General features: G+C 40.7%; 3 long non-coding RNA genes across 4 annotated transcripts; all 3 read right to left on the bottom strand.

Moving 5' to 3' along the window:
* Positions 1 to 17,083: 17,083 nt before the first annotated feature.
* On the bottom strand, positions 17,084 to 24,383 carry LOC141016267 (uncharacterized). Of its 2 annotated transcripts, none has more exons than XR_012180593.1 (5): positions 24,294 to 24,383; positions 18,295 to 18,384; positions 18,145 to 18,198; positions 17,766 to 17,932; positions 17,084 to 17,118 (listed from the first exon to the last, which is right to left on the bottom strand). It is a non-coding gene; the product is annotated as an uncharacterized lncRNA (long non-coding RNA). The 2 variants fall into 2 exon arrangements; XR_012180594.1 differs by lacking the exon at positions 17,084 to 17,118 and adding an exon at positions 17,163 to 17,465.
* A 130-nt stretch (positions 24,384 to 24,513) lies between these two features.
* LOC141018334 (uncharacterized) lies at positions 24,514 to 26,175 on the bottom strand. The gene is made up of 3 exons (XR_012180715.1): positions 26,021 to 26,175; positions 25,857 to 25,916; positions 24,514 to 24,720 (listed from the first exon to the last, which is right to left on the bottom strand). It is a non-coding gene; the product is annotated as an uncharacterized lncRNA (long non-coding RNA).
* A 25,909-nt stretch (positions 26,176 to 52,084) lies between these two features.
* On the bottom strand, positions 52,085 to 54,815 carry LOC141009336 (uncharacterized). Its single transcript, XR_012180134.1, has 3 exons — positions 54,760 to 54,815; positions 54,498 to 54,664; positions 52,085 to 52,271 (listed from the first exon to the last, which is right to left on the bottom strand). It is a non-coding gene; the product is annotated as an uncharacterized lncRNA (long non-coding RNA).
* Between the last annotated feature and the right edge of the window lie 17,274 nt (positions 54,816 to 72,089).

The raw sequence follows: 72,089 nt of genomic DNA, 5'->3' as shown, positions 1-72,089 counted from the left end.
CAGTAGAAATACACATCACACAGTAGAAATACACAGTTGAAATGCACAGCACACAGTAAAAATACACAGTAGAAATACACAGCAGAAATACACAGCACACAGTAGAAATACACAGTCGAAGAAAACATCACAGTAGAAATGTACAGTAGAAATACACAGCACATAGTAGAAATACATAGCAGAAATACACGTCACACAGTAGAAATACACATCACACAGTTGGAATACACAGTCGAAATACACATCACACGGTAGAATACACAGTTGAAAAACACATCACACAGTCAAAATACACAGCACACATATACATACACAGTACACAGTATAAATACACAAGAAACAGTATAAATAAACTGTACAAAGTATAAATACACACTTTAAATTCACATTGCACAGTATAAATACAGAGCACACAGTATAAATACACAGTACGCAGTATGAATACACATTACAAGGTATACACACACAGTACACAGTATACATACACAGTACACAGTATGAATACCCAGTACACAGTACAGAGTATAAATATACATCACACAGTAGAAATACACAGTAGAAATACACTTCACACAGTAGAAATACACTGTAGAAATACACAGTACATAGTAGAAATACACTGTAGAAATACACATCACACAGTAGAAATACACTGTAGAAATACAGAGCACACAGTAGTAATACACTATAGAAATACACATCACACAGTAGAAATACACTAGAAATACAGAGCATACAGTAGAAGTACACAGTAGAAATACACTGTAGAAATACACGTCACACAGTAGAAATACACTGTAGAAATACATGTCACACAGTGGAAATACACAGTAGAAATACACAGCACACAGTAGAAATAGACAACAGAAACAGGATTTGCTTAATTTCTGGACGTATCCTACCTGCACTCCAAGACAAAATAATGAAACGCAATCTGAGGGCATCTTTAAAAGGCTTGTTTTGGGGTGCAAGTGTGGCTCACGCCCATGCCAATTTGAACACGCCGAATCTCGGAAGCTAAGAAGTGTTGGTCCTGGTGAGAGTTTGGATGGGAGATCGCTTGGGAATGCCAGGTGCTAAGCTTTTTGACTTTGCTCTACAGACACCAGAGGGCGCTGCAGCTTCTTCAGTGGAGACAGGGTTGAAAAAAAACAGCAGCCTGTTTCTTGTTTTCCGGTTATGCAGGCTGTCTGTTTAGGTGGAGAAATGTAAATGACTAGTCCTTCACTTCCTATTTCCACTTTATGCTGTTTTATACTACTACTTCATTCCATTTCAGAGGGAAATATGGTACATTTCCCTCCTCTAAACATGTAATTATTTGATCAAATTGAATACATCAATGGAAATGCTGCTGAGACAATAATGTGTCAGTGCTTACCAATCCACTGATAGCTGTTTTTCATACAGCGAAAGCCTTAGAAATGTAAAAACAGGTGACAGCAGAGCTTGTTATGAAGGCTCATTTTTCATCCTGGTAACAGGATTTGCCTTATTTCTGGACGTATCCTACCTGCACTACCGGCCTTTTTTGGGGTGTAAGTGTGGCTTACGGCCATACCACTCTGAACACGCCCCCTTTGGTGAAGTAGTAAGTGTGTGTATTGGTGAGAAGAAAAAAAATCAAAAAAATCATGGACGGACTAAAAATCAAAAACAATATAATCATGGCGAGGGAATTGGGCATAGACAAAATGGTGGTCTCTTTTATTAATTTGCCCACTTATATTGAGGACATGGCAATACTGGAGAAATTAAGAGACTGGGGAGTCAAGCCTGGTTCCGGAATCAGGAGACGGATGTGGCCAGGGACGGAGATCACGGACGGAACTTTGCATTCGGCCTGGACATATTGTTAGACACATGTTTTAAATGTGGAAAACAGGGCCATTATGCCCTGGAGTGCACGGAGCAGCAGACGGGAGGAGGAGGCTGGAGTAAGGAGAGGTCTAAAGACAAGTGAGAGTACCGGGGGTGAGAATGACTGGGTTAGAGTGGACGGTGTCTGATGTTACGGGCAGTGAGGGAGGTACCATGGAGAAGGTGGGAGAAGTGAGGAAAAGACCCATGACAAGACGGCAAGTGAAAAGAACTCATGGAGACACTCTTTTCAATTTTGCTTATCATGCTCCATATTTCCTCCTTCGATGGGAATGGGCTCCGAGACAGAGACAGAAGACAGCAAACCTTGCTGGTGTGTGAGGCTGACATCATTTGCCTACAAGAGACTCACTGGGATGATGAGTGTGTGAGAGAGACTGAGAGAGAATGGATGGGTGAGATGTATGTTAACAATGGGGGAACTAAATCAAGAGGGGTGGCAATTTTGGTGAAGAGGGGAGTGATTGAGGATGTAAGAAAGAGTGTGGATGATGAGTGATTGGGATAACATTTGAACACATGGAGGAAAAGTTTTAACTAATGAATGTATATGCACCGAATGAGGAAAGAGAGAGAAGGTGGGAGTGGGAGGAATGTGTGGTGACAACTGTATGATTGTGGGTGATTTTAATGTGTGGTGGGAAGGTTGGATGCTTCATCAATTGTGTGTTTCAGGAGTGATTCATCCAGAGGTGTGCTGAGACAGGTGATGAAAGAGAAGAGACTGATTGATATGTGGAGAGATAGAAATCCAGAGGGGAGGGTTTTTTCTAGACAGACAAGAGGTGGGGGGTGTTAAAACAGAGTATAAAAAACAGGATAGATTTAGTTTTGGGAGCAAAGGGCATAGCAGACAGGATAGGTAGGGCAGAATATAAAGCCACAGCGCCCAGCGATCACATGGTGTTGGAGTTTAGGTTAAATCAACAAATTGAAAGGAGGGGAGTGGTGTGTGGTGTTTGAATGGTGGTTTAGCAAAGGATGAAAGGTATAAAAAGAAAGTGAGAGAATGTATAAACAGGAGAATGAATGAGAGTATGAAAATAAAACACAACTACGTCAGTTCAGGGTCCAATATAAAAATATATATTTGCAAAATAATAGCCCATTAAATGATTGATCAATGAATGATTTCTTTCACCTGGTTAATGTGATTTCTGCTCCCGAACTTCACTGCACAGCTTATCAATATCAGGGCTGTAAGACGTCACTTTGATCTTCACACAGGATTGCAAGCTGTCATCTGTGAGGCGGGAGCTATGTTTGCTATTTATGTAGTTCATGCTGGGTAAAACCTGCTCACATAAGTATGTGGATCCAAAGATTGACAGGACTCCAAATGCATATTTTTTCATGTTCATATAAGTGTCAGGAATGGCATTCCATGTTTCGAAAACAAGTTTGTCTGGTTTGGGGAGGTTTTCAATATCATTCCATTTGTTCTTCTGAGCAAGAGTGGCCTTCTGATGAGCAACATCCTCAAGATCAGCTGTCAAGCTTCTTAACTTAGACACCCTTACGTCTTTGTCAGCTATGACGGCCAGTTCGATCTCAAGATCGGGTTGACTTACAACTGTAAATGCAGTCATATTCAACGGGGATGGATCGGTGTTCAGGGGGGTGACGGGAAAGGATAATGTGTTTTTTTCCTGTCTGAAATCTCAGAATCTTTTTCCAAACGCAGTTTGCATTGCGATGATTGCATGCTGCAAATGGTCATAATTTATCTCATTGTGTGCTTCTTTGAACTTGAAAGAGGAAAAGTGAGACAGCGTACCTAGCATATTGCTTATTTGGAATACCAATCCTAATCGGTAATTGTAATAGAGCTAATTTTCATATTCCCCTTTTGGAATTACATCAGTATGAAAGATCACTTATGTGATCCAATAGTCATTTGCAGATTGTGTTCTTGGAATTAGGTATCATGCAAAATATCACCCATTAGGATTTTTTTACTCATTACTTTAATTATGAATTAATGCTCATTGCATATTGCATATTATATTGCATATTGCATATTGGATTGTTGGACTTACAGATAGTGTAAAATATAACTCGATTGGAATGAGACTGTTACTTGCAGAAAACATATTACATCAGAATCAGAATCAGAATCAGAATACTTTATTAATCCCGGGGGGAAATTGTTTTTGTTCTGGATGCTCCGTGCAAAGTAGAAATAGAAATATAGCATGAATGGAAACAAGAGATAAAGATAAAGATATAAATAAAATAGTAAAGTAGACAATAAAATAAAATATAATAAAATAAAATAATAAAGTAGACAATCTCAAGTGTTCAATGACCACTCCAAGTATTTACATATATACAGTGCAAAATATATATATGGTATGGGAAATATACATAGATAGATACTGTCTCCTCCATTGACTCTCTCACCCATGTTAAATCCTCTGTCAGCCCTGGTGCTGGTGCTGGTGGTGATGGTGGTGATTGTTTTATCAAGTCACTTATTCCTGTTAGGATTCTTGTTAGGATCACTGAAAGGCAGTGTGCACTACCATCTTCCACTCAAAGTCCACACAGAAACAACCTCATCACAGTTAAAACCACTTCTTTAACCCCTGCTTTTAAATCAGCTAATTTCTGCTTACTCAATGTAAGGTCCCTTGCAAATAAGTCTTTTATCTGCCAGGATTTTATCATGTCAAACAATATTGACTTTTTTATCATCACAGAGTCCTGGATTAATCCTGATGAATGTGCCCCTCTCATTGAGTCTTCCCCCCCAGATTATTTATTTTTCCACCAGCCGAGAATGACAGGCCGAGGGGGGGGCCTTGCTGTAATTCACAGAAATGATTTTAACTGTTGTCAAGTCCCGCTTGGCTGCTTCTCTACTTTTGAGAGTCTTACCTTTATTTTAAAGAATAAATTGCCTATTTTATGTGTTTTAATTTACCGACCCCCTAAGCTCATTTCTGGTTTTATTAAGGAATTTTCAGACCTTTTATCAGTCATCATGTTACAATATGACAGAGTTCTCATTCTTGGTGATTTTAATATCCATGTCTGTTGCCCTTCTTCCTCCTCGTTTACCTCTGATTTTATGAAACTTTTAGATTCTTTTAGTTTGACCCAATATGTGAAGCAGCCCAGCCATGACAAAGGGCACACACTTGACCTTGTGCTCGCCCATGGTTTCTGTGTGGATGAAGTGAACTTGGTTGATTTTGCCGTCTCTGATCACAAGGCAGTGCTTTTCCAGGTTCCGCTCCTCTCTCCTGACCCCAAACCCCCCACACTGATTCACTCCCGCCCCCTAAATTCACTGTCTGTTCCTCGTTTCAGCCAAGCTTTTATGTCCTCAAGCACGGTTCTTAATACAGGTGAACAACATGGCCTCACCGTAGATGAACTTGTCAGTGGTTTTAACAGCTCTTGCACAAACATCTTAAACTCTATAGCTCCAGTCAGACTTAAAAAGCTGAAACCTCATTCTCTGCCATGGCTAAAGGAAGAACTAAAGATTTTAAAGAGACGATGCAGGATGGCAGAGAGAAAATGGAAAAAGGATCAACTCAGTGTCTCCCTTGCTTCTCTAAAAGAGCTTATGTTGCATTATCAGTGTTCAATCAGAGAAGCAAGAAACAACTATTTTTCTGAGTTGATTTCCAAACAGGGTCATAATCCCAGAATTATTTTTAAAACTATTAATTCTGTGGTTGGTCCCCCTCCCAGCCAGCCAGTTGAATCCTCCCCAGACAAAAGTGAAGAATTTCTTAATCACTTTTTAAACAAAATAGTGGAGATCCGGCAGCATTTTAACAATGATTCCAGAGACTTGGTAGTTGACTCCTGCCCACTTTCAACGTTAACCCACTTCAGTGAAATCTCTCTGTCTACCCTGGAACGTACTATTGCACTTTCAAAATCATCCACCTGCCTTTCAGACTGCATTCCCACTTGGTTTTTAAAAGCTGTATTTCAGACGGTTGGTCCAGACATCTTGGCCATTATTAACAGCTCATTGTCTACTGGTACTTTCCCCTCCTATTTTAAACATGCCACTGTTTACCCTCTTTTAAAGAAACCCTCTCTAGATCCCTCTATTTTAAGTAATTTTAGACCAATTTCAAAGCTGCCTTATTTATCCAAGATTTTAGAAAAAATTGTCTCTACTCAACTGATTTCTTTTATGAACAACAATCATATCTTTGAAAAATTTCAATCTGGTTTCCGCTCCCTTCACAGCACCGAGACTGCACTGGTCAAGGTTGCCAATGACTTACTGCTTGCAGCAGACACAGGCCTGTATTCAATATTAATTCTCCTTGACCTGAGCTCAGCTTTTGATACAGTGGACCATAATGTCCTAATCAGCCGTCTGAGGAATTATGTTGGTATCAGTGATGTGGCTCTGGATTGGTTCATCTCCTATTTGTCCAACAGGTCTTTCTCTGTAATGTGTGGAGAAGCCTCCTCTTCTTGTGCTCCTCTCTTCTGTGGGGTCCCTCAGGGGTCTATTTTGGGTCCCCTCCTTTTCACTGTTTACATGTTACCCCTGGGGCAAATCATGCGTAGACATAATATTGATTTTCATTGCTATGCAGATGATACGCAGTTGTATGTCCCACTACAGCCTGGTAAAACTGATGTGTCTTGTATATTGTCCTGCCTTGCTGAGATAAAAAATTGGATGTCGGCAAATTTTCTGCAGTTGAATGACTCCAAATCAGACATTGTTATAATAAGCCCCTCTGGCCCCAACACTAGTAGCATTACCAATCTCTCCTCTAGTCTGGGTGCCTTATCTAACAATGTTCGAAAAGAGGCCCGCAATCTCGGTGTCATCTTTGACTCAGAGTTATCTTTTGACACTCAGGTGACTAAAGTGGTGCAGTCCTGCTTTGCCCAACTGAGACAGCTAACGAAGATCAGGTCATTCTTGTCCTCTGCAGACTTAGAAAAGGTTATCCATGCTTTTATCTCCTCCAGACTGGACTACTGCAACGCACTTTATTCTGGTATCAGCAGGCGAAACATCCAACGACTGCAGCTGATACAAAATGCTGCTGCTAGGTTTTTAACACGTACTAAGAGATGTGACCACATTACACCAATCCTTGCTGCCCTTCACTGGTTACCTGTGAGTTTTAGAATTGATTTTAAGATTTTACTGCTTGTTTTTAAAGCCTTGAATGGTCAAGGTCCTGCCTATATTTATGATCTGCTGACTCCTTATGAGCCTGATCGCCGCCTGAGATCCTCCAGCAGGGCCCTCCTAATGGTTCCAAAATCTCGACTTGTCACTAAAGGTGACCGGGCCTTTGCTGTTCGGGCCCCTCGGCTATGGAACTCCCTGCCTGGAGATCTCAGGCAGGCAAACTCAGTATCCTCTTTTAAATCTCTTCTTAAAACTCACTTTTATACTATGGCCTTTTCTTAATTGATGGTAATTGCTGTAACTATTTAAATTGTTTTAAATATTATATCTCTGTTTGGATTTTAACTAATTATTTTATCTGTTTTATTGTAAAGCACTTTGTAACTTGTTTTTGAAAAGTGCTATATAAATAAAGTTATTATTATTATTATTATTATACACGTATACATATATAAATATATATTGCCATTTGAGTCCGATCATCAGAGGGAGGAGTTGTAAAGTTTAATGGCCACAGGTAGGAATGACAAGTAATTAGTGGGCTGTGCTACGCAAAGCCCACTATGGACACCCATAAGGAATGAATGGGACGAGGAAAAAAAACTCGAAAAATCTGCAACGTTTTTCAAACATCTCCCACTCTGGCCTACATTCACCTAGAAACACCATTCAAACTTTAAAATGTAGGCACAGGTCTTGTCTATTTAAGTCGTATTTGAACTTTTTTCCTACGATGTTTCGTTTTTGAACGGTGACCCTTGAAAGATGGTGAGTGATTTTTGGAAAAATTCAAGATTTATAATGGGTGTGTATTGCGGAATGTTCGTGCAGAGCCAACTGCCAGAGTGGGAGAGACTAAAAAAAACTCTCAGAAATTCTCTCTTTCTCTGACGACCCCAGCCACAAATTACACAGTAGAAATGTGATTTTTTCATAGAGCTGTAGCCACACTTGTCTTCTTTCTCCCAATGTGTCTAGTTTATCAGTAGGATTTACGGTTTTTGATTTATCTGCCCCTAACCGACAAGAGTAGCTCTCAACTGCTCCATTTACTCCAATGTTAATCGGGAGGAGGATTTTCCAGGATTTTCCAAACTGCACCTGTTTTGAACTCGCTCCTATTACCACATTTTAGAAGCTAGGACCACAAAAAATTATGGCTGTGTTCTTTAAGGCCTTTCTGGCTTGATGGTGAAGAAATTTTGCCCATATCATGTTTGGTTTTGAAGATATAGCAGTAGTTTGAAGTCCTGCTTCTGAGCCAAAAGTCACTCTCAAATCAGCTGTCACAGGCCGTTGCTAGGGGGTTCCGACAACCATCACCATAGCAACCGAGATCAACTGGGCCACCAGAGACACACAATTCATATTCACCCTGTCTAATCTTTGGCGCTTAACTCGTCCCGCACCGTTGAGCGCACACAAACAAAAAATATATCAGCACGTGCGGCTCGATCTGACTCGGTATGCTATTATTTATATCTCCAGAATATTAATTTTTCGCGTCGTGAGACGCGAAAAACTTTTCCATAAGCAATGAATGGGACGAGGTCAAAAACCTTGCAAATCTGCCACTTTTTCAAACATCTCCTGCTCTGGCCTACGTTCACCTACAAACACCATTCAAACTTTAAAATGTAGGCACGGGTCTTGTGTACTTAAGTTGTATTTGAACTTTTTTCCTACGATGTTTTGTTTTTGAACCCTGACCCTTTAATGATGGTGAGTGATTTTGGAAAAATTCAGGATTTTCAATGATTGTGTTTGGCAGAATGTTGGTGCAGCAGGCTCTCAACTCCTCCATTCACTTCAATGTAAATCACACGCACGCAGACAGGCAGACAGACAGACAGACAGACAGACAGGCAGGCAGGCAGGCAGGCAGGCAGACAGGCAGGCAGACAGACAGACAGACAGACAGACAGGCAGGCAGGCAGGCAGACAGGCAGGCAGACAGACAGACACACACGCAGAGACACACACATGCACACAAACACACACATACACACAGAGAGACAGAGAGACAGACACAGAGACACACACACACAGAGACAGACAGACAGAGACAGACACACAGACAGACGACAGACACACACACACAGAGACAGACAGACGACAGACACACACAGAGACAAACAGACGGACAGACGACAGACACACACATGCACACAAACACACATACACACAGACAGACAGACAGACAGACAGACAACAGACAGACGACAGACACACACAGACACACATGCACACACACACACAGTATCTCAACATTTCAACTATACTTAATGATTATCTTTTCATTCATTCAAGCCAGGAACTCACACAGAGACAGACAGACGACAGACACACACAGAGACAGACAGACAGACAGACGACAGACACACACATGCACACAAACACACACATACACACAGACAGACAGACAGACAGACACAGAGACACATACACAGAGACAGACACACAGACAGACGATAGACACACACACACAAACACAGACAGACAGACAGACAGACAGACAGACACACACACACAAGCAATGAATGGGACGAGGTCAAAAACCTTGCAAATCTGCCACTTTTTTCAAACATCTCCTGCTCTGGCCTACGTTCACCTACAAACACCGTTCAAACTTTAAAATGTAGGCACGGGTCTTGTGTACTTAAGTTGTATTTGAACTTTTTTCCTACGATGTTTTGTTTTTGAACCCTGACCCTTTAATGATGGTGAGTGATTTTGGAAAAATTCAGGATTTTCAATGATTGTGTATGGCAGAATGTTGATGCAGCAGGCTGCAAGAGCCAAATGACAGAGTGGTAGAGACTCAAAAAAACTCTCAGAAATTCTCTCTCTCTTTCTGTGACGACCCCAGCCACAAATTACACAGTAGAAATGTGATTTTTCACAGAGTAGTAGCCACTCTTGTCTTCTTTCTCCCAATGTGTCTCCTTTATCAGTAGGATTTACGTTTTTTGATTTATTTGCCTCGAACCGACAAGAGCAGCTCTCAACTGCTCCATTCACTCCAATGTAAATCACACACACGCAGGTAGGCAGGCAGGCAGGCAGGCAGGCAGGCAGGCAAACAGTCAGGCAGGCAGGCAGGCAGGCAGGCAGGCAGGCAGACAAACAGACAGACAGACAGGCAGGCAGACGACACAAACACACACAGAGACAGACACACACAGACAGACAGACAGGCAGGCAGGCGACACACACACAGACATGCAGCGCAGCACAGCCCACTCTCGCGATTTCCCAACGGGGAATTGTCTAGTTAAACTATATTCTTGGAATTTCTGATTAAGTCTTTGGAATTGCTTATCCAATTTTCATATTGTTTACCCTTACCTTCAAAAATATCAACACAGGACTTTTCACACATATCCGTGTTGCACAGTCCACAGCAGCCCTAAGAACTACTGCGGTGATACTGCAGTTCGTTTTCCAATTATCTTTTTATTGTCTTATATATAGAACAAACATAACACAAGTTACACACATAAAAAGCAAATCATTAAACATAAATGAAAAGTAGGAATAAGTTAAAAAAAATAATATAGAAAATTATAGCATTTGTGGTCAACATATTACACATACAGTAATTGAAATAAGTACACAGTATAGAAGTTGTCAGAGGTCCATAAGAGGTTTCCAAGTCTTCAGAAAAATATCCTCTTTATTTTTCAAGGAGTAAGTATGCTGTTCCAATCGTAATGTCTCGTTGAGAATTCTTATAAACAAATCAAAGGTTGGAGGTTGTTGTTTGTTCCAGTACAGCAGAATACATTTCTTTGCTATGTATGATATTATGCTAATCTGTTTGGCTGAAATGGGGTCTAGTGTCTTGTCCAATTCTGTTCCGAAGAGGTACCGTATTGGAGAGATGTCCAGTGGGATTTGGAGGACCTTAACAGTCAGATCACGTACCTCTGACCAGAAGCGTTTTATTTGTCTACACTAGGGCTGGGCGATATGGCCTCAAATCAATATCACGATATATTGAGCAACTCACCTCGATAACGATAGATGAACGATAAGTAAGTATTTGTACAGTCAAACTAACCAAAAGCTTCTTATTGATACACTGCAGACAAAGTCCAGACTACAGTTGTTATTTCACACATGTAGCACACAACAGGAGACTCTCCGTGTCAGACGGGTTCTCACGTGCTGACTAAACTCAGCTGATAATGTAGCAGCGCGACGAGTCCTTGCTAGCTAAGCAGCTAAACTTTAGCACCGCTCCATGCTGAGATCCCGCCCTGTGTGGGTCACTACACTGTCATTGGTCAGGCGCGCACACGCTGTTAACAACACCATTGGCTGTAGAGTGTGACAATCTGTCAATAAAAATCAGCCAACAGCTCTCTGATCTGCTTTGATCTCACAAGTCGCCTCTGTGAAGTTTGAATGACCGAAATCCGTCATAGCGACGGAGAACTTTAATCCATGTTCAAAGTATAAAATAACTTAAATTTCCTTCAAACACAAAGTATTAAAAATACAGTCTCTTATAAAGAGATTCGACAGCAGCCGCAGCAGCAGCCGCCTTATCTTTTGACCCCGCGTGCTCCATTTTCTCCGTCTCACGTCTCTTTCCCTTCTTGTAACAGACTGGATGGAGTCACGTGACTACAAGCGCTGTATACTAGTACAGCCGAGCGTCTTGAAGGGACATGAACATACCGGTAGCCTACCGACACACACAGCCAAACAAGACAAAAACGACTTTTCCTTTTTTTTTTTAAACACCGAATATACCGACAGGGGCAAAATGACGTCGGTTATCGTCGTAAATTTCGGTATCGGTAAATTTTCGGTTTATCGCCCAGGCCTAGTCTACACTCCCAGAAAACGTGAATGACAGATCCTATACATATTTTACAACGATGGCATTTAGAGGAAGAATTAGGATATATCTTGTTTAAACGAACTGGGGTAAGGTACATTCTGTACATTAACTTATAATTCTGTTCAATTATTTTATTACAGAACAGTGATGTAAATACATTTTGACATATAGCGTCCCATTGATCTCTACTTAGGTTGCATCCCAGAACTTTTTTGCTATATATTTCTAAGTGGCGTATAGGAAGAACTATGATGGTCTAGCAGAGTATTGTAAATCAAAGAGATTTTCCCTTCAACGAAGTAGCACTATTCAAAATTTCTTCCAGACTTGTTAGCCCCAAACACAACCGTCCAGATCTTTCTAGAGTAGTAACTAGGTGACAAATTTGTAAATATTTATTAAAGTCTTGTTTAGGGATTTTAAACTCCGACCTTAATTAAGGAAATGACTTAAGGCGGCCTTCATTGAATATGTCTTTAAAATTGTGTAAACCATGATCTTTCCATTTTGTAAGCAAGGACTTTCCGATTGAGGATGGCAAGTCCGGGTTAGAGGATAAAAGAGCTAATAAAGAAATTCTAACATCTAGCCAGGCCTTAAAGGAATAGTTCACTCTAGAACGAAATTCAGTCATTATCGACTCACCCTCATGCTGATGAGAAGTCCGGTGTAGTTTCTTATTCCTCAAAGTGCAGCTGGAGACCCGCGGGGGTACCCTCCAACAGCAATAATCTATGTGAAGAGTGTTGATGGCGTCCGAGACCAGGGCCGGTTTTTGCTATGGACAATGTGGGCGACCGCCAAGGGCGCAATCTATGTGAGGGCGCACGAGCGCCCTCAAAAAAAAAAAAAGACAAAACAAAACTTGCCAGTTTTCTAGACTACCTCATTTCCATGTCAAGTTAGTGGAGTGGGCGCTGGGGCGCCCTCATTGTCACGTCAACTTGCTGCTGAGAGTCACACAGGTTGTGTGTGTCAGAAGAGGTAAGGGGGAGGGGGGCGGGGGATCAACTTGTGATAATGATGAGTGATAATTAAAAAGAACTACAAAAGAACTGCAAAAGAACTACAAAAAACGGAAGGAGGAACCATTGCACAGTTGCTGGCCGGACCATAAAAAACGGCGCACATCATCGCAGGTGCAGATCATCATCAATCAATCACACGCAAACAGTGACAGGGAAGGAGACAGTTCTCTCGTCGCCTGAACCCTGCAGTGAGCCCATGCAGAAGAGAGCTTCTACAAACACCAGAGAGGCAGCCGGTAAGACGAGTGAACAGAGACTCTTGCTACGGAGGTTCAATTGCTGATTGTTTGTGTTAGCGCTAGCTTAGCCACGGGGTTGGTTGCCCAGTAACGCGTGGCTTATTAAACACTTAATGCCCACGTGTGCTGATTGTTTGTTAACGTCCTGAGTCTAATGAAATGTGTTGAGAATGTACCATACATAGAATGTAAAGATTAACTGGTACTTATGTATTGAGCACATCTGAGGGTTTCACTTTGATCTTGAAACTTGGTAAATTATTAAATGAAAATTGATTGGGTTGTGTTAATCACAAAAGCAATTTAAGTATAGCATGATTTGAGCATTTCATACTTGTGTAAAGACTAATTTCACTTTATTTATTAAAATCTGACCATAAAATGTGATTAAGGTTGAAAAGTAATTCATGTTAAAATACAATTGAAATTGAGACAATTTGTTAAAATGCATTAAAAAATAAAAAGACTAACAATAAATATTAAAAAGAAGTGAAATTCATACTTACCTGACAACATGCTAAAACAATTGACAGCTGTGGGTAACTTTATTTGCACTTAATTTGCAATGTAATATAAACAGTTTTGGGTTTCACAATATTTATTTATTTAGGTATTTTTCTGGTCTTTTGTATACTTTCCTATTAGTCATTTGAAATATCATTGGCATTATGTACAGAATTTAAACATGTTTTCTTTTTGTGTGTTCTATGTTTGAAAGGTTTTTCACCTAATGCCTGATGGCTAATGGCACTTGGAAAAAAAAAAGGAAAAAAAAAAGGAAGAAAAGGAAAAGCTGCCTGGTCATTAAGTGAATTCCAGTTAAACCTCTGAGTAGATGACTCCATCCCTTTCAAGTGGGAAAATTGCATGGCAAAACTTAAAGAAACTTGACACAAACACAAGAGGGATCTGCCTGCACTAGTGATTTGAAACTTTGAAACTCACAGCAGGATGTAAATACCGGCGTGTATCTATCGCGAGTCTCGTTGATCTTGTCTGGCGCGGCTTCCGTAGTGCAAACGCTGTGAGGGAGACTCGCGTGAACTATATTCCGAACTTGTCAATAAGATCTAACTTCTGGGACTGATCTCTCTGGATCGGCAAGGTACAGAACGATATCATCGGCATATGATATTCTATTATCTGTTGTCCCAAACTGAATACCGGAAATTTCTTCACTTGTCCTTATGACTTCAGCAAGGGGTTCGATCGCTAAATTAAATAAAAACGGGCATAGGGGACATCCCTGTCGACAGCCTCTGCTTAAGTTAAATTTTTCTGAGACAGCACCATTAACACATATTTGAGCTTGTGGATTACTGTACATTGCTTTGACCCAACTGATACATCTATCGCCAAAATTAAACTTCTCCAAAACCCAAAGTAAGTATGACCACTCGACCCTATCAAACACTTTTTCTGCATCAAGGGATATTATCATAGCTGGTTGGTTGCAAAGGGTCGAGTGGTACGCTATGTCTAACAGCCTTCAAATATTATGTCGCATATCGTGCCTTTACAAAACCTGCCTGGTCGGGGTTAATTAGCTGAGGAAGAATGTCTTCTAGTCTATGTGCAATTAATCTAGCAATAATCTTAAAATCAACTGGTAGTAACGAAATTGGACCAAATGATGTACATTCTGCAATGTCTTTATCTTTTTTATGTATCAATGATATGACAGCTGTCTTCATTGATTTGGGAAGGGTCCCATTTTCAAAGAAATCTGTAACCATAGGCATAAGGAGAGGTTCAATCTGTGGCCAAAGGGTCTTATAGAACTCTGCACAGTATCCATCTAATCCTGGAGTTTTCCCAGAAGACAGAGACATAATTGCCTGTAGAACTTCTTTTGAGGTGAATGGAGAGTTCAGGTATTGTTTATCTTCTTCAGAGATGGAGAGGAGAGATACATTTTCTAAAAACAGGTTAATGTCAATCAGAGGGGTTTTCAGATGAGTATAATTGCTTAGAAAAAAAAAGTCTATAAAATAAGACTATTGACTGCAAGTCATATTTTAGCTGTCCCTTTGCATTGCGTATGCGGTTGGCGCTTTCTTTTTTAAGCTGGTACGCTAAGAGTCTGCTAGGTTTATTTTCATACTCATGATATTGCTGTTTAGTAAAGAACAGGAGTTTTTTTATATGTTCGGTTTGAGTAAGGTTGAGACGGTTTCTGACGTCATTAAGCTTCTTCAAGTTTTCATCTGTGGGTGACTGAAGTGTCTCCAAGTTGACAAGCTCCTTTGTAAGTAGTTCAGTTTGTTTGGTAATATTTTTCTTTCTTGCAGATGTGTATGACATCAACTGCCCTCTAATCACGGCTTTGGCTGCATCCCATATTACCACAGAAGTGACAGGGGAAGCTGCATTATCTTGCCTGTATTGGTCAAGCCATAGTCTTATTTTGTTACAAGTTTCAACATTTGTGAGAAGTGAAGAGTTAAACTTCCAGTTCTTGTTTGTTGGGGGATAGATAGCTGAAGATAGACTGGTGAGTGGTCCGATATAAGGATGGATCCTATATCACAGGAAACCACAGAGGAAAGATGATGCTTCAGCATTAAAAAAAAGGTCCAGTCGAGAGTATGTTTTGTGGTGATACTGCAGTTTAGAAAATAAAAATACACATTTTGGAATGGTTATCAATGCTTTCAGCTAATCCCTGTAGAAGAAATACTTCTGTCAAACACTGACTTTCCAGAAGTCTTTATTTGAACATATGAACATTATTAATAGAAAAAAAGGTTTTGAATTAATTTAAAGTAAAATAACGTCTTTACATTTTTAACTAAAATAATTTTTAATCTTTTTTAAAAATGTATTAAAATAAAACTCAAATACAATCTTTAACAAAAACTGTTGTGATTTTCAGTTCTTTTTTTTACAATCACTTCTCACTTTAATGTCACTGTAACAAAAACTGTTGTGATTTTAAGTTTTTTTGTACAATCACTGCAACAATTGAACTGTTGACATTTTTTTTGTCCTTTCATTTTTAAAGTTCCTTAAAGAGGTCCAGAAGGTGTTGCAGCACAGGCAGCAGACCAAGGAGGAGATCCAGAAGGTGCCCCCTGAAGTTCCTGGAGATAAAGACCTTTTCTAGCTCTTACTGCTCTCTGCCTCTTCAGGTCCTCCAAAGCCTTGGTATCCAACCTTACCACTACCTGGCACATTTGTGGGCAAAGCCGTCTAGAGCTGATGAGTTTCTTGAGAGGAGAGTCATTTACCTTCTTTTGGAGGTAAATGTACTTGGGCTCTTGGGCTTTTGTTTCTCGCCCTAGGAGACTTCACTGGGGAGCAGGAAAGCCTGGTAATTTTTTTGGCCTCGTTATGTTTCCCAGTAGACTTCACTGGGGTGCAAGACAGCTTGGGACGTTTCTTGGCCTTGTGCGGTTTCACTGTCTTTCTTACAGCATCTTCCCAAACCGGTGCCCCTGTTGTCTTTGTTACATCCTCCTCTTCCTCTGAAGATGAGCCAACCTCTACCACATTGTCAGCTGGTCTCTTGGGGTCATTGTCTCTGTCTTTTCTAAGCCTCTTTGTCATCATTTTTTTTACTTTTGGCTGCTGCCTCCTTCTGAGCTTTTGCTGCTGCCACTGTCTCGTATATGTCTCTTCGTCATCTTCTTTCCTTTGCCCTGTGTTATGCTCTTGCTTGTTCCTGCGTCACTGTCACACTGCATTGTGCCCTCCTTGTGTCCTGTCTCCTTCGCAACACATTTCTTGCCCTTGTCTGCTCCCTCTTAAGTCATGGAAAAACTGTTGTCCTTGTCAACTCTTTTTGTGCGCTCACCCTGCATGTTGGTGTAGATCTTGCACCTGTTTTTGTTTGTCTTTGCAAGCGCGATTGGCTGTGTCTTCACGCATCTGGAAAGCTTCGCCAAAGCCCAGGTCAGCCTCATAGGATTTCTCTGCTGTGGCTGTTGAGTGGCACATCAGCCTGTGGATATTTCCCTTCTTGCTCTCCTCCAAACTTCGCCCAACCTACAGAAAATGAAACAATTACAAATACATTAATAGTTGTGCACAATTACAATTGTGCACACTTGTCATTAATATCTGACAAAAATGTCTTGCACGTGCTGATGCTGATGCCGCTGCAAAGCAGGGAGAGCATTGGCCTCCCTGGAAGGCCAAATGACTCCCAGCAGTTCTGAAAAGCAGTGAGTATTTCATGATATGGGCCACCGTTGTTGTTGGAAAATACCAGTTCAGAGTTGCCGGTTAGGTAGTTGTGTAGGTTGTACATTAGTCGGTAAAACCACATGTACTATCTCTTCGTAAGTGGAATCAGGGCATGACCAAAGCTCTTTGGTTTTGTGGTCTTTAACCTGTGAAGGAAACAAGCAAGCAAGCCCCGACATGTAGTGGAAATGTGGAATAATAGCAAATCATTGCCCATATCCGGAATGTAAAGGAAGTTAGAGGCTAAGTTTGGATTAATTAGCAGTTTTCATTATGTGGAAAGTAGAGCACTTTCATGCTGTATTTGGAAGCATAGCAAATTGTGACCCATACATGGAATATAAAGGAATTTAGAGGATATATTGGAATTCATTGACAGTTGACATTCAATATGTGGAAAGGGAAGTACTCTACACTATGTGCTGTAATTTGGTGCATCCTCTTACTCGAGTTATCCTCCGTTCCAACTCATCCTCCTCTGCCTGGGCAAACTCCTCCACCGCAAGGTTGGTGATGACCACCTTCCTGTGGCCATTGATACATGCAATATACCCACTCAGTAAACCATACACACGCTCGAGTGCCTCCCTGCTCTTGTCTCTCTCAAGGGTGTCTGTAAAGTCAAAGGACATTGTCAAGTCTATTTGATGTTTATAGTGCCAAACCATAACGTAAGTTCTTCATTAATCTTGGGGCATTTTCCATATAAAGCAGGTCAAGGCCATACTCTTTCTAATATTCGAATAGAAGGTTGCTCCCTACATACTTACGTAGAGCTAGCGGTATGACTCTACAGTCATGAACGCTGTTGTGTATTACCCTCACCCCAGTCCTTACAACCACAACCTGTGCTTGAGGTGGAGGCACATCACCAGTGGGCTGGAAGAGAATGTAGAGTGTTTAAGTTTCAACTGATGTCATGAGTCTAAAATGCAGCACACTTTAACAAGAAAATGAAGAACATGTTGGTCTTACAAGGCAATGAAGGGTGTCTGGGATTTGCGGGGCAGCCACCCTGCCAAGGACTCTTGCTGCCCAGGTTCTTTGCATCGTTGTTTGTGGCATCTGAATATAAGCAGAGACTACATGTAACAAAATAATCAAATAAATTAGACACTACTATCTCCATTTTGGAGTGGGTTAGGGAGCTGGATAGGCTTTTGTAATATGTCTCCATCTCTGGAATCACTAGGAAGCAAAACGGCATTTGGGGAATGTTACATACCAGGTACTTGGACGGTCCACTCGCCCTTTACAGGCTCTTTGTCCTCACCAGGCTCCTTGCAATACAAAAAGAAAATATTTAAACAGTCAATAGTTACACATCTTCTGTTTACTCTTCCTGCTTTATTCAGACTTTTAATAAAGTACTTTAAAAAAAAAAAAAATAATTAAGGTTGCGTGTGTGTGTGTGCATGCGCATTATATCATCTGTAGTCAACTGTGAGCCTAGCTCCTCCTCTCCCTTCTTAATGTCCTGAATCTTCATCTTCATCTGAAGATTGCTGGAAATACATTTGTGAATTTTACCAACAGTGCTACCGTGTACATATGCAGCAAAGCCGACAACACGCTACATGTTGCAAACCATTTAACACAAAATTCACTTCACAGTCCGTACTTGCATCCCTAAGTAGCGAATTGGGTCGTGAGAAAGACATTCCAACACGGTCCTTGAAATAGAGAAAATACCATATTTTATAACAATAATAATTAATATGTCATTAGAGATTTCTATTCAATATTTGGAATATATGGGTCCTTTCATTGGCGGCTATAATGCCAATATTGGAACAATCACTGCTTTTCATTTTACCCCGGTAATTTGTGTTTTCGATTTAAATCCAAAAATTGAAAGCAGCACTAATTGGGATTTTATCTGTATCATTTCATCTTACTGTTTTCTGACGTGAATCCTGGTGGCCTGTCTACAGTGAACAAGACACTTCCTGAATTTATTTATTTATTTTTAATTTAAACAATTTTATCGAACAATTTGAATGTACAAAACAGCAAGGTACACAATAACAAACAGCACATTGGGGACATAAACAATAAATAAAACAGAGTACAAATATAAAAATAAATACAAAAATAAATAAATACATGGTTCAAGCAGGGGCTTCAGGGAAAAACTTTTCATAATGACTCGGTAAGGTATTACTTTTTTTGTTATTTATCAAAATTAGAGATTTGAGCAAAGAGCTCAGTTCCAGGAGAAAAGGAGCAAATTTAGGTAAGGATTTTGCAAATTTTTGTTTGTGAATAAAACATTTTGCATATAGGATAACAGTTCATCAAGTGTTCAAAAGCATTATCTTCTGGGTTAACATAGTAGCAAATAACATCCTTGAGGGTAAGAGAGTAGACAGTTAGCAGCATCAGAAAAATGAGATTCAAGATCACTCCAAAACCTTTTAGACATATCACAATAAAAAAACAGATGTGAAATTGTTTCTGTATTATGATTACAAAAAGTACAGGAATCATCAACATCTATAAACTTAGCAATAATAGGGATAATGCTGGATATACGAAGTGAGACAAGCCTTCTGCTTAAGAGAGAAGAACTCTACCTAGAACAGACAAGTCCCTTTGAAGCCAAATGTTAAAAATAGATTTGGTTTTTTTTAGTCTGTTTGAGAAATTTAAATGTTGCCTAGCTGTAAGATCTTTAGTTATGAATATTCCTAAATATTTAACAGAAGTCTTTACTGGGATATTTTCAATTGTAGAATCACTGGAATTATGCAAAGACAAAATTTCACATTTGGACATATTAAGTTTTAGACCTGAGGCGTTAGAAAATTGGTTAATTAGAGTAATAGCATTAGAGAGTTGATTCTTGTCTTTCAAAAAAAGTGTAGTGTCATCTGCCAGTTGGGAGATTTTTAATTTCATTAACTTCATTAGCATAGTCTAATAAATTTAAAATGAGTCTAATGTTACTGCTAATATGTCGATTTTTCATAAAACCTGTTTGAGTTTCTGCAATAATCATGTCTAGCCCTACTTTTAACCTGTTGGCATACACTAAGGCCAATATTTTATAATCAATTGTTAGGAGAGTAATAGGATGCCAATTCTCTATTATTATGGGGTCTTTATCCGGCTTGGGAATAAGAGATATAATACCCTGCTTCATTGTAGCCATCATCTCTCCTTGACTGATGCATTCCTTGTACATAAATAATAATGAGTTTTGAATAGATTCCCAAAAGTGAGTATAGAATTCGACAGATAAGCCGTCAATACCTGGTGACTTTCCTTTCTTCATTGAGAATAATGCATTTTTGAGTTCAATAGTTGACAGGTCAGAGTCACATATAGATTTGAAATCTTCAGTAATTAAGGGAATATTAGTCTGAATTTTTCCTAGAAAACATGCACAATCCTTTGCATTAAAGTTAGAATTATACAGTTTTCCGTAAAAATCAGAAACAAACTCACTTATCAAATTCGGATCTTTCGAGGGTTAATATTAAGGGCAGTTAATGATTTTCTTTTCACATTTCTTTTTTCTAGAGCAAAAAAGTAATTATTCCTTTCTCCTTCCTCTAGCCATTTAGCCCTCGATCTAACAAATGCACCTTTTGCCAAATCTAGATAAAATTGATCCAGTTGTAACTGGATGTTCTTTACTTCGAGCTCTTCTTCCAAAGAAATGTGTTCTTTATTGAGTAAAAGGCTAAGATTGTACGTCAGATCTGTTTCTAGCTTGTGTTTTTCATTCTTTAATTCTTTACTTCTTTTGATAGCAATATACCTAACTTTATATTTGAAGAACTCCCATTTTTTCCTATAATTATCATTAAGGCCATCACTAAGAGTATCTTGTAAGTTTTTTAACGGCATTATTGAAAGACATCTTTTAGAAGAGAATTATTGAATTTCCAATAACCTCGCATACCAAAGGTTTCCTGATTAGAGGCTAGCTTCAGAATGATTTGCTTATGATCCGATAAGGGGGCATATAGATGGCTAACATCTTTTACATATTGAAGGGAAGAAGATGAAATTAGAAATAAGTCAATTCTAGATTTTAAGGATAGTCCTCTATTACACCAGGTGAAATCTTTTGTAGAGGGATTAAAAAAACGCCACGCATCAGTCAAGGAGAGGTTGGAACAAAGTAATGAAATGAGGTTATTATTCTGAGAAGTTTGATTTAATCTAGGAGGGTATCTGTCATATCACCTGGACATTCATTAAAGTCACCACACAAAATTATATGTGAACCATTGTATTTCTTGTGGAATTCTGTCAGTTTTGCTATTATTTCATTAAATAAAATCTTGTTGGAAGCATGAGAATTAAACCCATATATATTGCAAACGATGAAGATAGCATTGTCTTGTTTAATTATTAGTGCAATCCATCTACCATTATCAGAAGGCACTGTTTCAAGAACATCCCCTTTAAACTTGTGTAGAAAAATTAGCACCCCAGCTGAGTGATTAGTGCCATGACTAAAGTGAACTACGTTACCCCATTGTATTTTCCAAAACTTTGTATCTGACTCACAAGAATGTTTCTTGAAGTAAAAATAAGTCAGCCTCATTTCTCCTGCAAAGCAAAAAAATCGCTTTCCTCTTAGTGATGTCCCTAATACCCCTGACATTTAACGACATGACATTAAGAGAGTTAAACTTAAAATCCATAAGACAGAAAAATAGGAGAGAAGGAAAAATAAATTAAAAAGTATACCTTTAAACAGTTAAACACTGAAAAAACCTTGGAATGTGCTGAAGAAAATCCACCAGAAGTGAGGTGGTGATTAAAAACCGTATAAACAGGCCAACGCCAAGAAATAAAGTAATTCTGTAGCATTAACTATCATGAATTTGAGATTAGAGTAAATCAAGTTTCAGCATAGGTAGAATCTATGAGCTTATAGGATTCTTAACATAATGAAATATGTTAAATGTAACAGTGGAAATGATTTACATAAATCCGAAATATGCCAAAGGAAAGATACCTCTATAAAGAACTTGCGATATCTCCCAAAAACCATAACCACCAATGAATCGATGGGTTAGATGCAAACATTGTAGCTGTCATCTGTGTAAACAACTTATATCTATAAATGAAGCTCCTCTAGCTTTCTTTTAACCATTCAGTATTGAGCAGGTCACAATTAACTTTGTATAAATGGCAAATTATTTATCAGTAAACTCTTATAGCATAACCAGAAAAAGAAACACATTAAGCACCGTTTGGAGAAATGAGGATGATAAAAGGTCCATTAATAATAATGATCTTATAACAAAGTTTCTTATTTTACCATGTTAATAAGGTGCAGTGTAGGTGCTTATAACACACTATACTTGAAATTTACTCAGTCTAACTGCATTCAGGTTATCTCTGAAGGATCAATCTTCCTCCCGTTTATGAAAACAAACGGGCCGCGGAAGGAGGCTTTCTTAACCTCCTCTCTTGCGTTCTTAACCAGGGGCCACAGTTTCTCTCTCGCTGCCTTGTCTTCTGGAGACAGTGCTTCGGAGATTCTCAGTTTTTTGTCGAGCAGAAACTTGGAGCCTTTCGCCTCTCTCCATATCGCGTCCCGAAGACATCTCAATGCAAATAGGATGATGGTCGATCTACTCGATCTGTCTGCCGCCGCTGCCCAACGCGATGTACGATGTCCAGGCCCTCTTCCAGATTGTTGTGGATTTGGGGAGCCGTATTGCCCAGGATGTTGATAATCTTGTGCCGTATGTCCTCTCCCTCCTCCTCTTTCACACCGTGCACCTTCAGGGACCATCTCCGGCTGTACCGCTGGCACTCCGCGATGTGCGCTTTCAGTGTTTTGTTCTCAGTTTGCAGTTTTTTAACCACGTTTTTCAAGCCGTCCACTGTTTGTTTTTGTTGGTTAACGTCGAGAGTGAGTTGCTGGACGGTTGCGGATAATTTCTCCAGGTGCTTCAAAGTTAACTCCGTTGTTGTCTTTATGGCGGAGACAGTACGTAAAGTCTCATCATGCTTTCCAGAGAGCACGCGAATTGCTTCCAGTATTTCCACGTTCTCTCCGCCACCTGTCTTTATCTTCTTTGGTGGAGGTTTAATCGGAGTGTCTGGAAGTGGGACAGCGAGGCAGATATGTTGAGGGTCTTGGTTAGCCTCAAACCAGTTACTGTCCTCCATTAACTCATGTCCACTAGGAACCTTCAAATCCTTGATGGAGACTAGCTTGTTGCTAGCCTCGGCCTCGTTTGATGTACCAAGTATGTCGCCGTTAGCTTCCTCCATCTCTGTGGTTGTGAACGATATTTTCCTGCCTTTCCTTTTTCCCCATTCGACTTAATTTCAGTTTAATGTGTAAAGTAGTTACTTGTGCGTTGGCCAATGCGCATCTTAAACTTCACATTGGTTGTTTAACCACAAACCTCCTAAATTACCTGAGAGAGCTTGAAAAACACGTCTTACTAGAGCGCCGCCATCTTGGCCTCCCTTCCTGAATTTATATCCTAAACCAGCCACTTTCTGATTACTTAATGGGCAACCTATCAGGCCTGTGATTACAGTTTTTGAAAGCTTTTATCATCATCTTTTATTTGAATGGCTGCCAATGCCTCAATGAGAGATTATTATATTCTCCTTTGAAGGCTGTGACCCTTTGATGTCTGAAAGAGTTTACATTCCCCAATAGTGTACCGAGAAGCATTCTGGGAGTGTTGTCAATAGTCACTCAAGTCTCTTTTTTGAAGTAGTTTGGCATGGAGGATCGCTTGTTGGGAATGCTGATCGCTTATTAGCAAAATTCACCCATTTTTAATTAGAGTTAGCATCTAAGATTTCACTTTTGGAATACGAGTTATCCTTGTAATTACAGTAGTGATTTCTGTGCAATATTTTCAATGAGTAGGAATGCTACATTGGGACTGATTAGGGTTAGGGTTACACCTTGCAATTTAAAGTAAAATTGGTAATATGAGCTTATTGCATTACGCTATGCCATTTTTTCCCCAACGTACCTCAATTCCAGCTGTCCTTCTGGTAGAAGTCTGGCAAATACAAACAGTTTCCTCAGCCTTCCACGGATGTTGTCCAATGTCAGATTTAGCTCCTTTGCTGCTGTAACCAGCTCCGCAGACTCCTTTAGATCTTCTTTGATCCAAAAGGTGGACAAACAAAAGGGGAAAATAAACACTGTCATGTGCATTGTTTTGAAGGTAATCCTGCCAAGGCCTCGAAGCTCAGAGGGCAGTTTTCTTTTTTACAGTGGAAAGTAAATAAAATGGAAGGGACACATTTTCAAAGCAGCAAGACAGTGTTGTTAAAGCATACAACAACAAAACTTACCCGTTGGCAACTGAGGTCCTTGCACTTCAGTTCTTTCCCAAACAGGTGTCGCAGTAACTTGTCAAACTCCGGCGGATAGGTCAGTCTTCTGCGTTTTCCCTTTGTGGATAATTACATGTTATGTGTGAGAAAAGAAAGAAAATACTGTTATATAACAATCACTACAAGGATTATTTATTTATCTGTAGTACTTCTAGCCATGATCGCTGTGCTAAAGACATTGTATAAATTTGTGTGTTTCACTCACAGGCAGTGGTGCCAATGTTGGCAAGTCCTCTGAACTGCTGGAACTGCTAGAAATGCGAGCCTCCTCCTCCTTCAATGAACTACAATTGCAGCAATCTGGCTGACTCTACCATGTCACAGTAAATCAGAATATAGTTGTTAAGAATTTGGACATTGTCACACCATGGTGAGGAATGTCCTGTCCTGGGTTTTGTGTCTCGTGAACTTCCTGTTTTATTTTGAAAAGTAACTCTCCTCTCGTTTCAGGTCACTTGCCATTCCTCATGTGCCACCAGTCTGATGTCTCCTCTAATCCCTAATTGTTTCCACCTGTGTTCCCTCACCTGATGTGTCTTATAGTCTGCGTCTCCCTTTGTTCTGTACCAGAGTGTTGTATTCGTCACGCACCCCAGCCCTCATTCACAGCCTTGATCACGCCAAGAGTCAAAGTTTGTATTTCTGTTCTTGATCTTCTTAAGTGAGTGACTTTTTGTTTGTAATTTTTCTCAGTGAATTCCAGGTCTAGTTTATAGCCATTTGTTTGCCTCCGGTGGAGTGCCTCATTTGTTTAATTCTTTTTCATAGTCAGTCGAGAGAGTAGTTTATGTTTATAGCCTTTTCTTCTTCCTCCGATTGGAGTGATTTTTTGTTATAAGTTTTCATAGCCAGTGAGCCAGAGTAGTTTAGTTCTTCTGTTTTGCCTCATTTTGTTGTAGTGCTGTTGCTTGTTTTTTTTAGCCAGCAGATTAGATATTGTGCTTTATAGCCTATTTGTTTGTCACCTTGCTCAAGAGTTCAAGTGAAGAAAACAAATTTCTCAATAAAAGCCTGCTCTAATTGTCCTAATTCTGCTCCTGAGTCCTCCTTCCTAGCCCAGGCCTGACAGACATTTGATTTAGTATATAATCACATTCTGTTGTATATTTAAGGACTACTGTATATGTCACATCAATTTTAATTTGTGCATGTTAAATACTAAAGTCACTAAAATTGCTTGTGTGGCATTTTACCTCAGCACCCTCACACTCTGACTCCTCCTCGCATGCAGTAAATGTTGACCCAGCTTCAATCTGAACGGTATGAATGGATTTAAGTTGAAGGTTTATCATCTTATACTGCGTTAAGTATGACTGCTTTACTCAGAAATTTGGTGTTTGTGTGAATGTGTACTCACTGGTGAACCATGCTCTTCTTCACCAAAATGTAATGGATTGTTTCTTGGGACATAACCTACCAGTCCTGAAAATTTCACCAAAATCCATCCATAACTTTTTGAGTAATCTTGCTAACAGTCAGACAGACAAACAAACAAATGCTGGCAAAAACATAACCTCCTTGGCAGAGTTAATAATTAGGGCAATAGTCTTTCCATGGAAGCGGGGTTAGGGTTAGATAGAGGAAATAGTGTTGTTAAGTTACCTGGGGAGGTTTGTTTGCACGGGCAGCAGGGAAGAGCGAAGCCCCGTCCACTCAGCTATAATGCGTGGGTGTGTGTCAATGTGAGCATAAGGAGGAGTGCTCAGAAGGTTGATGTGGGACTCGAACCCGGGTGTCGTTCTGGGAAGAGTGTTCCTCCTTGTGCTGGTCAGGAGGAGCAATATATAAATACAGTAAGGATTATATACATGGTTGAGTGATGGACGCGAACCCGGGTCCCCCCGTGTGATAGGTGGAAAGTTATGTCTTGCACCATCGAGGGATGATGCCATTAAATCTGTGGGGGCATGTAAAATGATTGCCGGATTAAAGTGGAGGAAACAGAAAAAGAGAGGGGGAAAGGGGTAATAGGAGTGGGGGGGGTTTCTATTCATTTGTTAAATAAGAATTCATATAAAATATCTGTAAAAAGAGGAATGGAGCATCGGTAGGGTGGGGGATGGCGTGGGTTGCAGCCCCCTGAGATGAGAAAGGGTTAATGAATAAGAATGCAAATAATTATCGAATAAAACAGGTAGGCACACAAAACCAGTGCGATAAAATGGTGTAATAAGTCAAAGCATGCCAGGTCCAAGGACCGTGAGGGGGAAATCCGGCCAAATAACCATCCCACCGAGCTCCATGTCCTGTCTATGTGAAACCATACTTTCAAAATAAATTAGATAGGGTTAGGCTGAGGGAACTGAGCCTGCCCCCTGAAGGGGACAGGTGGTGCACAGTCGTTCCCCCAGTCGTACTGACCCCCCGGTCCCAATAGTTCCAATAGGGTTGGTTGGTGCATCGGCGTCTCTTGCTGTATCGGACCACAGTCCACCCTCCATCAAAATTTCCCATCCTTGTGGGTAAATATTTTTCAATTGTTTTTTAATTCTGGTGTAGCCTTTTGGTATATATGTAATAACGTAGATGTTTGTTTGCCTGCAAACAAATGCTAACTGTCTGACTGACTTGTGGAGAGATGGTTCCCTTTCAGTGGTCTGAGCAAAGGTGAGCTCCTTCTCCTGAGCGTATCATTTTATATCCCTCTACTCTTGTGTTTCAATGGTCCCGCCCCCTTTCTACGTTAGGAAGCAATACTATAGTTCCCCTACAGATTTAAACTTTTTTGTACATGAAATAATCTGAATGTAGGTTTTTGAAGAAAGTATGAATTTATGTATTTATGAAATTATCTAATTAAAGACTAACTTTTTAAGGTATTTAGGGCCAATATACCTTGTTTACATAAAAGTATACCATGTTTTTGAGTGAAAATAAAATGAAACAATTAATTATTTTGACTTTATATCATTTTGACTATTTGACTTATCACAGAGTGGTATATGTCAAAGTTTAGTGAGGATTCCATTTTTGAATCATTTGAATGTTTTTTAATGGGAGCACATAATCACACCTGCTGTCCTCTGGGGTCAAAATTGACCCCGTCTGGTTTGACTGTTATTTAAAGAATATAAAGTGGATACTTTAACCAATACTGTGTTACACCTTTAATAACAACTTCATTCAAACACATTAACATCATTTCTTTATCCCATTTGAAATTTAACGCCTATAATACCTCATTTAAATGAACTTTTACCTTGTTTTTGAGTAAAAATAAATAAAATCATCACTTATTCTGACTATAGTTAACAATCAGAGTCACGTGTGTTGATAGATCATCACAGACTGGTATATGTCAAAGTTGAGTTAGGAGGCTGTTTTTAAACCACCATTTTTTTTAATGGCAGCAAATAATCACACCTGTTGTCATCCCGGGTCAAAAATGACCCCGTCTGGTTTGACTGTTTATAAAACAAAGTATAAATTATCACCCACCTCTGTGTTTCAACTTTTTAGTCAACTTTATTCCAACTCATTACCTGACATATAAAACATAAACATTCATTTCCAAAACATTTAACTTTTCAAAATTAACTTTTCAGAATAGGGAGAAGGAAGAGCAACAGAAATGTAGCTTAATGCTCACCTTGCGTCGCTTGATGTGAGGTATCACCAGCTGTCGCCCGAGCTCCTCCAAGAACAGTCTCCTCCTGTTGTATGCAGACACATCAAGAATGTTGTAGAAGACAACGAGGGGCCAACGGGCTGTCAATCTTGTGCACGTATACATACTGGTAACCTGAAACAAACCAAAAAATATTCAGGAAAGGAAGTTTATTTCCCTACACACAAATTCAATGCATTATTCCTTTCTATATATAATATAAATATTATGAATAATAAATGTGCATTACCTTGTCAAGGTTATCGACACTCCCTTTGTTGTGATTGTAATCTTCGATGATTTTTGGCCTTTTGTCATCCCTGTTGCTCACAGCAGCATCCCGAAGCAGAGTGCTCATCAGAAGAACATTTTTCTGTTTTTTGGGGCGATAGGACACCAGAGCATGGGTCTCGGTGAAGGCAAACTTCGATGAGAACCGAGCCCTGTCCGTTTTTGACACCAGTGCAGGGGGTAGCTTGGGCTTATTCCTCAGTACTGTTCCCAACATGTACAGCTTTCTTTTCAGCAGCTGCAGGCCAAGGACATGTGAAGTAAAGAAGTTGTCACAGGTGATTGTTTTCCCCTGGAGCCATTCTGTCATGTTAAGGACAATTCGCATGCCCTGATTTCTGATTGCGCACCAGCAGGTTTGCCAGCAAATACCTGCATGTTCCATGCATAGCTGTACCTGGCATGGCATGCTGCCCATGTTTTTATCCCATATTTCCCTGGTTTACTCGGGATGTACTGTTTGAATGGACAACGACCTCTGAAGGGCGACCAGGCGCTCATCCACAGTCACATCAGTGTATGGATCGTACATCAACGGCAAGAGAGACACCCACTTGTCCCATACGTCTCAAATGGGAGCAAGTTTGTCTCGTGCACAGCGATCTTCTCTTGTGTCTTTATCATCAAATCGAATCACTCTTGAGATTTTATGAAACATCTTGAGTGTCATGGTAGCACGGAAAATTTCCATGCCAGACTCAGCTTGCCATAAACTAGCTGTAGCTTCTTAACTGGATCGGTACACACCAGCGAGCAGAGGTGGGACCAAGTCATTGTTTTGCAAGTCACAAGTTAGTCTAAAGTCTTTGCCTTCAAGTGCCGAGTCAAGTCCCGAGTCAAGACAGGCAAGTCCCGAGTCAAGTCCAAAGTCAAGACCAATAAGTCTCAAGTCAAGTCCCAAGTCCTACCGTTTGAGTTTCGAGTCTTTTCGAGTCCTTTTAACAACAGAGAAACAACAGATTTACACAGATCATGTATGCTTTTAAAATCTGTATATATTTATCAAACCTTTTTTTGCAGGAACATTGTTCAAACACATTTGAAATAAACAAATGCAAATGCAATTTCCACAGAAAGCACTGACATTGTATTTCCATAGCTTATTGCACTATAATTAGCTGCACAGCAGTTTCCGCCCTGTATTGTATTGAACGCATATAATTTTGCATAACAGTTTTCACCTTCAACTAGACAGGTGCTTTAAATATAGCCTTAACCTTTTCCAAACATGGCATCACTTAAAAAAAAAAAAAAAAAAAAGATTTCCTCAAGATTCAAGTGTCCTGACTTTCCAAAAGTGTTTGTTTCTGTCTCAAAAGACCCTCATTTTTGTAAAACACTGTTCAACTTAAAACTTAAATTTAGCCTTAAACTAAAAACCATGTCTTCACCCTCAAACAGGTATTTGGATGAAGTGAGCATCACAAAAACAGTTAAATGTTACTTTTCCAAATATGTCACCACTTTCTAAAACATATTTTTGACTCATTTCAAAAGCTAAGTGTAACCTTAACCTTTTCAAACATGTCACCACTTTATAAAAGATATCCTCACTCAAAAAAAATGATCTAAATAATCTAGTGAGTGTATGTGTGTGTGAGAGTGAGTGTATTTGTGAGAGTGTGAGTGTGAGTGAGTGAGATTGGAAGGGGACTGGATTGGAAGTGTCATGAACATGGCAATGAACAGAGTTGTGCTTTTCTATGTCAGGGCCCTATGCTGCATTGCATTTGCAGAAGATCAAATTGGCCAAAAGGTTGTCAGTCATTTGTGCACGATGGGGACGTAGTATGATGCCACCGTGGCTGAAAACTCGCTCCACTGGAGCACTAGAGGCAGGCACTGCCAAGACTCTGATGGCCACTCGGAAGAGTGAAGGAAGATTCTTCATGTTCAGTGCCCAGAACAAAAGTGCGTTCTGTCCTTCGGCTATGTCTAGGTAGTGACTTAGCTGTAGTGCTGGAGTGGTCCCAACATCCTTCTTCTGCCTCTTATGGTATGCAGCAAACAGCCCTTCTCCTTCTCCAAGGTCTTCTTGCTCTTCTTCGTCAACCAGAGACACGGGTTGCTCAGTCTCTGCTGCATCTAGCAGGATCAATTCTGCAAAAACATTTAACAGCAGCAGAAACAAAAGAACCCTTAATACCATTGGTGTTGGTGATACAGTGTTAGACTGAAAAATGCAATTATTGATGCTGTTAATTAGATTAGACTATGAGGAAAAGAGTTGCATTGAAGTCAATAATATTTACCTTTAACTCTTTGTGCCACCTCTGCCTTGATGTCACGATTGACCAGAACATGGGGCTCCACCCACAGCAGAGAAAAGGCTGGATCCAAGGTGGCTGCTTTGAGGTAGACTTGGTCTGAAAAGGGGGCAGGTTGGTCACAGATTCTTTCGGCTGTGTGTGAGCCTTTGAAGTGATTGCAGGCCAAGAGATTCGTTTTTAGCTGTATCCTCGTTGTCTCTCTCTCTATCCAGTGGACAGTGACACCAAGGAATCCCCTCATCTTACGATCAGACCAGATGTCCACAGTGACTGAAACATGCTCAGCGTTGCTCAATTGAGTTTTCAATCTTGAACGTCTCTTCTCAGCGAGGCTCTCGGTTTTTGATGTCAATGTTCTGCGACACACTGGGCTGTACTTACTGTCAACTACTGTCAGAAAGTGCCGAAAGCTCTTGTTTTCCACAATAGACAGGGGAAAGTTGCAATCAATGATTAAGTCGGACAGTATTGCATTGGTAATAGCCTTCTGTTGTGGATGACTCATGCTGTAGTGCCCTACAAGAATGTCCAAGAATTGTGAGATTGAGGGCTGTTGTGGTTCATCTATGATGCTTTTATTCATCTGGTATTCTTCAAATCTGTAACAGGTAAGCATATAAAACAGATGTCAGAAAATCCCTTTTAGCCACACATAAATTGCATTTGAAACTATCTCCTCATATATCAATTATAACATTGTTTTAACATTACATTGATAAAATAAATTTCATTATCAGTGTACACTTACTATAATAATAATATTTTACTGCTTTACCTTGCCATCAAACAGCCCTTTCCGACAGGAAACTTAAGTATGCTAGTTAATTCACTCTCTACAGCACACCAGATTCCATTGGCAAAAACAGCAATTTTACCTGCATCACACAGAAATGGCTGGTTTACTGCTGGCTATTCTATGTCTTCATGATAGTTCAGCTTAGTTGTGATTTACCTAAATAACATGACCTAATGAGGCAGCAGTAGACTAGCAGCTAGCAACTCCTGTGTGCTGCAAAGTAAAATGGCCATTTTTGGCAATGGAATGAAATTGAGAGAATGAGATATACTTAGTTTTCCTATTGTCTGGCAGCAAGCTAAAATGGTACACATATTCTTAATATAAAGTACATTAGCAGCTAAACTGACCTTGATTTGATTAGGCTTGCTTAAGTTTTGCTGCTGGCAGCAGTTTACTGTGTATGATCCACTGACTAGCTGCTAAGCACATACAATCTAACTTCAAAAAAATCTTAAACTATCCTTTTACCATATAAGTAAGGAGAAGTTCACTATTTTGCACTTTGAGCCCAATTTCTTTGTTTGTATGGGATGAAATAGTATGTTTGACAGACATTTTGACGATTGGTCCAGTCTTGAGCATTTAGTTAATTTAGAATCACCCTTATGCTTCAGGTATGGGCATTCAGCGGTCCTTAAATCAACCCTAAACGTTCGTTTTCAAAAGACGTGCAACTCACAGAGTGGTTAACTGCTAATGGTATTCGTTAATGTTCCAAAACGAGTGTCTTTTTAACGAAATACAGTTTCTGTCTGCCTGTAGCGAAAAATTCTGAAGTAGGGGGTGATTCTAGCCAAACGCTTGAGACTAGACCAATTGTCAACATTTCCGTGTCACTCTATTTCATCCAAGACTAGCAGCTACACAGAAAGGGAGCTCAAAGTGCAAAATAATGAACTTATCCATTAATGAACCCACTGGAGATACAGTTTGCCGTGTTTGTAAGCCAAGGTGACGTTACAATCTCGTTGAGCTAGCTAGCAAGCAATGATTTTACTTAGCCAATAAGCTAGTGTTGGCTTTCATTCAAAACTTACCGTTCTTTGTGCAACTTCAAATGTCGAACGAAGTTGGAGGTTGTCGCGTCTCCGTCTGTAATCTTCGACCCGCATGTTTTACAGACTGCAATTCGTTTTTTGTAGACCACTTCATAGTTTTTAAAGCCAAATGAAACTACCTTTGGTATCATTTTTGCCTACTGGCGCGTTGTAGTATGTTCCCCTTCATTGGTTTTCCAGTACTCTGATTGGTTCGATGCTGTCAGCTCGAAACAACGTGGATCTAATTTGATTGGATGTCGTGCCGCACACACATCACGAACACAGGTGCAAAGAGAGAGAGAGCGGTCCATGTCAACATACTTTTTAATCTTTTTTTTCGGGGAAAGTAGCAAGTCTTTTCAAGTCAAGAGGGTCAAGTCCAAGTGAAATCACGAGTCACTGATGTTAAAGTCTTTTTAGATTTTTTCGAGTCGAGTCTAAAGTCATCAAATTCATGACTCGAGTCTGACTCGATTCCAAGTCACGTGACTCGAGTCCACAACTCTGCCAGCGAGAATCAACATACCCACATGCCTGCAGGATCATTCGATCCATCTTTCTCCACTTGTTGCCATACACACGCTGCCCCTCCTTGTTTGTCATGTTCAGCACCACCTCTTCAATAGGCTTGGGCAGAAACAGGTCAAAAGTGGGCTTTATGTCTTCAATACGAGACCTTGCATATGCGGTTGGACCATGGTAGTTTCTCTCTCTCTCTCTCTCTCTCTCTCTCTCTCTCTCTCTCTGCTGTCAACATGCGTCCTCCTTCATTGGGAGGGATGGAAGACCAGATCAATGTTTCATCCTTTGACTGGAAATATTCTTCTATCTCAGCTGGGTCCTCCCCCTCAGATTCTTTCTCATCAGTTGATTTTTCCTCTTCATCATCATAAGTGCAGTCCTCCACTTCTGACACTTCTTCCATTTCAGCTTCAGATTCTACCTCATCATCATGTTCATCATTTCCTTCACCTCATACCCTTCTTCCATTTCTGCAGCAGGCGATGTGGGGGCTTCTTCAGAGGAAGAAGTAGCATGTGGTCCGTATGTTGGATCTATCACCTCATCATTATTTCAAGTTCAAGTTCAAGTTACTTTATTAGTATCCAGAGGTAGATTTTGTTTGCAGTAGAATCCTCATACACACATATGGAAAAAACAGACACATATCACACATCATCCAACTTAGGACAGTGGAAATTAAACAGCAAATTAAAAAGTTCTTACACGTCCAGATCATACTAAGATATTGAAGTGAACTACAATACTAATAGTAAAAAGAAAATAAGTAAGTAAATAAAATAAATACAGCAAGGAGTAAATAAAAGCAATAATCATCTGTGCAAAATACAGCTATGCATGGATTAAAGCAAAAAAAAATCTTTTGACTGAAATGTATTTTCGAGCTGTAGCCAAGTCATATTCCCAATTTGTAATTTGTGAAACATGTTACAGGGCACGTTACTTGACACGTGCTAAAAAAATAAGATAAGATTTACAGCCTCACCCCACACCATGTTCTCTAATGCAGACATAAAGTTTAAATATTTGACCAACAGTGTGTTACAGGAGGATGATCTGAACAGCTGTTCTATTCACACTTAAAATGTTTTTTGTCTTTTCAATGTAATTTTCAATCTATGAAATCAAACTGTCTTTACTCTTCCGAATAATCAACCATCTACAGAGCTTTTCGGTACGCTATTTTTCTACTTCTTCTTCTCATCATCATCATTATCATTAATTATAATTATTATTATTATTATTACTAATAATAATAATAACAATAATAATATTGTTTAAAGTGAGCCTCTTATCGTTTAACAGAAAAATACATCATACAAGCAGCAACTTTTGCAGCCTTGTCAGTCTGATGGCGAGTTATCACCTTTCTGTCATCACTAACATACTGTTAGTAATCAAAGAAGCTCTGAGGCTTTGTTATATGTTATAATACAAGATTTCAGCATTGAGCTACAATCAGGCAACATTCATGATTCTGTACAGACAATCTGCCAATAAAAATCAGCCAACACTTGTTCTCCTCCAATCTACATTGATCTCATGTGTCGCCTCTGTGAAGTTTGAATGACGGAAATCCATCGTAGCGACGGAGAACTTTAATCCATGGCTATGACTTATTCCTCAGTGTAATGGCTGCAGGGACAAAACTGTTTTTGTGTCTTTTTGTTCTACGCCTAGGGATTGTAAACCTGCGCTCAGAGGGGACAAGCTGAAACTCAGTGTACAATGGATGGGAACTGTCATTTAAAATTGAACCACATATGCGCTGTAGCTGTTTTGTATACAAGGTCTCCACGTTGAGCTGAGGCTCACCAATCAGCCTGCTAGACCACTTTACTATTTGGTCGAGTGAGCTTTTATTTTTCAAAGAGAGGTTCCCAAACCAGGCTGCTAGTGCAAATAATAAAACTGATTCAATAAAAGCATGGTAAAAGAGAGTTATGATAGATTTGTCAATGTGGAAGCGACTCAATTTCCTCAAACAGAACAGGCGCCGATGCCCTTTTTTTACACACAGCTTCACAGTTAGTTTCAGATGTGAGTTTTGAGCCTATAATCGTCCCAAGGTTTCCCTCCTCCCTCCTCTTCTGACCCTGAATCCTCCTCATCAGTTGATTCTTCCGCCTCATTATGTTCAGCATTGTCCTCCTGGTCATTCTTTTCCACAATATGATTAAAAATGAGCTCACAAGCCTCCTGTGCAGTATAGCGCCTCTGCCTCCTCATTGTGCTGCCTGTCTCTCTCAGACTTAAATGTGAAATGCCCCAATGAGAAAAGACCTTTTTTGTTGTTTTGTAATAACCATTGCTTGACCCCACACATCAAACATCCAAGATCAAAGATGTTTTGGAAAGCAGTATGGTGTGACAATTTGCTCCATCGCACCACTTTGTGCTGCAGGGTCTTTTTGACCCCAGAGGACAATTATTAAGGACAATAATTCAATCAAATTATTTCAAATTTATTTCAATCATTAAGAGCATAGTATCGGACAACCCCCATTATTTTCAGACCATTTGATGAATAAAAAACTAATTTTGACGGGAAAAGATTTAACTTGGGGTCAGAACCCCAGGACAACACGAGGGTTAAGGTAAGTATGCACTCTTAAAACTGCTGGGTTGAAAATAACCCAATTTGGGTTATTTGGGTAACCCAACGCTGGACCTGGCCAACTTCGGTTGTTCTAGACCAGCAGGGTTGGGTTATGGGCTTGACCCAGCATGTTGGGTTGAGACTGTATACCCAAAAATGGGTTAAAAACGACTCTGCTGTTAGGTTAATGTTATCCAATAAATGGGCTAAAATAGAACCATGTTGTTGGGTTAATGTTACCAAAGAAGTGGGTTAAAATCAAAATGTTGGTTTGAGAGCAACATTAGCATTAATTACTGAACATTAACCTTAGTATTATAAAATGAAATTGTTACATGAACATGAACATGAAATTATGAAATTATTCAACGAAACAAGTCCATTATTTTATTGGGACATTTCAAGTTCACATTACAGTGGAATACATTTTTAACATTGCTGCATCATAAACATAATGCAAAGTCCATCGATTTAAGTGTTAAACATACATACAATAACCTAAATATTAAAAAAGAAAAGGAAAAAACAACAAAGGTCATAGGTTTTTGCCCCCTTCACATGTTCAGTCCACATATTTTTGGAAATTACATCAGTAAAAACTAGAACAATCAAACAGTCAGTTAAAACTGGAATAAATGTAAACATCAGTTTTTGGTACCTGAACTTAACGGGGTGAAGCTGATGAGAGCTCAACTTGCAGCCTAACCAGCTGGGGTGTTGGATGACTCCATCGCAGCACGTTGAGACCTGATCAACTTCATGACAAACGCACTGGCGAAGTGGATTGCAGTGGACTGTCAGCCACTCTCGGTGGTAGACAGGTAGGGACTGTCATCAGTTGATGGATCATTTTTGTTTCTGTGTTGTTTTTCAAAACCATTTATGGTAGAAAGGGCACTTTATGTTTAACTGTTGGACTGTTTATTTTATGCCAAGGATATTATTCTAACTATTTTGCAATGTTAGTACAGTACATTCCAGAAAAGTGGAAACCTAAGTGCTGTTTTTTATTTTAATAAACAAAAACAAATGTGTTTAAGACATAGAACGTTTACAAAAAGTCCTGAAAAAGCTTGAATATAGCTTACTTGAATTTAAGTTTGTGCCTTGTGAATAATGCAATCATAATATTCTTTGTTCATATTGCACTTTATATTAACACTCAGTGATGAAAATAAACACGATTTTGTTGTTTAAGCTCATTTATGTGTCTATTCATTGATTCAGTCATATACCAAAATCCATTTAAATTGAAAAATTTTGCTTCTAGTGTCAAATATTGATATGCGATTAATTGAGATTAATTAATTACAAAGCCTCTAATTAATTAGATTATTTTTTTCTAATTGAGTCCCACCACTAATGAATTGTTGTTTTAACTTTTTAAGGTAAGTATGAATTGTTGTTTTTAACTTTTATGGTAAGTATGAACAGAGTATGCAAGGTTAAAATCTCATATCGAGCAGGCTCTACATTAACCTGCACAGGCACATTAGAACTGTACATTCATCAGATCAGTTGGAAGTGAACCTGCTACTAATGAAAGTGCCAGTTTGTCTGCTGCATCTATTGCTGCTGCTGCAGTTGTAACCCAGCTGTAGTTTCAGTCAGCTGATGTTTTCAGTTAGTATCGTTTTGTGTAGTGCCCTTTAGACGGTGTCATATTACGACAGTGTTACGACAGCCAATAGTATGGTGCTTCTGGTAGGGATCGCGGGCTCAGAAGATCATTATTGCTGTGTATTGCCGTGTGTCCTGCTCGTCAGTGCTCTGTATTAGCCTGCCTTCATTTAATTTATAAATACGATGTTTCCTTGCTAGTGGGTCGTCATTGGAGCAGAGACTGTGCTTTTCCTGTGGCTACTGGGAGAACAGCTGCCGCCTGCCACCTCTTGGACCCCGTCTGATATTTTCAGGCAAAACATCACATTGCACTTCACATATAGAGCTCTATATAACTTTTATTTTTTTGCTGGCCAGTACTAAACATATTTTTTTTTGCTAACGACAATTAAAAGGAAAAACAAAGGCTTCCTTTCATTTTGAATTGAAGACCGTCCGGTATTGAATTATTCTCGTGGGTTGAGAAAGGGACTCCCAATTCAAACAGACAAGGAGCATCTTGTCCGGTGCCTTTGTAAAGAGTAAAAATAATAATTACATTGTTTATAGAGAATGTAAACAATCATTTGTTTTCAGAAAAGAAAGAAAGAGGGAAATATATTTGTGTTTTATTTTTATTTTAATCTATTGATAAAGAGTTAAGGTCATACAGTTGTGGTTGTATGTTGATGGTAATGTATATTTCTATGGTTTCCACTTCTAGCATTTGTAGCATTTCAGTTCAGAAATTGAAAATTGTGAATAAAACTGGATAGGTAGTAAACTGCTACCATAACCCTGGTTAAATTCCACTTAGTGGTTACACAGTGTCTACACTACACCACCACAACCCAGAGCTCTATAAGACAGTTTGTGCAAAAGGCTATGTACTTAAAAAAATATTTTTTGTAGCACTCTGTTCCATGTTGAGTATAATAAGCCATATAAATAATAAATCACCCATTCTTGAGAATTGTGACAAAACCTTATTGTTGTGTTGTACAAATCAAAAGAAGGCTAGCAGGCCAGCTACTTCAGGGAATGGTCTTTACTTCACGGAGTCAGGAGGACAACTGTGTATATACAGAATGCATGAGTTACATGGAGTGACACTGCCACCTACTGGCATGATATATGTATGCAGGCAAACACGTATATACCACATATCCCTCTTTTTTACGAATAATTCCTCTCATGAAATTACAACAGATAGTGAACGTTTAGCTGCGTCAACACTTCAATAGTAACCAATCCTGCATAGTAAGTAATTACGAAATAAAAGAAACAAACCGGAATTAGCTTCTGAAGATCTCAGTATTCCCTAGAATCTGTAAAATACTTTTCAGCGAAACACTTATTCATCACCAACAGTGACACATTTGTACTTAAATAAATTTCCAACTTTCTGTAATCTTGTGCTGTTTGTAAAGAGCTTCACTTGGAAAAATATGTTAATTAGAATTGTCCATAACATCATAAATTGTGAACATGTAACAGTCCACACTTCAAATTGGACACAGGTAACAGTCCATACTTAACATCACATTCTGCCCCCTTTTAAAAAGATAGAGGTCAGGTAGCAAAACCTTCCAGCCAAGCAGGCGGCTGAATCTGCCTGCGACTCCGCTGGAGCCTAGGAGGTGGTTGAGCAGGCGGGGGCGTCTGAGGAGGCACATAAACATCCTCAGGCTGTACACAGGTACTGGTTGTGTGCACCTCAGGGGAGGGGGAACTTGCAGGGGACAGGTGTATGGCGTTCCATACTTTACCATCAGAAAGTTCGTAGGTTGCCGGGCCTTTCTGAGCAACAACACAGAGGGGCTGTGTGAACTTGGTGTGTCCTTTCTTTATGATTCCTGGCTTCCTGATCCGAACATAGGAACCACACTGAAACTTTGGAGACTGTGCACCACGACGTTCATCCACATAGCACTTTACCTTGGCTTGTTTCAGAGTCACAGTGTCTCTCACAGCTTCAGGCTGAACGGATGCACGAGGCGAAGCAATGCCTTTGATGTTCAACTTGGTGCGGAATGGGCGTCCATGTAGAAGTTCAGCAGGGGAGACTTGAGTCAGTGCATGGGAAGTTGCTCGATAAGTGAGGAGAAAGTCTGTGACAAAGGGCTTCCATGGCCGACCTTCAATGTCAGCTGTTTGTAAACAGTCCTTTAATACTCTGTTCCATCTCTCCACTTCTCCATTACTTTGCGGATAGTAAATGGAGCTGCGGCAGTGTGTTATGTCCTGAGCTGCTAAGAAGGCCTCAAACTCAGCAGACACAAATGACGGGCCGTTATCAGTTACAAGTTCAAGGGGGTTGCCTTCACGGCTGAAAACAGCAGACAAGAATGCAATGACAGTAGCGGACGTAACATCTGATGTAAACGCCACTTCAGGCCATTTACTATAATAGTCCACTAATGTGATGGCAAAACGGCAGTCAGGTGGAGCAGAGTGGAATGGGCCCACAATATCCATGGCAAGTTTTTCCCAGGCTGCATTGGGAAAGGGCACCGGTTGCAGTGGGGCAGCTCTGGTTATGGCAGTTTTGTCATGTTGGGAGCAGGTGGTGCATGACTTAATGGCAGCTTCCACATCAGAGTCCATACCAGGCCACCAATAGAGCTCCCTAAGTCTTTGTTTTGTCCTCACCATGCCTTGGTGAGTGTCGTGGGCAAGCTGTATGAGTTGCGGCTGAAGAGTCTGGGGAATCACAACTCGGTGAGTACCTCTAACCAAAATTTCATCAAGTTCAGCCAGCTCAGTCTGTACACGGTAGAAGGGCAGAAAGGCAGGATCAAGGCCTTTAGCTGTACGGGGCCAACCATTTCTTTGATAAGCCATAACCTGCTGCAGCACTGGGCAATCTTGGTAGGCAGTATGTAGCTGCTCTGTAGTAACAGCTGCAAGGTCCACAGACACCATGGCTATGATGTCCTCATCCTTCTCTTGTGGGTCAGAAGACGGCAGGGGCAAGCGAGACAAACAGTCTGCTATGACGTTGTCACGTCCTGGCTTGTATTCCACGGTGTAGTTAAAGCACATGAGGCGAGCAGACCATCTCGAAATCCTCATACCTGCCCTTCCGAAACCTTTGGTGGACAGCAGGGCAGTAAGTGGGCTATGGTCTGTACGCAGGGAGAAGTGTCTCCCCCAAAGGTAAGTGCGCCAACGCTCAGCTGACCACACACAAGCCAGAGCCTCTTTCTCTATGATAGAGTATTTTCTCTCACAGTCAGTAAGGGACCTGGATGCGAACGCAACAGTCTTTTCAGTGTCACCGTGTAGCTGGGTGAGCACTGCACCAATGCCGTAGTCACAGGCGTCTGTAGTGACAAGTGTAGGGAGAGCAGGATCGAACAGGGTAAGTGCTGGGCTTGTAGCAATCAGTTCTTTGAGGTGAGAAAAAGCCTTCTGAGCAGCATCAGTCCATTTAAATTCTGCATTTTTCCTCAGCAGAGCACGAAGAGGTTCCACAACAGAGGCGTAGCAGGGGATGAACTTTGAATACCACCCTGTGAGGCCCAGGAAGGACTGTAGGGCCGTGGCATCACGAGGGGGAGGAGCCTCTGTTATAGCAGTAACATGGTCTGGGTTGGGACGGATGCCTGAAGCAAAAACAACATGGCCCAAAAATGAAAGTTCATTTTTCCTGAACAGGCACTTCTCCACATTTAATTTCAGTCCACTGTTGTTCAGTCGGTGCAGTACCTCTTTGAGTCGTGTCTCATGCAGCGTAGGAGTCTCAGCATACACAATAATATCGTCTAAGTAACACTGTACACCATCCAAACCTGCCAGAATCTGCGACATCATCCTCTGGAATGCACTCGGGGCTGATGCAAGACCGAAGGGGACCCTAGTGAACCTAAAAAGTCCATCATGAGTGATAAAACCAGTAAGGTCTCGGCTCTCTGGGTGCAAAGGTACCTGATGATATGCGTTTTGCAGGTCAATAGATGAGAATATTTGTGCTCCTCGTAGCTCATGAAACACCTCCTCGATATGTGGCAGTGGATGGCTGTCAACAACCACAGCCTTGTTGGGCTCACGTAGATCTGGACATATCCTGAGCCGACCCGACTTGCGGTGCACCACTACTATGGGTGAAACCCATGGTGAGGAGTCGATGCGTTCAATGACACCGTCGTTTTCTAGTCTCTGCAGCTCCTGGGACACTGCATCACGAATGGCAAAAGGCAGACGACGTAACTTTTGCTGCACAGGCTGTATTCCAGGTCGTACTGTGACTTTGTGAACAAATCCAGTAACTGTTCCAGTCTTTGAAGCATCAGTTTCAGCAGCTGTATACTGTACAAGGACAGCAGGGGGTGTGTTAGTAGTGACATGACCGTCTCTGATCTCAAGTTGCAGGGCATTGAAGAGATCCATGCCTAATATGGGCGTACCTGCCGGGACAATATGAATGTACTGGGACGTGCATTTTGTCATGTATGTCACCGTCAGTTCCAGACAACCTAGCACAGGTATAGGTTTCTTTGTGTACGTGGTCAGTGTTTTTCTGGGCTTCAGGAGTGGGGTGTGGCTGAAGTGACTCTTGTACATGTGCTCTGGGAGAATAGAGACACCAGACCCAGTATCCACCATCAAATCTGCAGTAATTGTAGGGCCACCTGAAGCTTTCATGGAGACATTGCACATTAATTTACTGCTCAGTGTACTTGCATCATCTTCATCAACTAATAGCACTGTGACGGAATCACTGGAAACTTCTCCCACATTGCATGAAGCAGTCCTGCTCCTGCACACTCTGGCAAAATGTCCAGGCTTATTACAATGTCTGCATGTGACAGATTTGGCTGGGCACTTGGGGTAATTTGCAACATGTGTTGAAGAGCCACATCTGTAGCATGTCTTACCAGCAGCTGTTGAGCCGTTCAAGCCAGCAGTCTTTGGGGTTGGTCTGGGAAAGTTGAAGGGTTTTTGCTGCTTTTGCTTCCCGCCACGAAAAGTAGTCCCTCGAACCATGCCGACAACAGCCTCAGCTGCTCCTCTTGACGAAGCTATTGTTTTAGCTTCAGCAACTGCATTTTCAATCTGAGCAGCAATTGTCAAAGTCTTTTCAAGTGTAAGTTTATCCTCAAGCAGCAAGCGCTCTCTGATCCGAGCGTTGGACGTTTTCTCCACAATTTGGTCCCTTATCATGTCCTCAGATAATGTTCCAAACTCACATGTAACAATTAGCTCCCGCAGGGCCGCTCCGTACTGAGCTGTGGACTCACCAGCTCGTTGCGCTCTCTGGCGAAACTTATTCCTCTCCGCGACGACATTCAATTTGGGTACAAAAAATGTCTTTAAAGCCTTTAGTGCATCGTCGTAGGAATCACCAATCCCTGGCAGCGTGTAGAAGATCCGCTGAGCCTCCGCGCCGACCGTGTGTATTAGCAAAGCACGCTTCCTCTTATCCTCCACATCGTCGGCCAGAGCTAGCACGTAGTTATCAAACATGCGAATCCATGCTTCGAAAGGCACCGTAGGCTCACCTGGGCTTTGTAAAAATGCCGGAGGTGGCAAAATCCCAAGCAGAGCCATCCTCGTCGCCAATATGTTGTGTTGTACAAATCAAAAGAAGGCTAGCAGGCCAGCTACTTCAGGGAATGGTCTTTACTTCACGGAGTCAGGAGGACAACTGTGTATATACAGAATGCATGAGTTACATGGAGTGACACTGCCACCTACTGGCATGATATATGTATGCAGGCAAACACGTATATACCACACTTATTTTGTTTTTTTTTTAATTTTTAACCTTCAATCATGCTTGGAAGATATATTTAAAAGATCAAAGTCTTGGCTATTAAACCTTTTAATGGGCCAACCACCCAGTGATTTAATTTTTTCTTAAATAGCATTTTTTGCAGCTGAGGACTTGAACACACAAAAAGTCATAGTATTATAATATAAAACATTAAGGAAATGTTTAATGATTTTTGTTGTATTAAATACAAGATGATTTAATTAGCTGTATAATCAAAATGTTTAATATTTTCTTATTCAAGAAATAAATACCATTATAATGTTGCCAACTTACAATTTTTGTTGATAATGTCATTTGTCTTCGCGATAAACAACATATAATTTTTTAACACAAAGGACACACATTAGGTGTACCAAAGACACTTTTTATTGACATGAACTCATTTTATAAACCATTATGAACATATATTTCATGAATATCACGTCAAGTATCAAGTCCGTCTGACGGAGGTGACTTCTCTATGACGGAGTTGACAGCCAACTGACGGAGTTGACGCATATGAAACATAATAGTACACAAACCTTAAAAACTGGAAGCACACAGAAAGCCATTCCAAACATGATTGAGAACATGATTGAGAAACTTTGTAACCAAACTGATCAACTTTCAAACTAAATAACAATAACTGTGAAAGACCTATTTTCCCCTGAATTAAACAGCCACCATTTATTACAACTAGGGATGGGACGACATATCTAAATTCAATATTGCAATACAAAAATGTAAGGACATATATAGGTCAGAAAATTGGATGGGGATAGTATCTGTGATTTTCTGCGCCAGTAACCATAAATGGGACATTTGACTATCATAATTTAAGAAGCCCTCCATGCAAATTATATGATTTATACTTTGTAATGACATTTTGAAATTGTGTACATTGTAGCAAGACAATGCCATTGCTTGAAAGATTTGTGGCTCAGAAATAAAGAAACATATCTGACATTGACATTGGACATTGGCCTGTGTAACAAAACTGTTGCTGTTTAGTCACCAGGAAGCAGATGGCTAATGTGTTCACATTCTATGAAGTCCATTACATCTGGAGAAATGCTATACATTTCCCTTGTTCGACTGAGACGCATAGGAGCTGCATTTCCCACCAGGTTAACAAGAACATCTTTAACTGGGCAAAGGCATTCATCTCCCCTGCCATGTTGAGGTGTGAATTTCTCAATGGGGCCATGGGGATGCAGGAATTCCACTCTCACATCCTGGTTTTCACCATCCACAGAAACAGCTCTGGCCAACCACCAGTGCTCTTCATAAACTACTGCCATCCAGTCCCCAGGTTTAATACTCTCAGCAGTTATTCCTGTGGATGTGCCCTCAGGGCCTGATGGTGGCTCTTCTTCCTCCAGAAAAACATGATTATGCGATTGCATAATTCAACGCATAATCAGCCAAAGTCCGCACATTTATGCAGGGGCCGCATTTTTTTCCAAAGACACCACACTTTGGCCGCATAAATCTCAGATTTCCGCGCAAAATGCGCAAAATATGCAGGGCTTGCATGATTTCATAATCCCCGCATTTTCGTTGCAAAAAAGTCACATATATCTTCGCAGAAAGTTGAAAAATGTTGCGTTTACTTCACACAAGAGCAGCCATTTTCCTCCTGTTGCCTTGGGAACGTTACGAAGTGAAGTCATCAGAAAGCTGAGAACTTAATTACTCCCAGCACTTTCTGTGATGTAGTATGCTTGCTTATCATAGGAAGTCATTAGAAATGACTCTTTACATTAAGGTAGTAGCCTAGTGAGCCTAGTAACAGAGTGTTGGGGGAATCACTTTTTTTCTTCTTATTCATCAAACCGCAGTTTTTGCAAGTTCCCGCAATTTTTGCAAATTCCCACAATTTCATCGCATAAAATTGCATAAATATCCTGCATATTCCATCGCAAACATGCCGCATAATCAAAGATTTTTGCCCGCAACAATCACAAAAAAACTCCGCATTTTTCTGGAAGGACTGACATTTTCTTTGGGGGCTGCAGAATATCTCTGGTTATTCATGCTGCCTCTCTCAGTGCCTAAAGCAAAACAAACTGGACTGAAACAGTGACACATTCTTGGTTTACTGCAGAAACATGTCAATTCTCTGTACCAGAGACTCTTTTGATTTGGGATGACCTGGTGAATCTTTCTTGTTGCAGGCAAAGGTTTCAGGTTAGGAGGAAGGACTTTGTCGAACCTCTCCATTTCTTGTCCATCAGTGAGGTAGAGTAGTACATTGTTAAGGCTGTTGGAAAACTTGTCATGGAACTGCTTGGCATTGACAATGTCATGTCCTCTTAAAACCAGACTGTCAGCTGCCCTCTTCACTGCCCCTCTAATTCCATCTGGAGCGCCCTTTCCGTGTGAAGTTGGAAAAAAGTTCCATGTTGCCCTTTTAAACCTCAATTTCAGAGGAATGTCACTGAGGAGGATGAAATTTTTCTTATTCTTGTATTGCTTGCTTGGACCATCTGACCAGAAATGTACTGTATCAACTGATGGATGTGCCCTCTGTATCTCTCTCAGTACAGGATCCATGTAGGCCCAAATGGATGCAGCATCTTGGCGTTTAGAGTCAGAGATTGTGCTGAATCCTGACTTTGCTTCCTTTGTGTAATACATACCAGTATGTAAATTTAACAGAGGTAAGTTCTGTCCGAAATGGCATGCCTGGACTTCAGCATGGTACTCGCATTTCCATGCCTCTGAAAAATCAGTGTGTACGATGACTTCGTTCTCTTTGCACATTTGAATCAGGTTGCGGTATTCTTGTGACTGGTTCCGGACAAGACACACGTGTTGTGGTTTTACTTTTGAGTTTTTCCTCATATAATTGTATGAGCTCTGAGAGCTTGCCTTCATGAGTTATCATTATTGTTGAGGTGTATGTTTCATCTGCTGTTGACTGTCGCACTCTTTCCCATTGTCTCCAGTGAACATTAGTTGCTTCATGTTCTGGGAGCAGCAATGTCTGCTTGTTTACACAGCGTGTACATTTTCAAAGGAGGCAGGACTCAGTCGCTGGTGTGCAACACACCAATTTAAAACTATCCTCCAGTTTTGCTGAATCCACAACCCCCGACTATTTCAGCACCTCCAACATTAAAGCTGCATTCTCATGAAGTTTACATAGGCATGTATGAAAGGGCCTTAAGGCACAAAAGGATGAGCAGCTGAGTTTTACTGTAGGGTTGCTTGTGGTGAATTCCTTGTGTAGGTTTATCATGCTGTCCATCAAGATCATCCTCTGATGCTTTACTTTGTTCCTTGTTATGGTGTCTTGTTCGTCTGTTGTAATCCGGGCAGAGTTGTGGAAGAAGTCTTGAACGTCTTTGGTGATGACCTGGAGGTATCTTGCTTGTTTTGCCTTGGTTTGTTTTTTGTTCAGAGATTTACAAGATATTCCAAACTGTTGGATCTTGTGGAAAATGCGATATTTTGTCAGAATTTTTCCTGATAAGGTTAATGCTTGTTTCCTGGGTGGAGTTTTGTGTTTGCTTGCGGACAGCTCATTTACCAAAGCATGGTGGAAAAAAAGGGTACTCTTAATTGAGGGATTTCTCAAGTCACTTCCGCTAATCATCTTCTCAGTCATGGTTTGTGGAGAGTTTATGACACATTCGGATGCATGCTTCGCTCGTAATTTAATTGAAAATAAAGTACTGATTTCAAACACATTATTCAATTATTAAAGAGAACTGAGAGTTATGTCACCTCCGTCAGCACAGATGTCAACTCCATAAGATGCAATATCTGACGGAGTTGACGTCTTACGGTGTTGACGAAATGTCACTTTTTTTCACTTCACAGCATAGTTGTAGTGAGTAGCCATTTTATTTTTGAAAGATGCTAAGAGTTCTCTTAATGCTAATCAAAATACACCTTTTTAAACCACAATTCATATTCTGTTTTGATTTAGAAGGGCAACTGAGTTGACCTGTTATGGTTGGGACACACCTGATAGCAATATTATTTCATGAATTTATCAGAAAATAGTGCCTAAACAGCATTCCCGCCTTTTTTTGAAACCAGGAAGTGAAACAGGGGTCCTTAGGATATAGCTGACCGTTTTTATGCCTGATTAAATTATGCTTTTGTAGAAATCTGGAGTTGACAAAGATCTGGGACACAACTTTAAAGGGCCAACATTTTTTAACAAAAAGTATATTTTTAAACAAAGATGATTATAATAGTACATTTGACATCTATGTTATCAGTAGGTGCTGTTATTTTTAGATTTTGAAGACTTTTATGATTAATATTTTATTGGGATTTTTGAATATCACACATTACAAGTACACATGTGGAAAATGTTGGTTACGAAACAATGTTGAGACTTGTATACAGAAAGTAAACAAATAACTATGTTATACAATGCTTGCACTCCAGGAAAAGGAGAAAAACAACCAAAAAAAGCGAGACGAGCAATCTAACAAAGGATAAAACAGGACAGCACAACAGCAATACAATAAAATTAATTAATTAATTTTTTTTTTTTTTTAAAAAGGGGGGACTAAGAATAATAACAGATCATAACGTGTAACATGCTCAGCGATGCTAGGTGTCATGTTCAGATTGGCTACCATATCTCCTACACAGGTTCTTTCAGATTGGACAAGTATCATTCCCATTTCAAATTGAAGCCTTCCACTCTGTTTATTAGCCTGTATGATAGGCCCTCCAGTGCAGCCAGTCTGGCTAAGTGCAGCATTTCAGCATTTCAAAACCATTAAGTAATACACTGAAGCTTCATGACCTCTACCAAAAATTTTCATTATTTGTGTGAGGAAGCTTACAGTGGGGGGAGGTGTTGAAAGAGACCCGAATGTGTGCAACAGCAGGTGTCTGAGTTGTAAGTACTCGAAAACTGATTCTGGGGTAGGTGGAGTTGTGTCTTGATATCAGAATAGGACTTGAGTGTATCCCCAGCATATAAGTCTCCAAGGGCCAGGATTCCCCTGTCGACCCATGACTTCCAGAGAAAAGGTGATTTCCCTATGCAGAGTTTAGGGTTGGTCCACATGGAGGCTGCAGTGTGGAGGTTTGCATCAAAATCGAATATGAACGCCATTCTTTTCCATACCCACTGTAAGTGTGAAATAATAGGATGACTCTGTGCCTCTAATGAAAGCTTAGTGGTGATATAATGCATAGGAGGGAGTGGATTACACAAAGGGCTTTCTAGACCAAACCACGGGGGTGCTCTCTCAGGAGGTAGCGCCAAGTGCGCCAAGTGTCTCAGGCTGAATGCATAATGATAGAAAAGCAAATTCGGGACCCCCAGTCCACCTTGATCCACTGGCCTCGGTAATTTTTTCAAGCTTAATCTGGGTCGCTTATTGTTCCATAGGAATTTGTTGCACAGCCTATTAAACTACTTAAAATATTTTGGGGGATCTTCATTGGTAGTGCCTGTAATAGGTAATTAAATTTGGGGGTGCAGTTCATTTTTATCACATTGACCTTGCCCCAGAGGTAAAAGTAATAGTCGAGACCACTGTTCTATATCAATCTTAAATTTGTTCAGAAGGGGCTCAAAATTAACCTGGACCAAATCATTCAACGACGGGGGGAAAAGGATGCCTAAATATTCAATACCTGATTGGGGCTAAGTGAAATCACCAGGTTGGAATAAGGTCTTGGGGCAGTAGGGAGTCAGAGGAAGAGCCTCTGATTTGGCCCAGTTCACTTTAAATCCAGATAATTTAGAAAACAATTTAATGGTTTTGAACAGAGCAGGGAGAGAGCATTCTGGCTCTGTTATCAGGACCAAGGCATCATCCGCGTAAAGCATCAGTTTATGACTACTACTGCCTACTTGGATACCTGGAAAGTCAGGGTCTTTGCGAATAGCCGCTGCTAGAGGCTCCAACGCCAGTGCAAAAAGTAAAGTGCTCAAAGGGCAGCCCTGCCTAGGGCCTCTATGGAGCTCAAAGGACTGTGAGATTATGCTATTCGTTGTCACTGAGGCCTTAGGCTTGGTGTATAGAAGATTTGACCCAGCTAATAAATATCCTGCCAAAACCAAAAGCTTCCAGGGTGGAGAACAAATATTGCCACTCCACCCTGTCAAATGCCTTTTCAGCATCCAAAGAGAGGGCAGCAGCAGGGGAGGGCGCATTTTGAGAGGTCCACATGATGTCAATCAAACGTCTAATATTATCAGCTGAGCTCCGAGTGCGAATAAAGCCTGGTCGGGGTGAATCAGGTTGGTTATCACCTTATCTAACCTTACAGCTAGAATCTTAGCAAGAATTTTACTGTCACAGCCAATCAAACTGATTGGTCTATAGCTTCTACAGTCTAGCGGATCCTTAACCTTCTTTAAAATGAGAGAAATTAGTGCCTCAGACAGTGTGGGGGGTAGGCTGCCCTTATCCAGTGCCTCACTATACATTTGCAGAAGTAGAGGGGAGAGTTCCTCAGCATACACCTTAAAAAATTCTGCTGTGAAGCCATCCGGGCCTGGCGCCTTGCTAGATGGAAGGCCTCTAATAACATCCACAATCTCCTCCCTAGTGATTGGCGCGTCAAGCAAATCTACCTGGTCCACTGATAAGGTGGGGAGAGTGAGGGAGGTCAGAAATGCATGCATCTCTTGCTGGTCAACTTGCGTTTCTGACGAGTAAAGCGTTGCATAAAACTCTCTGAATATCTTATTTATCTCTTTGGGATCCCGCGTAACAGCACCACCTTCTGTCCTAATTGCTGCTATTGTGCTCTGAGCCTCTCTCTGTTTAATGTATCTAGCCAGCAATCTTCCTGCTTTGTCGCCCTCTTCTAAGTATTCTTGCCTAGCTCTGAAAAGAGAGAACTCTGCCTTCTGAGTCAGAATGGAGTTAAGTTCATATTTTAGTCTGGTCAGATTAGTGAGATTTGAGGGGGTCATATTTTGCTTAAATACAGCTTCAGCGGCATAAAACTTCTTCTCCAAATTGTTTTATTATGTTAGATTTCTTTTTGAAAGAAGCATGTTGTGTTATATGACCTCTAATAAAGGCCTTGAACGCTTCCCATTCCACACCAGCAGATGGTGCTGACGCCAAATTAGTTTCTATAAAAAGATTAATTTGAGTCCTTAAAGATTCTTTGAAACTTAGGTCAAGCAAAAGGCTGGAATTGAGCCTCCACCTGGGGGATTTAGGGGTATTGCAAAAAGGGGTTACACAAAGAAACACAGGAGCATGATCCGAGAGAAGAATGCTACCGATAGAGCTAGATACTATGGAGGAAATCCAGAAACAAAAAAATAATCGGTCCCAGAAAATGTATTGTGACGCGGGGAATAGAAAGTATAATCTCTTGTGGTTAATAACCGCCAGACATCAACTAGACCAGAAGCTTTGTCCATTTTGTGCATAATGGAGGCTGATTTGCATTGACGCTGTGATGGGGTGCTACGATCCAATATGTTATCCATAACCTGATTAAAGTCACCCCCCATCAAAATCGGGTAGTCTCCCATATCGTTGAGTTTACACTTTAGTTGCCCAAAGAATGTGAGATCATCAATATTAGGGGCGTAAACATTAGCTAATATTACTTTATGGCCCTGAATCTCAGCGAGAAGTAACAAAACCCGTCCAGCATCATCAATACTTTCCCTAATACATTTGAATTGCATTTGTTTGTGGACTAGAATTGCTACCCCCCTGCTATGACCATTCCAGCATGAGGCGGAGACATGACCAACCCAATCTCTGCAAAGCTTTCTAGATTCCTGAGTTAATAAGTGAGTCTCCTGCAGAAATGCTATATCACATCTTTTCGACTTAATAAATGTTATGACTTTTTTCCTTTTGATAGGGTGGTTAAGACCTTGCACGTTCCATGTCATTAGTTTCAAGGTCCTTCCTTTATCAGCCAGCATCATTAGATTGGAGTAGGTCTAGTAACCGATGCATGTAGGGGATGTAACCTATCATTAGGAACCACCATCGCTGAGCAACAAGCATCATGTACATGGGCAGGAAAAGAATTGGGGAAAAAGAAAAAAGAAAACAATATGACAGGAAAAAAAGATGTGTATACATACTGATACATGGTGCCCGTGAACTGCCGTCACCTGCAGGTGCTCAAAAAGCACCAAACCTAACACACAAAAAACTTGGTCCGTGACTTTGAACAGTCTAACAGCTCGCGAAGAGGGCAGTCATGCAGCTATAATTATGTAGCTAAAAATTAGTAAGGGCTACATCAGTACAAGAGCTGTGTAAGGGTCATAAGCAATAAACAGTCAAATATAACCAAAATACTTGAACAAGTTAGTTTTAAGTATCTCTCCACTCATCTAGTAATGTCTATCTGAGGCATATGTCTCCCCATTAAGCCCTTATCAGCTCTGGGTTGGTCTATAGTGCTAATGGAAATGGTGGGAAGGAACGGAAGAAGACAAAACAAAACAAATGTATTTCTCCACCCCAAAAACAGGTGAAATAATAAGTGGGTGAGTAATAAAATAAAGGTACACCAGTAAGTTCAGGGAGTGACATACATTATAGATATGCTCCCCCTACTATAGCAACTCTAATGCCAACAGTATAGACAAATAACAATCTGAATCAGAGCACAACCAAAAATGATAGGTATAATAAAAGCCATAATGCCTCCATCCAAAATAGTAAATGAAATATCTCTTTCATATTCAGATGTGTTTAACAGTGTAAATGAGAGACGTGTACAGTTCAACTGGATGGTTCTAGGTAACTTAAGGGCAGAATATGAATATGCTTTCACGGGAGCAGAGAGCGAATGAATTCCAGTGCTTTTTTGGGGTCTGTGAACTCACGTCTACCGTCCACCGTCCACCGTCCTCGGGGAGAGCACAGCTGGATACATCACGGAGAACTTGATCCGACGCTCGTGAAGCAGGCATTTGCATTGATCAAAAGCAGCCTGTTTCTCGGTGACAAGTTTGGAGTAGTCAGGAAAGACCATGATGTGATGCTTGTCCCAGTGCACCTTTCCCATCTTCCGCGCAGCTTCAGCGATCCGTTCCCTGTCCTGGAATCTCAGGAAACGAGCAAGGATCGGTCTAGGGGGCTGGCCGTCAGGTCTGCATCTGGCAAGGGCGACGTTTCAATCACATTTACGTGTCAGGATCTGGTTATTATAGACAAAGATTCAATATTTAACCGTCATGTATCATCACAGTAGCAGCGTTACATACGTTGGCAGCTGTAAACACTAATAAAAACATTATAAAAGTACATCCGGTGGTTTGGTGCCTACCTGTATACTGAACATGTAAGGAGTAGTTAACGTTTATAATCATCAGAGAACGTTACAGACGTTGTTTTTGGTTCCTATCTGTTTCCTGAATATATTCGTACGTGTGTGAATGTGTAAATGAGAGACATTAACTTATAGCACATTGTGGAAGGAGCTTTCTAAAGTTCACTCCATTCACTTGTATTAGTTCACGGGGCAGATCTGCCTCCTCCAATATGGCGGCGAGGTCGACGTACGGTCCAGCGCTCAATGAGGCGTCTATGTATATATGTCTATGGCTCTGCTGCTCAGCTCTGCCAGGAGCATGCGTAAACACAGGGCAACGAGTGCCTTAAAGGGGAAGCATCATCACATTTCTTAAAGGCATTTTTTAAATCATTTCCATTAAATTATTGCCAAATCTGTGTTAAGTGGCTCTTAATGAAATGTATGCATTTTAATCCAAAAACACATTTATGCTTCTTAACAAAATAACCATATTTATGCTCTTAAAATAAATATTTATGTTGTATCTATTTTCCTTCTCTGGGCTGTGGACCATCTTGGATTACACTACTGTGGCGGTAAGTGAAGACCAGTTGTGTTCTACAAAGTGTTTTACCAAAAGAGTGTGTGCGTTTTTCTTTTTAGAAATATTATATCTGTGTTGGATGAACCTGGTAAGCATTGTATTACCTGTTTCACCAACATATTGCATTCCGCACTGTTTATGTAACCAATAAGTGGATTTACCAGGGTTATGGTAGCAGTATACTACCTATCCAGTTTATTCACAACTATTAATTTCTGGACTGAAATGCATCAACTTCATCTTCACAACACTTCATCAACACACAACCACAACTGCATGACCTTAACTCTTTATCACTAGATTGAAATAAAAATAAAAACACAAAATATAGTTCCCTCTTTCTTTCTTTGTGGAAACAAATGATTGTTTACATTTCTGAACAATTCAACACCGGACGGTCTTCAACTCAAAATGAAAGGAATCATCAGTATTTTCATGATCCGCTTCCAAGATTGTAGGTAAGAACCCACAGGGAAGGAGCATGTCACGATGCAGGACCCGTTCTCTGCCCTCTCCATCCTCAGGCTTGACCACATAGACAGGGATACTCTCATCTGGCTGTTTGACAACAACATGAACAGTGGACTCCCACTTGTCTGAGATTTTGTGCTTCTTTCTGAGACTCAGGGTCCTTACAAGGACCCTGTCCCCCACTTCCAAAGGCAGAGCGGTCACTTTAGCATCCCAGTGCCATTTGTTCAACAGCTGCCTTTTCTCAGCATTTCTTGAAGCTAGCTCATATGCATGTCTCAGTCTTTTCTTCAGGTCACGCACATATTGTGAGTGCGTTTTGGGGTTGTGGCCTTGAGGGCTGATGCCCAAACATAGGTCAATGGGAAGACGCGGCTCTCTGCCGAACATGAGAAGAAAAGGAGCTTCCCCAGTCACATCATTTCTTGTACAATTATACGCGTGTACTAGGGGCCTAACATATTTCCTCCATTCCCCCTTCTTTTTCCCATCCAGAGTTCCAAAGAGATCAATCGTTCTGTTGAATCGTTCTACCGGATTCCCTCTTGGGTGGTAGGGTGTTGTGCGAGACTTGGAGATTCCAGCATGCCTACAAAGTTTTGCTACAACTTCTGACTCAAAACAGGCTCCTTGATCACTATGTAGTCTGCAGGGAAAACCATAGTGACTGATGAAGTTCTCCCATAACACTGTGGCAACAGTTTTGGATGTCTGGTCTCTTGTTGGATATGCCTGTGCATATTTTGTATAGTGATCAGTTATGACCAGTACATTTCTAGTGTCTCTTGAGTCAGGTTCTATTGACAGAAAATCTATACAAATCAACTCGAGGGGACCACTGACTTTGATGTTAACCAGTTTTGATGCCTTTTGCACTAGCTTTCCGTCTAACACATCTTTCACAGCTTTTACATTTTGTCTCAATGTACCTAGCCATTATCGGCCAATAGAATCTAGCTCTGGCTAGTTCCAAAGTTCTTTCAATGCCCATATGCCCCACTTCATCATGAACACCTTGTGACTGCTAGGTATGACAAGTTGATGAAAAGCTTCACCTCTTTGGTTGAGAACCCTGCGGCACAACACGCCATCCATCAAGGGTAGTTTTGATCGCTCTCGTAAGAGTAGGGCTACCTCCGGCCTCTCAGTTCTCATATCCATTGTCTCAGTGTCGATCCCACTTTCAAACATGTGAATAATTTGTGCTAAGGCAGCATCCTCTCTGCAAACAATGAGTGAGTGCAATCAAAGTAAGACACTAAGCATTTTTTACAGACAGCATACAGTACCTGTACCAAAGACAATGCCGGTGCCTACCTGAGACATGTAGCACACGCTGTTCAAGTTGCATACACCTCCACTTGAAATAAAATGGGGAGAGCTCCGGTTGTTAAGGGGAAGTATTTGATGAAAGCTTCCCATTGGTCCTTAGGTGGGACTTTCACAGATGGAGAACTGCAAGAAAAGAAAAGCACGTGTCGCCATCAGGTAGTTGTGATGTCGGACTGGCACCAATGAATGTCTTTAATATGGAACCATCCAAAGGATATGTGTCGAATCACAAACATGGCATTTTGGCTGAAGAGCTGCCTGATGTTGCATGCAAGGCCACTATTACTATTCCAGCTGATTTATATAACCCTACTGCAGCAGTCTTCATCCATCACAATATTTAAACATTCCACCAAAGAATCACGTATATAAATTCTTGATAGTAATGGCAGTGTTAGCTCTCTGAACAAGTTGGAAACTCTGTTGAAGGTGCCCAGCATAGTCATATCCATCAACGGGCAATACTGGATAATGGGTGACAGGACGCGCAAAGGCAAATTAGGGCTAGCAATGAAGGGAGTGTCAGGGTCAGCATGAAAGATATGTTTTGGCACTGTAGGACATGCAGAAGGAACAATATCAGGGTCAGTGTGACGGACGGTGTTGGGGTCACCATGTGGGACATCACTGGGGTCACCATAAGGGACATCACATGAGTCACCATGAAAGACATCACTGGAATCACCATGAGGGTCATTGTTGGGGTCAGAGTGATGGTCAGAGTCAGGGTTTGAATGGTGGTCAGAGTCAGGGATAGCATCAGAGCCAGTATTATAAAGAAGCACCCTCTGCTTCAAAGGTCCTTGATGTACCTCTAAGTGTTGCTGGTTGATGGCAGATGGCAAACTGAAAAGGTAGAGCAGAGAAAACTTGCTTCATGATAAGGTGTATGCCCACCATTGGCCCCGACCAATCCGCCTATCCCAGACTTTTGGCTCTTTATACTACAAAAATGGCTGAAAACATTTTGTGTTGACACACGAAAAATATAAATAATATAGGTGATGGAGCTTAGCCGCTAGCTAAAACATACAACATTATCCCAACAAACATCTTAATACACAGAATATTTAAACAGATAAGGTGGATGGCTTGGTTTAACAAAGATATTAATTGAACTTTAAAGGTCACAAATAGTGCTGCTTACCTGCAATAGTCACAGTAGAAGTGAGCACGGCATTCTCAAAGGCCCAAAATAACTCTCATGGGTGCCACCTAGTGGCTCAACTTTATACATCAATAAAATGTCAGAGTGCAATTACTATTAAATACTTGGTTTCACTAATTTAGTTTACTAATGCACTGAAGCCCATGCCTTTTGCTTTACTTGCAGCTTTATTTGAGAGGTAAAATGATGATAATGCAACACTTTTCTCACTATATGAGCTATTATTACAGTATGAGCTGTTATTACATTATGAGCGGTATCAATAAGGCTCTTAATGTAATAAGTTATTACATTATTACATTATGCGCAAAGCCCTTATTACGTTATACGGGTTAGGGTTAGGGTTTCATTACATTATGAGCCGATTATTACATTATGAACTTTTATTACATTTAAATTATTACATTATGAGCCGTTATTACATTATGAGTTGCTACAGCACCGAAACTGGCAATGTTTACCTTTGGTCTCTGGAGGACGTCCCCACGGCCTGGCATGTACCAGACGGCAGATTTCGGCCCGCTTACTCCCTGATTTTCTTACAGCTGTGTCGTAGAAGAGAGGGGGAAAAGGAAAACAGAGAGAGAGGGAGAGAAAAGGAAGTTTTAAGTCAGAGTTGTTCATGTTCAATGGTTGCAATATGCCTTGTCTGACGTGTAAGAACAAGTTAACTAACAATACTAGGACTAATAATTACCAGTTACAGGTTACATAACCTGCTAGTTCCGGTCACTTAATGAGTGAAATTGCCTCAACCCGGGTTAAGAAATGTACACTCACTGATTCCAGAGGTGGTCCAAGTTGGACCTGGCATTGGCCACGGGACCTCCCTTCTTACCAATGAAAAAGCAGCCCTTGTCACCCTGCGCTTGAGCTTGCTTCTTCAGGCAGAGTGGCCTGATGCCCGTGAAGTAGGCATCAAACCACTGTTGGTGGGAAAGGAAATGCCAAGCTGGTTTTTCAAGTCTGCCATCTTGTGGAAATGTTTTTTTGACTCTAATGTTAAAATAAAAACGCTCAACTCACCCTATCCTCTTCTGCACTGATTACCACTGTGTCTTTCCTTGAACTGGAGCAACACCCCGGCACCGACGCCCACCTGCCTGTCGTTCCAGTCAGTCACCTGTGATGGGGGATTATTTTTGTAGGCAAGGACACAAACAACTTTCAATGTACGGGAGTCAAAGGTGCAGGGAAACTGAGCCAACATTAGAATAAGCGCACGCTAACCTTGAAATCCACAACTGTGTGTTCCGATTTCCGGTGCGTAATCATCAGGGTCGCCATGCAAAAGTACCGGTAAATCGTCATGCGCTTCTCCGATAACTGCTCGCTACTTTGCAGCTTACGGCAAGCTTCCTCGATCCATTCTTTGGCCTCCTCCAGCAGACCCTGGTGCTCAGACCAGGACTCCTCCTTCCTCTGAGAGCTGACATGCATCACAGGTTCATATAGGAAATGTAGATTTAACACATCAAAAAAGAGTCAGCTTAAATGTCAAATAAATCATAAGCATAACCACCTCCCCTCTGCACCCTGCGGTGTCTCCTCTTCTTCACTGAGCACAAAGAGTCCTTTGCTCCTCATTCATTGCAATCAAGCCTATTCAACACACCTGACTTGGCAGAAACTCACTTGATAGCTACTTCACTTCAATGGTCTCACAACAACTAACACAAAAAGTATCTAGACAAGATTAAATATTTCAACTAACTTTCTTCACAGAATGCCTAAACACCAAGGCTGTGTCCAAATTCAGGGGCTGCATCCTTCAAGGACGCAGCCTTTGCGGCCCACGAAGGCCGGGTCCTTCGGAGAGACCTTGAAGGCCGCGTCCACCATTGTTAAATGGGACGGTCTAGCCTTCGGAGTATTTCCTGGTTGCATCACCAGGTGTTCATGCATTAAAGTCTGTTTTGGTTCAAATCTATCAAACGTGTACATTTATTTGTGTGTGTACAATGTGTCAAATCTAAATTGAATTATCAACATTACAAAATAAACATTAACGCATTGGTGAATAACAACTATATTTACCTTAGCATTACCAGTGTCACGTATTTTAACTGAAAGTTGAAATTTGGAGGTTTTATAGTCCCTTGAAGTTTAACATATCTGGCGTTGGATGTTCAAATGACTAAAAGCCGAGTATAAACCCATTACTTAAATTTGAATGTCATGTCTGCGCCACTTGATGTCGCCATTTTCTCTTGCTTCCTCTTCTGTTTCGGGACTGAGCAGCGGTGCACAAAGGATCTTGGGATATAGCAGGCCGCGAAGGATAGTAGCGGTGCGTCCTCCAAAAAGAGGGAAGGGCAGGCTGCATTTGTGGGCCGCATTTGAAGGAGCCTTCGAATTTGGACAGCCTTCGCGCAGCGTTGTGACGTAATTGGCCTTCAAATGCACCCTTTGAGGGCTGCAGCCCCTGAATTTGGACACAGCCCAAGTCTACAATTTCTCTTTACTCACCAGCAGCAGTTCAGCTTCTTTCACCTGGACAAAATGTATTTTCATGTGTTCGACCAGTGATTGGCAAGCCTTATCTGGAACCAAGGAGGACAAAGTCTCGTATTCCCAGCATCTGCCAACCCTGGTCCACTCTCTCTGCGACTCTTTTGCCCTTTTGACTTCAGCTTCCCGTTCCTCTTGAGTGTTGTCCTTCATGCAGGATCTTTTGAGGTGGACAGGCAGTGTGTCACACCCCTTTTTGCACTGGAGGAGGATAATGTGGAGATGGACAGAGGCAACAGTGAGGGTGGTGCCATAGAGGGGTCAAAGGTCAGTTGTATGGTAAATGGCATAAGAAGTCATAAAAATGTCATAGTTTAGTATACTCGGTTAAAAAACATAAAAATCTTCGAGTCTAAATCTAAATCGAACGATAGAAACATCAAAGTATAGTGAGTTAAAATATCATATAGAAAAAAAGTGTCAGTAGAATACCAGTACATTATCGTGTAATCACAGATGTTAAATCAGACTCACATTAGACTGGTCTGATGCTGACTTAGGTCTATGTGAGACTAGAATAACCATCTGTTACTTAGTATGAGCCAGTATAAACCAGTAGGTAACCAGACTGGGACTGTGTGATCTTCAGGTGAGTAGAGACTCTGATGAGGAGTGGACTCACCCGAGCTCCGGTGACACGACATCTTCTGGCCAAAAACTCTGACATCGGAGCTGCACTCGACACCATCCAGTATGCCAAACAGCCCTGGCCACACCAGCCCTGATGACTGTCCCTGACATCACCTATACTAAACCAATGGCGTAACCAGAGATCATTTATACTATTTCCTGCAATCTTAGATCAGTTAGCTGAATACTGTTGTCATTAATCAGTACTTTAACTCATTAACCAACACTAACTCATTGGTTGTACTTCTTTAGTATCGTTATTAGTCACTGACATTTTTCTGTTTTGTGTAAATTTGAACAATAAAAACATGAAGAACTGAACCGTCTGGATCTTTCCTAAACTCAAGTTTAAACTGATTCACAAACATGTGTTACTGATCTGTTATAAAATAATAAACAAAACAATAAACTGACAGTTTCCTCTGATCTGCTCATTATTTTACATCACACAGAGATTAAACAGTTCACAGAAAATTAACCCAAAGGGGATTTTATTATTGAAATAGAAACGTGAACATATTATTATATATTATATATATTACATATTCATATTTGAAAAAGTTATTTTAGTCTTTTTTACAAGAGACTAACCAATTAATTTCAGAACAGGTGGAGAGTTTCAGTCAGTATTAAACTGTCCTGTTAGTTTTTCTTAGTGACCCAATAGTTAAAAACCAAATAAACAGTTTTACCTCCCAGGTGGTTTAAGATAGTGTGTAAGTGATACTGTAAAAGTGGTTTATGTGCATGCCATAAAATAGTAATTAAAAATTGTTATTCTGTTGAAGCAAGAGATCTATAGAATGCTTAAACAGTTTTTTGACCAACAGAAGGACAAGATTGCTGTGAAAGTCCCTTCTGTTGTAAGGGCACTCCAGTTTAACAAATGTGAACATCACAGCTAGAGCTACATGAACTAGAATATATTTTTGATATTTTCTTATTTGTATTTGTTTTTCAGATGCTGCAGCCAAACAGGCAGCCGTTTCCTCATCCTCTGTGGCACATCAATGTACTTCAGTTCAACCTCCTGAACTTCCTGTTCTCCCCTCTTTTGATGATGTCACTGTGTCACAAAACCGTGCTGACGGTGAGGAGAAAAAGACATGGATCAGGAAAGGTTGTTCTCAACAGGAGTCTGGCTTGTGGCTCCACCCTGATGGCTGGCCGGTCTGCCCCCGCTCTCTCCTTCATGTTTTACCCTGCATTGCGTATGGGCCTACACATGTAGGTAAAGGGGGGATAAATGACATAATCTGATCGCAGTGGTTTGCACCAGGCATTACAAATGTTGCACAAACACTGGTGAATAATTGCATGATATGTCAACAGACAAGACGAGCAAGTAATACCATCAGCCATAACCATTTGCCGCTGCCATCAGGTCCTTTTGTAAATATGCAGATTGATTTTGTACATATGCCTAGTTGCCAAGGATAGAAATACTTGCTTGTAATCACTGATATGTTTTCCAAATGGGAGGAAGCATATCCATCAAGAAAGGAAGATGCACGAACAGTTGTAGAATGTTTGATAAAAGAGCTTATCCCGTATTTATGGGTAACTATGGGAATAAATAGTGATAGGGGCCCTGCTTTTGTTGCAAAAATTACTCAGTCTTGCATCAATACTGGGGATCCAGTGGAGATTGCATGTTCCCTATCACCCACAGAGCTCAGGTCAAGTGGAGAGAATGAACTCCACCATTAACAAAGACTATGATGACAACAGGGCTAAAATGGCCTGATGCCCTTCCGCTAGTGCTGTATGCTATTCGCAGCACGTCAAACTCCACAACGGGACTTAGCCCCCATGACATCCTTTTTTTTTTTTTTTTGAGGATTTAGCTCTTTATTTCTCGCTTTGTCAGTACGGCATGAAACACATGAACACAGACGCCTACAAATACTTACATTCCTGACAAATATAGCTCTTATTCTTTTTGTTTTTTAGAACTTACTCTCCACACATACACGCAAAAAAAACAAAAAAACAAAAACAGACGAAAAAGAACACAAAAAACAGAAGGTTTACACAGTCAAAGTACCAAGGGGGATCAAACACAGCAATACGCCGACAGCACATCAAGATCTAGGAATGCATCCTGAAACCTCAGTCCATGCCAGACCACAGAGACCACTCTGGAGAGCCCGGGTCCCATCTTCTCCAATATGTTCTAGAAAGGGGTCCCAGTTTTGAAAAAAATTAAATGATTTATCATTAAGCCAGAAGCTTATAGCTTCTAGGGGGAGAAATTCCATAATACTCCGGATCCAGTGTGAGACTGTGGGGGCAGAGTCTGAAATCCACTGTAGAAGAATACATCTCCTTGCATTAAACAGCAGCACCTTAAGCAGCTTCAGTGAAGGGGGACTGAGGTTCAAAGCTGCTGGTTGTACTCCCAGGATGCAGGAAATAGGTTCCAGGGCTTCAAGCCAGGGCGGAAGTCTGGATTTAAGCGGATAGGTACGAGGTGAGAAATGAAGCCCTCCTGGCCTTCAAGTTTTCTTGCCAGTCTTCAGACCCTTATAGTATTCTGTAACAAAAAGTTGCCTTTTACATTAGGCTGTGTCCATTTCTTAGACACATATAAAATGTTACGGAGAGGAATAGGGGCCACTGGGGTAGCTTCTAGAGTGAGCCATGTAGAATCAGGGTCACCTCTGAACCAATCGAAAGGGCGATGTAGGGTGGTGAGTTTCAGCCTAGCACGTTTATTTCTCCAGAGAAAGGAAGATAGAGAGCTATTTAAAACTGAAAGTGATTTCCTTGTTAAAAGAACCGGGATCATTTGAAAGGGGTATTACAACCGAGGAAGTATGTTCATTTTGAAGAGGTTTACTCTCCCCAGAAGAGACAGTGGAAGAGCCGTCCAGCGGGCTAAGTCTTCTTTAATCCTACGAATTAGGGGCACGAAGTTGGCTTTGTAAAGGCCAGAGAGGGAGGGAGTAATATGTATGCCCAAGTAGACAAAACCTGATGGGGACCAACGAAAAGGGGCAGAGCAATTTGAAGACCATGACACATTAGGGGTCATTGGCATTGCCTCGGATTTAGAGTAATTAACCTTGTAGCCTGAAACTTTTTTCGAAAGATCTAATTATCTCCACTGCTCTTACAATAGAAGCCTCAGGGTTACTCAGATAGAGAAGGACGTCATCCACGTAAAGCGAAATTTTGTGCTGGAGAGGACCCACCTGTATGCCAGTCACTAATGGATCAGTTCTAATGGCCTCTGCCAATGGCTCCATGGCAAGAGCAAACAAAAGAGGGGAGATTGGAGAGCCCTGTCTAGTGCCCTGCCTCACTGTGAATGCAGGGGATCTCATGCCATTTGTAATAACCGAGGCACGAGGGGCAGCATATAGAAGCGATATCCATTTAATAAAATTATCACCAAAGTCAAATTTAGAGAGAACATATAACAGGTAAGGCCATTCAATCCTGTCGAAGGCCTTCTCTGCGTCAAGGGAAATCACAAGAGATTTGACTTTTGACTGTGTGCCATGTTGTATAAGATTTAGGAGTCTTCTTACATTATTATAAGAGTTACAACCTAGAATAAAACCAGTCTGGTCTAATGAAATAATATCTGGGAGGATACTTTCAAGCCTTCTGGCCAGTATTTTAGCAAGTAATTTTCAGTCCACATCCAGCAGAGCAATTGGCCTGTAGGAAGCACATTCATCCGCAGACTTGTTTTTTTTAAGGATTAATGAAATATTTGCATCCATCATAGTATTGGGAAGAGCTCCAGATTCAAAGGAGTAAGACAGCATCTTGAGCAAGGGATCACTCAGCAGGTTCTGGAAAGCTTTATAGAATTCAGGAGTCAAACCGTCCGGCCCTGGGGCCTTGTTATTTTGTAAATTCTTGATAGCCTGCATGACTTCCTCTTTTGTAATCGGCTTGTTCAGCAGCTCTCTTTGTGTATCAGAAGCTCGAGGAAGATTGATGGATGACAAAAATGTATTCATCAGGGTCTCTGAATTACTACCAGATTCAGAATTATATAAACCTTCATAGAATTCTGAAAATGAGTTGTTAATATTCTTGTTATCATAGACTTTTTTTGCCTGATCTGTCTTTTATAACTGGGATGGCCTGAGAATCAGCCCTTGCCTTAACTAAATTTGCTAAGTATTTACTTGATTTGTTCCCGAATTCATGCATCCTTTGCTTCGCAAACAAAATGGATCTTTGAGCCTCTTTAGAGAGGAGAGTGTCCAGAGCTGCAGTAGTAACATCAATTTGAAGTCTCAAATCCTCTGACAGGTTGAGGTTTAACTCTCCCTGCAGATTACATAATTGTTGTTCAAGCTTCTGCTGTTCTGCCCTCTGTTTTTTCTTTAGGCTTGCTGAGAATGATATAGTAAGACCACGGATAACTGCCTTAGTGGTTTCCCAAAGCAGACTAGGAGAAACACCAGGGGTGTCATTTTCAGTGATAAAATATTTGAACTGTTCAGTAAGATGCGATTTAAAATTGGGGTTTTTCAGAAGATGATTTGGGAACCGCCACTGTGCCTTGGGGCGTTGTACTTTACTGGACATGACTAAAAATACTGGTGAGTGATCACTAATAATAATATTACCTATCGAACAGGAGCCCACATTCTGCAGTGCAGATTTCAACAATCCAATCTGAGAACGAGGAAAACACTCCTGTAAAAAAGTCTGAAGAACGGACAGGGGGGGCGTATACATTTCAATAGGAGACTGTATCCCCATATAATGTCCCTTTAATCATAACATACCTGCCTGCACTATCAGCTCTAACCTCCACCCCTGTCAGGGGCAAGGACTTATGAACCAGGATGGCCACACCCCTGCTCCTAGTGGTAAAAGAGGAGGAATAAATCTGGCCCACCCATTCTCTCTTTAGTTTTGAATGTTCGCTGTCATCCAAATGAGTCTCTTGGATCAGAGCTATTTGAACATTTTCTCTCTTTAAATAGTTAAGTATTTTCTTGCGTTTAATAGGACCATGAATCCCATGGACATTCCAGGAGCAAAGTCTAATTGTCGTGTTGTCAACCATAATCCCAATCGGCAGATACAATAAATCTGGCCGAAACCCCCGATATTATGTCAAGACTCTGTGGAGAAAACCTTCTGACCAAACAAAAAATAAGACATAAAAACAGTGAAAACAGTGTGGAGAAGAACAAAACCCCAGCCCACCCACCCTCTACACCCCAAACGCGTCCCCAAACGAAGCGTCTACTACACCTCACAAGGTGCATCCTAACTGCACTAAACCAGTGCTCCAAACCTAACAATATATAGCACCAAACGTCTAGAGAAAAAGAAAAGAAAACTTGTCATGGACATTATCTGTATACAGATTCAAAATGAAATACTTTCAGCACTCATCACACTTAATCAAATAATATAATATAATATATTAAATTGAATTGAATTGAAATGGCGGCTTTAAATGGGAAAACGCAGTTTTAAACAGTTGTGATACAGATTTAAGCCACCCATATTGGATAGTCTGTGGGGCTGTCATGGGGGAAAAACAAACCGTGAGCCCGTGAAGAGTCACCCGTTGTCGGCGGTGCCGTCAGCTCGACCAGGCGGGAGCGTCGGGGCGATGGTCTCCGCGTAAAATCTCTCTGCCTCGTCCGGAGCAGCGAAGCTGTATCTCCCGCCGCTGAAGGTCACCTGCAGCCGAGCCGGGAACAGCAGACCATATCGGATGTGGGCTTCTGCTTGACATTGTTAAAAGATGCCCTCCATTTAGTGACTTCAGTGGCAAAGTCCGGGAAGATATGCACCGATTTTCCACGAAATGTGAGCGGGCCTTTCTCCCTGGCCAGCTGGAGGATTTGCTGCTTTACTCCGAAGTGGTGCACCTTCACGATCATCGGTCTGGGAGGAGTGTTGGAGCCCGCACCGGGCCGCGAAGCGAGGCGGTGCGCCCGGTCCAGCATCTCCGGTCCCTCGGGAATATCCATGCCCAGCGTCTCAGCGAAGAAGTCGGTCATGAATGTCGTGACTCTAGGCCCCTCCATGTCCTCCGGGATACCGACCACGCGTAAATTCTGGCGGCGGCTCCTTGACTTGAGGTCCTCGGTTTTCATCATTAGCGGCTTGTTGCACTTCTCCAAAGTCTCACACTTCGCCTCCAGTGTAGTAATCCTGTCATCACAATCCTGTAGCGAGGTTTCCACCACTGTCATACGTACCCCGAATGACTCTATAACAGACTGCAGAGTGCTCATCGAAAAGCGGGTTTCACTGCGGAAAGTTTCAATAAGTTTGATAACTGCCGACAGGGACGGGTCCCCCTCCTGCTCCTCGTCGCCATACTTGGGTGATGGCGGGTGGTTAGCCTTCTCGCTAACGTGCCGAGGTTGAGCTCGATTTGAGCGGTCTAGGCGAGAGTTAGCTTTCCCAGCCATACCTGAATGTTTCATAAATCGTCATAAAATAAAAAACAACCGAAGTAGTCGAGTAAAATGATGTTTGGTGTGCTATTAATGATTAAATATACAGGAGCTGGCAAAGACGTGTCTACACAGTGGCCATGTTGACACGCCCACGCCCCCATGAAATCTTGATGGGCATAGCGATGACCATTGGAGTCAGTGCACCTCTGACCCCGCATCAAGTCACCCTATTATGGATGGATGATTACATGTGTAGCTGGGTCAGTGTTTACTTTGTTTTAATCATCTGATCATTCATTATTGTCATTATTTATTTATTTTCCTAATTAATTATGGTGAACATTCTCAAAACCTGGTCAATGCTAATATTATCTAAAAAAAAAAAAAGTATGAATTTCCTGCATTGTTTTATATCAGTTCTATTTCTAAGTTCCGGGTTCACCTGTAGCAAGGGGGAGCCTTATTGGGTAACACACAAAGGGGTACGTGGGTGACGTTGGACCAAACTCCTGGCAAAAATATGGCTGCTCTTGTTGTGGAGGCAGACTGTTCCTACCTGCAACTGTGTGTTTCCTGACTCTGCCCTGTGCTGCCTTTGCAGAATAAATGAACAAACTCCAATCCATGGTGTTGTCATCCTTCAGCCCATAAGCAACCATTTCACAACTGCTACACATGGTCATGTATGTCATGTAGAGATGTGCATCTGCTTACAACAAAATTCAAACAAACTTATCCTTTGTTTTTAAACACAGAATAGCAAGCCCTTGGCCAGAACCATTGCTGGCCTTCTGCTATGGATGAGGGTGCTGAAGCCAAACAGGACATTGTCAGCTCACATGGTCTCACAATTATTATCTTTGTCTTTAAAACTAATGGATGCTGATGGCATGGATGAGGGGGAAAAGGAGGGGCGGGAATGAGGACAGTGGAAAGAGAATTTAAAAAATAAAAACTGGCCTTAAAAACATATAGTTTGGATTGTGTTTTTTATTATTACAGTAATCACAATTATAACTGTGGCTACTGTCATTCAACATTGTTTAAATATTCAAGTGCAATAATAATACTCTGCATATATGATAAATAAAACATCTTGTTTACATGACCTACGCCTGACACTGGCAGTCATATCTTGCTGATGTCTTCAGAACAGTAATTTATCAATGGTTTCAGACTGCTGTTGCAACTCTACAGCTTCCCCGTTAATGTCTAAGCCCTGTTTGTTAGCCTTAAACTCATATTCAGACATTTTCAGTATTCAGTTGCTTTAAACTTAAAGGTAGTTAAATTAAGTGGCTTAGCTAGATTGCAATAATAATACTAATTGCAGTAAACTTCACTTATAGTTCTAGTCAATTATGGCTTAATGACTTAATGGGTCATAATCACCTTTTCACAGTACAAATGAACTTATTCCACATGCAAAATTAGAAAACTACTAAAAGTACACTTTTCTGCACACCACACTGTGTTCAGCCCTTAAATATTGTTTAAACTTTGATGACTTGAACTTGGAAACATGTATATAACATCAAAACTCTTTGCCCTTTTAGCACTTATAGTGTCCTTTAAATGTCCTTTACACTTCAAAATAGCTTAGCAGTAAATAACTTTGTGAAATCAATGATAACTTGACCTTAGACACATGTACACAACACTAGAACACTTCACACTTTAGGCACTTGTAGAGTTCCTTTAAAGCAGTTGACAAGGCTTTGCCACTTGTTAACTCAAATGGGTTTGCGCATCAGCACACAACAACAAAACCTTGAGTCTCGAAATCGTCTCTCTCATCCTCCGTCAACCTGCCAGGTGCTCTACCTATAAAGAACTGGCTGCAACACACCCTGAACATTGGTTCCGCTTTGAATGTATTACAAATCTCATGTCTATATTCTTGCTACACAACACAAAATATTCCCTTTATTACAAACAGAAACTATTCTTGGATTAAATCAAATAATTAACTTAACTTAAAGTGGATAACTGCGTGATGGCAGCTACACATTGGAAGTGATATGAAGCCCCATGATGACGTAGAGGTGAGTATTAGTAAGCAGGCTTCAGTGCCTTTTACATGAATTACAGTTATACTTGAACCCAATTCCTGTCCTCTCCATGTGTCCCTCTAGTTCTCATCTCATGATTTATCTTCGGGAAGTGCTCTCCCCATTAGTACAGAAGTCGACTGGATCCATGAGATGTGGTACAAGAGCTGGTAAAGAAAAAAGGTCAGTGGTTGTAAAGTAGTTTTAATGTTGTATACATGAATTGCAGTTATGTATTAACTTGCACACAAGTCTAAGTACACCTAAGTCAAAATCATGCAGAGGGCATGCTTCATGTATTGTCTGATCACGGTCTGGATTACTAGGCAATGTATATCTAATTTTTCTGAAAACTTGCAATATGTCTGTGAAAGTTTGACCCCTTTTGACATTTGAACAAGAGACATACATTTTCTTTGAGCACCTTTCAATACAAAATTGTACATGTGTCTTTTTAAGCAGATGTCCATGGAGAAGGATGTGTCAGAGTTTAACGTCTGCAACCCAGATGGGAAGGGTCATAAAACAGATGAGGTGAGAGTACCATCATTGTGGTCAGTGTAGTATAGTGGTCCTGAATCAGTATCAACGATCAGTGGTTATGTGAGATGTGTTCTCTTAGCCAGGACTTGTTTGCTGGATGTTGATTGACTAAAGAAAACTGATAATGAAAATTAAAAATGAAATGAATCAAGTGTCAGAATATAGTGAAGTGGAAAGTCTTCAGTGCTGTTGGTGTCGAGGACCAGAGAACAGTGATTTAGTATACAGTTCATAGTGTGGTAGCCTGAAGCCTTTGGATTTTGAAAGCTTCAGCTCTTTTGGTATTTTTAGTGAGAGCAAAACCCAGTTTGTGTCTGTTTCCCTTCAATTAAAAAAATAAATCTCATCATTTATGTTTAGGAGGCGTGTTCCTCACAGAAAGAAAAGTCTGGATCCATGGAACATGGTGTGAAACCCAGGGATCAGCCAAAGGTAGGTAGTTGTATAGCTGTAATGCCAAGTGTATTTATCATTTATGTTTTAATTCACATCAAATTAGATAATGATAACTAAATAACTAAAATCATACAAAAGATTTGTGGATCTTGGTAGATTTCACTGGACTATGGTTCACAGATGCTCTCTACTTTCAGAGAGTTTGAGGACTAAGTGATTTACTTGCGAGTATTTTCTGTCATATATGAGAATGGTCACATGCCCTACATGAGTGTTTCACTTTTGTGTTACTGCAAAAGAAACATTAAAGATGGAGTCACAAAGGAGGACAATGACATCCAGCTGCTACACTGCTGAAGTCCAAGTCTTCTTGATGTCAAACTGTAGAAGAAAAAAAAACATTGTTTTAGTTTACAGTTCTGTTCCAAATATTCAAATAAAGTTGGGACATTTCAGACTCATCGATTCATGTTTTGAAATTGTAAATGGTAATACATTTACAATAAAAATAAAATACCAGATATATATATATATATATATGTATATATATATATATATATATATATATATATATATATATATATATATATATGTATATATATATATATATATATATATATATATATATATATATATAGATATATATATAGATATATATATCTATATATATATATATATATAGATATATATATAGATATATCATGTTGGGCTCTCTCACCGGGGATGAAGACCATAAAATCTGTCCATTCTTAGACAAATATGTCTGCGTGGCTCTTCCAGTGGCTGGCTTTGTGGCTCTTCCAGTGGCCGCCCGTGGTGCTCCTTGTGGTGCATATTCTGAGTGAAGGCAATCTTTAAATTCACTTTCAGAATCAGAATACTTTAAATTGATTTCTAAATTATCCTCATTATCCCCCCCCCCCTTGAAGTGCAGGTACAAGGCATTTAGTGTGATAAAATGCTGTAAGAATACATAATTCTTAGAATGTTATAGAATATGTTTGTGCATGTCTCTGTGTGTTTGTGTCTGTGTATGTGGATGTGTTTCTGTGTGTCTCTGCGGATGCAGGTCAAATTGATCCAAAGACCATATGAAGGATGAAAATGTGTGGGGTATGTGTGCTCAGACTTTTATTTTATTTTTTGCAGCTTTTGGGTCAGATTGACTCAATAGATCAGTTGCTGAACCAGTTTGCTGTCTGCTTCCCTAGCCACTGTTTACATGCTAATTTGTGTCATGTCTGGCAATCTGGGGGCGTGGAACTGCGCCATGTGGGGGCGCCTTAACACCGCATACCTGCTGAGGTCAGCAGAGGTTTCTACATGGCACCTGTAAGGAGATGTTGGTACCTTGGGCCTTTGTATACTGGCATTTTGTCACCTCACTTCACCCATATATAATTAGAATGTTTTTCTGATGCAAACAATTGAGCTGCAGACTTTGCATTCCAAATATCTTCACATTAGATGATCAAAACTGCTGTAATTGCTCTCAAAATGATTACCACTTTAAGAAAAACAACAAAGTTGTATGTGTTGTTAAACAGGTAGCCTATTGAAAACAACTGTCCTTAATGACTCTTTATTTTCTTACCTTTCATTTTCTTGACAAACAAGCATGCACTAATGTAAGTAAAGTTAAAGTTAAGTAAAGTTATAATCAGTTTCTTACCTCTTTTAAGTCCATTAACTGCACAGTGAAGCTGCGCTAAGGCGGTCCCAATTCGAGGGCTCCTTTAAATGCACCCCACAAATACAGCCTTCTTTTGCCTCTTTTTGGAGGACACACCACTGCTATCCTTCGCAGCCTCCCATATCCCAAGATCCTTTGCGCGCCCGAAACAGAAGAAAGAAAGAAGGAAAATGGCGACATCAAGTGGTGTAGATCGTCACTTTTGCGGACCTGGGCAGCAGAAATCGTGACGTAAGGGTAAGGGGCGGGAACATCTGGTGACGCAACCAGGAAATGCTCCGAAGGCTAGACCGTCCCATTTAACAATGGTGGACGTGGCTTTTGAAGGTACTTCCGAAGGACTCGCCTTCGGAGGCCGCAAAGGCCGCGTCCTTTGAAGGATGCAGCCCCTGAATTGAGACACAGCCAAAGGCTCCTCGTCCTCCATGAGCCCCGCCCCCCTAGTACCGCCCACTCCTCTGCACTCCTGTAACAGGATCAGTTGCCACTCCCCCCTCCCCCATTGCTACACCATATGAGGCTCCGCCCCCTGCCACCTACATGCCCTCTGCTCCTCCCCCATGGTTGGTTACATCACAGCCCCGCCCCCCCACCTCACAGCCACACACTACACCCCCCCAGCATGTGACACACCCACATGTCCAACTATTTTTTTTTTTACCTTTTTTTTATTGAACGATAATTGTACACAACATATTGGCATGGTACATTGCAATACAGAATACACAAGGCACATAGACAAGCCTCAGAATATCACCAACTGTATAAGATGAAAGAAAGAAATCACAGAAAAGAAAAGAAAAATAAAAGTAAAATAAATAGATAAATAGATAAAGGGGGGGAGAGTTAGGGGTTTTCAGTAAGGTTAAGCTCCTCTACTAACCTACAAAGTTTCACTGCATTTTTCTTCTCCATACATTTCAAAGATGAAAAATAATGACATAGTTCTTTGTGAAAAACATAGAAATTAGGTCTTGATTTCATGCATCTATTTTTACGAATAAAAAATGTACCGAGAATGATGAAAGTGTTAGCCAGATAGCCAGATCATGGGACGCCTCTTTCACAGATATACCATACAAAACATTTTCTTTTGTTAGAATAGAGAAATTGGGCAATTTAGGGAATAACCAGTCGTACAAATCTTCCCAGAGGGTATTAACAAATTTACAGTCATAAAATAGTAAAATAGTTCAGTTATTTCACTGTCTTCATCACAAAATGAGCAGTTGTTGTGGTCTAAATTAAAACAATTCCTTAGAAAATCAGAAGAGGGGTATACTCTATTAAGAATTTTAAAGTGAACTTCCTTCGCTTTTGGAACAATGGGAAACTTAAAGAATTTGGATCTCAAACTTTCAACTTCTTTTTTAGAGAAAAATTGTAGAATTGATATTCTGTTTGATGAGAATGGATACAGTTCTTTAACCAAGGTATGTCGGATTGTGATATTAGGTAGTTTAAGATCAGTGATATTGTGACCATTTACCAAAAGCGAAGGAAGTGTTTGGTTCACATTACTTTTACACAAATTATAAGACATCACAACAATAGACTGAGGGATTGCTTTGACAAGATTATTATACTTCCTTCTGTCATTCAGGTTATATTTAGAGCAGAAAATCTCAAAGGGTACAATGTTTCCGGTATTATCCAAGAGGTGCATCACTGACCAAATTCCTTTCTCTAGCCAATTTTGATTAAAAAAAAAAGATTTATTTCTCGATAAAATGTATCTGCGATTCCATAATGGGGTGTTGTGGGGACTAAAATTGTGCTTGTAGATCATTTTCCAGTAATGTCAAACCTGTTGATGGAAGGCAGACAATTTGATAGGGAGCTTATTTAGGTCGAAGTCACATCTCAGAAGGAAGTTAACACCTCCTAGATCATTAAAAATGTAATTTGGGATGTAAAACCACAAG

This window comes from Pagrus major, chromosome 2 (assembly GCF_040436345.1).
Source record: "Pagrus major chromosome 2, Pma_NU_1.0".
NCBI lineage: Eukaryota > Metazoa > Chordata > Actinopteri > Spariformes > Sparidae > Pagrus > Pagrus major.
This window is presented reverse-complemented; position numbering and strand designations above follow the sequence as displayed.